The sequence below is a fragment of the Nomascus leucogenys genome, chromosome 2 (genome assembly GCF_006542625.1).
Source record: "Nomascus leucogenys isolate Asia chromosome 2, Asia_NLE_v1, whole genome shotgun sequence".
In the NCBI taxonomy this organism is placed as follows: Eukaryota; Metazoa; Chordata; class Mammalia; order Primates; family Hylobatidae; genus Nomascus; species Nomascus leucogenys.
In genome coordinates this window covers 60,896,535-60,968,623 of record NC_044382.1, presented here as the reverse complement: position 1 = coordinate 60,968,623, position 72,089 = coordinate 60,896,535, and positions in this window count along the sequence as shown.

The following is a 72,089-nucleotide window of genomic DNA, read 5'->3' as shown; positions in this document are numbered from 1 at the left end:
TGACACCTTTTAGCTTTGTGCTTTATCTAAAGTTGCTTAAGATTCTCACATTCCAATTTCTTCATCTATAAAATGAGAATAATGCTGGTCAATGGAATAGAATGATATAATAATGACAAGAAAAACTATAATTTTCTGCCTATTAGTTTTGTTCTATGTGCCAATCACAGTCTTGATATTTTACAATGATTATTATTTATGGAAGGAGAGTAGGGTGTGTAAGTGGTTATTGCTTTTGCAGCTAGGAGCCTGGGATTTGAAACTCACTTCTGTTTTAATTCCATTCTCACTGAAGCATAGAACTTCAGCGTCTATATCAGATGGTGCTTTTCCGGGAGAGAGAAAAGCTATTCTTCCAAGTCTATGTTCTTGGAATCTTGGACAGTTTCATTCTTCCTCTACCCTAAGCAAATCTTTAAACCTATGGGATAATCCTGCATACCAAATTTGCAATCCATAGTTGGATTCTTGATTTCAATGATTAACACTTAAATAATCATCAAAATTTCAAAGACATACATAAAAACCGATACTCAATTTTCCAAACCATAACCAGTCAGCTAATAGAATAAGAAAATAGAAAGTTATGGCTTTGCTTTGGTATTGTGAGACCAAACATACCCAACTCAGGTGCAGATAGAATAGAAACCTTTTATGAACATAGGAAAGGCTTATTATTTATAAACAAAAATAAATACCATTAGTATTTGCATTTCAATATTAATTCTCCTACCAGTGATTTTCAAGTTAATCCCATTGATTTCTAAAATAACTTAGATTTCTTAATATTTTGCAGCACCTCATCACTTTCACATGGTGAGCTAGCTCAGCAGCAATGGGCTCTATGGGCTCACAAATCAGTGCTTCTTAAGCTCTTTATTAGCTTTTTTTTGTTCATTTATTTAATTTTACATTATGTGCCAAATTTAATTACTGACAAAATCTTCCCAGAAAAATTCATGAATGCAACTTCACAAATACTTGTCAAATATCAAATATTACTTGAAGAAATAACAGGCCATCTGAAGCCCATCTATTAACCCCTTAGGAATCTACAGATCCTAGGTCAAAATTCTTTTGTATTAAAAGATCTTGGAGGGTCTAGGAATCCAAGCTTCTCCAAATACAGGAAGCAGCCAAATTCATTAACTACATATCCATTTATATAATTTTATAAAGTCATTTACTCAATTTTTTTTCACAGTATAACTGGTTTCCTCAAGCTTTCTTAAAGTCTAACAGTTATGTAGAAGGGTTTCTGTTTGGAATTAAAAGAATTTTGCTGGCCAGGCACGGTGGTGCACGCCTGTAATCCCAGCACTTTGGGAGGCTGAGGTGAGTGGATCACCTGAGGTCAGGAGTTCGTGACCAGCCTGACTAACATGGTGAAGCCCTGTCTCTAATAAATACAAAAAAATGAGCCGGGCATGGTGGTACATGCCTATAATCTGAGCTACCTGGGAGGCTGAGACAGGAGAATCGCTTGTATCTGGGAGGTGGAGGTTGTAGTGAGCCGAGATCACGCCATTGCACTCCAGCCTGGGCAACAAGAGTGAAACTCCATCTCAAAAAAAAAAAAAAAAATTGCCAGAAGTCAATAAATGAAGCACTTTTTTTTCTATGTCTGTTGGGGGAGATTGTATCTTTATACTTTTCAGAGAAAATCTTTGGACCTGAAGAATTAACATTAACCATTAATAAGCAAAATAGAAAAAGAGACACATATGGTACTGTAATAGTCTATACATTGTAGAAAAGTCAAGAATATTTGTTTTTATTTATTTTATAACATGGTCATTTTCAAAGCATGTTTTTGACTTGTCTAAGTGGATTATATGAAATGTTTTACATTTAGCTTCAAAGTCTTTTGCAGGTGCAGTCACTAAACTATCATTTATGGAGAAACAATTTAAGTTTTCACAAACTGCTATTGGTTGTATAAAACAAATCTTATGAGGTATTTTTCTAAATTTCAAAATGATACATATAATACATATTCTTCTTTAATGAATGTTGTTCTCGTTTTTCTGCCTGGCATTTTCTTTAACAATTTCTAATTTAATGCTTAATGATATTGAGCCAGGATTCAGAGATGCGGAGATTTTTGGGACTTGGTCTCAAAAAGAAGTTTATAAAGTGAAAAGAAGACATCTCAGACACAAGTGGGAAGGGCAGGAAAAATCATAAAGATGTGAAATACCACCACATTTCATAACACATTCCCTTACTCCAAGCACAATCAATTCATTAAAAAAATTTAGGGTTGCAACATTGGTATGTCTTATGTGTCTTTTTGTTTTGGTCATGAATTTATCATATCTAAATGATAAAGAAGTCCAAACATAGCATAAACCATCTTTTCATCTTCATTTTCAATCTATAACCACTAACAAACCCACACTACATTATGTAATGATGCTGCTATCCAACATTTAATAAGTTCTTATTATGTCCACACATGATGTGTGATTTGCATTGTGTCAATAAACTTGCTCAGTGACTCTGTGCAGCTAGTAGATACTACGTTTTATTTAAGAGGGGAAATTAAAGCTCAGAAAGATGATATAAAAAATCCAAGACCAAACATCTAAGGGCAGACTTAGGATTTGAATCCAGACATGGCTTCAGAGCAGATATCCTTATTCACTGTAGCATTGTTTGTGATATAGTGGCAACTTTGAACAGAAAATATAGCAAACCTATAGCATTTTCCCCGTTTGAACTTTAATCATCTTCTTTTTCCTTTATCTTATTATACCTTTATTCTCCTACCCCTCTAGCCTCACCACTCCCCTCCATACAATTAGAGACCCATCTTTTGGGATTAGAGACAGATGTTCCAAATCACAGTGGGATAATTTTTTTTTCTTATGGGATCACTGACCTATATTTTCTTTTGCCATAGGACTCTATTTCTGGAATTCTGATGCTTATAGAAAGGGGGAAATTCTCCCGTTGTGTTTATGAATACTTGCTCCTCTCTTTTTCTCTGTTTAGCTTTTTTCATTGGTCTGATAGAAACCCTCTTCCTCATTGCATTTTGGTACAAAATATTTTAAATAGAAATATAAAATAATAAGCTAGATAGGGGCAAAAATATTTCCATTACTAATACAAGCTGATATTAGAAAATATAGCTAATATTTCTAGGAAGAATATATTTCAAATAGTTAAAAGTTTAAACAAACATTGCTCAGTCCCACATAACACTGGTCTGGGACAAACTGCAACCCCACGAGAGCAGAGTATACTCTATGGCTTCTGCAAGCAACTCGTACCTAGAAGGAAAAGGAAAAAGAGCAAGGGGCTTATACACACATGGTTTATCCTTCCAAACTACCAAATCAAATGTGTCCTCCTTACCCGCAAGAGAGGAACTCATTTGGGGGCAGGAGGAAAGAAGCCAGCAGAGGAGTCCCTGATAAGTGGAACAAAACTTCTGAAGTGGAGAACTGCCTTCCCATTCAACATTCGCATATTGTTAAAATAGTATAAAGATTCAATTGTGAGATGAGCCAAATAAAAGCTGTGGCTATCACCAATAGGAAGACAGTATAAAATTAGAATGAAGGCAAATGCCACCCAAAATGATCTTTTAAAGTGGAAAATGGAGGGCATTTCTTTAATCTAGAGAGATTGTTCCCTTGAGATAGATAAAAGTGGCCAGTAAATTTATTATATTTCTACTATATAATCACAGTTTTTATAAGTGTTTTCTGAAATTGTATAATCTGACCAAAACATCTCAGGTCAGAAAAGTATTGAAAATGATTCTTCGGATGCTTTGGTTTAATGTTTGAAAGATGATAGGATTATGATTTGTCCTAAACTGCTCAACAGAGCACACATTTTAAGAGCAAAGCACATTATAAAAAAAAGTGTCTGTTTCTTTTGTCAATTGCTATGATCCCAAAAAAGAGCTGTTGAAAATTGAAGAATAAGAGAACAGACCTCTTCTTTTGTTGTAGGAGAAAGTTTTAAAAAAAGTTAAGAGGCAAATAATAGCTGAAAGTTGAGATTTGGCAGACAGTATGGTATGATCTGATTTTCAATCAATCCTGAAACTGAGAATTTAAACACCTCTGTCTGATATCAAATAGAAATGACCCATCGGTCATGCGGTCAGTATTTCTGAGCTCAGGATGTCTTGCAATAGAAGATTTTCTGCTTTATTTTATTCTCTCCCCAGCTCTAGCACATTCCCAAACTCCCTTACCTGCTTTTAGTCCAAGCCAATAGCTTGATGAGACAGAGCTGCAGAGTAGAAATAGTGTTAGGATAAAGTAGAATGCTCTTCAATATCAACATGTTTAGTTCTACAGTTAGAACTATCTCTGAGCTTCCAATTAATGTGTAATTGAATGATAATACTATGTTGCTGCTTTGCTATGAAGTGTTTTTAATCTATACTCTGGATAATTCATTAGAGCAGGTGTGTGCTTCTTGTCACCCAATGTGTCTTAGAAAAATAGCACCGTGGCATGGCACATAATAAAATGTCAATTAATTTTTCAGGCTGGGTGCGGTGGCTCACACCTGTAATCCTAGCACTTTGGGAGGTTGAGGCGGGTGGACCACTTGAGGTCAGAAGTTCGAGATCACTGTGGCCAACATGGTTGAAACCTTGTCTCTACCAAAAAGTACAAAAATCAGCCAGGCATGATGGTGTGCACCTGTAGGTGCAGCTACTCGGGAGGCTGAGGCACAAGGATTGCTTGAACCTGGGAAGCAGAGGCTGCAGTCAGCAGAGATTGGGGCATTGCACTCCAGCCTGGATGACAGGGTGAGACTCTGTCTCAAAAAAAAAAAAGGAAAAAAATCAATTAACTTTTTAATTGAATTATATTAAATTGAGCAGTGAGAATGAAATATGAAAATATATGTAGAGCCTGAGTCACACACAATGTAATGCTTGTTTCCCAAGTGTTGAATTCTGTCGTTTTTGTTTCAGTAACCTACATGGAGGACACTTGTGTAGAAAATGGCACGAGATGTTTAAAGGAACAGAGAAGTGTGTCACACTTTTTTTAATTTTTTGCATTCATAAATCTGAGAAGATAGGAAACCAGCAAAATTTATCCTTTTTCTGAGTTTAAGGAATTTGGGGTAGATTCAACACTGCTTTAAAAAAGTGGGAATTTATCTCACTCACCACACACACTTATTTTTTGTTCCAAAATAGGGTGTATGATAATAACTTCTTCCATTTATAAAGATTTTTAAATTAAAAAAAATATATTTGCACAACACCTTGTTGCATAAAGAGCTAATTTAAAAAAATTTAATTAGTAGGCCAAATAAATATATTATGGTGGATAAAAGCTCAGATTTTGGAGTTCTTGCAGCTGAAGTTTAATCACCTGTGGGACCTTGGAAAAATTACTTAAGTTCTCTAAGCCTCATTATCCTCATTTTGTAGATCGGGAATCAAATGGTACCCGCCCCATATTGCTGTTGTGAAGCTAAGACACCACATGTAAAGCACTCTTTGCAGTGGTAAATAGAAAATGTTAGTTAATTTTGGCTTTTGTTTTTATAAGAGAACACCTATTTTTGTCTCAGGCATTATAATAGGCAGATAATATCACTTATAAACATAATTAGAAACTGAAGGTGGGACAAAATGACTTGTTTGAGGTCACAAGACTAGTTAGTGTAAAACAAAGACTAACATCCCAGGTCTTTTGGGCATTAGCACACCTTTCTTTCTCTTTCTTTTTCTTTCTTTCTCTTTCTTTCTTTCTTTCTTTCTTTCTTTCTTTCTTTCTTTTCTTTTCTTTTTCTTTCTTTCTTTCTTTCTTTCAGTTCTGGGATACATGTGCTGAACATTCAGGTTTGTTACATAGTATACTTGTGCCAGGTGATTTGCTGCACTTATCAACCCGTCATCTAGGTTTTAAGCTCCGCATGCATTAGGTATTTGTCCAAATGCTCTCCCTCCCTTCCCCCCCATCTGCCCCTGACAGGCCCTGGTGTGTGATGTTCCCCTCCCTGTGTCCATGTATTCTCATTGTTCAACTCCCACTTATGAACGAGAACATGCCGTGTTTGGTTTTCTGTTCCTGTGTCCAGTTTGCTGAGGATGATGGTGTCCAGCTTTATCCATGTCCCTGCAAAGGACATGAACTCATTCTTTTTTATGGATGCATAGTATTCCATGGTGTATATGTCCACTAGCACACTTTTCAAGATGAAACAAATCCAAGAGGGTATGTTGCTCAATAGTACAGCAGTTTGGTACCACAATTATGGACTATGCTAAAAGTGATAAATGGAAGATAAGACCCTTCCTCCCCACCTGCCCCTACCCCCACACCATACACAAATTTTAACTTTGAAGAGTTTAAAATTGTGTGCCTTGTAGGTGTTAATGATGACACTGGCCACAGGGGGCTGATCAGGTGGGAGAAACTCACAAGGCCTCCCTTCCTTCTAGGGTCCACATAAAGGCATGGAGCCAGAGTCCCAGCTATTATAATGGCAAATCTGATTGTCCAGAGTATAGCTTCACTCATGGCATCAAGTCTGTAAGGTAGAAATTGACATCCCCATTTTATAGATGAGCAAACTAAGGCACAGTATGACTAGACAACTTGCTTAAGACTGCAAAGCTGGCCAGGCGTGGTGGCTCATGCCTGTAATCCTAGCACTTTGGGAGGCCGAGGCGGGTGGATCACCTGAGGTCAGGAGTTCGAGACCAGCCTGACCAACATGGAGAAACCCCGTTTCTACTAAAAATACAAAGTTAGCCGGGCGTGGAGGCGCATGCCTGTAATCCTAGTTACTCGGGAGGCTGAGGCAGGAGAATCGCTTGAACCCAGGAGGCAGAGGTTGCGGTGAGCCGAGATTGTGTCATTGCACTCCAGCCTGGGTGACAAGAGCTAAAACTCCGTCTCAAAAAAAAAAAAAAAAAAAGACTGCAAAGCTGGTAAGTAGTAGAGATGTTATTAATGCCAGGCAAAGTCAATCCAATGTAATTGTCCTCAAGCAGTGTGTATTATATTTCTAAGGTACTTTTGTGCAAATATGCTGCTATATAGATATATTAAATTATAAGATTCATTAATCTGGGATGTGCACATGTCAGAACAATCCTAGCTGGTAAATTTTAAAATTATCCCAAGGCTATAGAAAAAAATCTTCAAACATTTTTGGGTGTTAGGCCTCTCAACTGTGAGGTGGCATAGTAGAATAGAAATTTTAGGACTAGATAAGTTCTGGATGGTATTGAAGTTCAAAGATTTTTTTTATAATCAGTCAAGTATTAGAATGCCTTGACTTGAATGAGTGATTAACTATCAATAAATGGTCAGTCTGTGATTATCTTATACCAGTAGAGACTCTATAGTTTTCAGGTTTTAACCACATTTCTGGTACCTGATAACCATTATACTGCTTCTTTGGAATAGGGTTTTTTTTTTTTTTTTGTACTAATAACCATGGTGTTTTTACTACATTCATTTTAGAATGATATTTTATTTTAATATTTAGGATATGAATTATTTACAAAATCATATGTGTTGTATGGTCTGATCCTGTCTCCAACAACCTCACAATATACTTGAATACTAATAACCAGAAAAAAAGACCCTGCATACCTGTAACTAACTAAAAAGCCTGAGAGTTATCTCACTGGTGGGCAGGCTGGAAACCAAGCTTGATAAAACATTTGTACTTTTATGTACTTTGTTTTCTCAATCACATAAAAGAAGGGAATGTCAGATCTGTGTCATAGCGTGCCCCTCTTAAACACTTTGGAATACCTGTTATAGAGGTTCCTTATGTTTCAGTTCAATCCTTTCTCTAGATCATACAGAAATAAAAATGTAAAGAAGTCAAACACAAAATGAGAATAGTAAATCGACAGGAAAAGTGCTCAGAAACCATGAGGCCAAATCTACCGTAGAAACTCTTTGGTCTTTTAGGCAGGACACAGTTTTGAAGTTCAAGGGCAGAGTCCTTGTGTTAAAAGGTGAATATTTTCAGAGTTAAAAGCGACGATCTTTTATATGTTTTTTTAAATGTCTCTGCAAAGCCCCAAAGACCCAGAAAAGAAATAAAGGGGTGGGTACTTTATTCCCCCCTCATTTCTCGTTTTGTTTTCCTTTGTTAATAAGGACATGGAGCTGCAGTTGAGGTTATGACTGTGACCTCTTTGTAGTGTCCCATTAGAGAATAGGCCCCATTTTCAGGGAGCAGTTGTGCTGGAATAAGAACCAGTGCTCATTCTAAGATGTAGCCTGAACTGGCCAGCTCAGAACTGAGGATATCTGTGTCACATCTTTAGAACAACAAAGGTGGAAATATGGCCAGGGTGAAGGTGGAAGTCACAGAGGAGCAAACGTTTGTCCTCTGATAAATCCTACTGCACTGAAAGTCATCATGAGGTACTTCTGAGTGATGACATTACGATTTCTTACCCCAAGAGTACAATTGAAGCAAAAAACCTAGAAACAGAAGTTGAACTTCAGACACAGTTTTTAAAAAGAAAAATCTAAAGACATAGCAAAGATGACTGTTTGATTATCTCTGTCTGGCAAAATTACCCCTAAGGTAATGATTACTTGATTCTTTGGTCATAGGGGAAATAGAAGGCTAATACAGAGGAAAAACCATTATAGGCAAAAGTGTCAGGCTGATTGGAAGAAAGGTTTGGGGAATGGAGATGAGAAATAAAATCTAGTCCATAATGTTACTGTGCAATTAAATTAAATAAAATATACACTAATACAAAAGGAAATTTGTAACATATTCCTGAGTATAAAAATACATAGATCTATCTTTTTTTTTCACATGTGCATATACATACGTACACATATTTATGGACACATACACATATAAAATTCCTTCAATGATTATAGCTGGGGAATGAGGATAGAAGATGACTCAAGGGGAAAATGTTCCTTTTAAAAAAATAGACACTGTTTTGTGTTTGAATTATTTCAAGGTTTAAATGCCAAATTTTTAATAGAGAAACAATTTAAAAATATTAACGTGGGAAGACACTGGGGTATATTTAAAAATAATAAATTTTGGTCTTTTTAGGTCAACATGAGAAATAATACTTTCATCCTCTTCTCTAGTGTGTGAACTCAAATGGGGCAGGATCTGTCTTTAAAAATTTGGAATTTCTCAGCATTGACCATTTACTCTGGCAAGTATGGAGTCTCAATAAGTTTTTGTTGAATGAATGGCACAGTGAATGGACAAATGAAAGGAGAGAACTGAATAGCTAAATGGTGAAGTGTGGGCTTTCCATCTAGATCCTTAAGTTCATCTGACTTTCAGAGTTATGTTGTATTCTCTGAGGACCCTCCTTGAGCAGGGAGTAAAGACAACGGCTGTTCTGGAGCAGAAGATGCCCTGGAAGAGGAGCAGGGTCATCTTTCTGCCCATTGACAGCCCTTTGGTTGACATGTCCAGCAGCTGAAGATAGAGAGAAAAGCTGTGAAGTTTCTTTCCTTCCTTCCTTCCTTCCTTCCTTCCTTCCTTCCTTCCTTCCTTCCTTCCTTCCTTCCCTCCCTCCCTCCCTCCCTCCCTCCTCTTCTTTCTCTTCTCTTCTCTTCTCTTCTCTTCTCTTCTCTTCTCTTCTCTTCTCTTCTCTTCTCTTCTCTTCTCTTCTCTTCTCTTTCTTTTTAGACAGAGTCTCACTTTGTCACCCAGGCTGGAGTGCAGTGGCGTGATCTCGGCTCACTGCAAGCTCCGCCTCCCGGGTTCAAGTGATTCTCCTGCCTCAGCCTCCCGAGTAGCTGGGACTACAGGCGCCCGCCACCACATCTGGCTAATTTTTTTTTGTATTTTTAGTAGAGACGGGGTTTCACTGTGTTAGCAGATCTCCTGACCTTGTGATCCACCTGCCTTGGCCTCCCAAAGTGCTGGGATTACAGGCGTGTGCCACCACAGCTGGCCGAAGTTTCTGTGATTAGCCAGAATTGGATTCTGGTGAGCAAAACAGATAACATTTGTTTACATTAATCTCATTTATAAATTAGATAAGTCACAGATATTATCAAAGAGGTCTCAATATATAGATCAGAAGGAGAAGGTATAGAATATGATGCCTTTTATACAATGAAAATTATTAACTAATAGGAATATTTCAACATTAGGTGATAAAATGAGAGCAATTCCTCCAGAAAAAAGCAGAGCTAATTTGTAATTAAGTGCATGCTACATGCCAGCTTAGTTTGTGGTACTTTACATGAACTGCACATTAGTGTTTGTTTGTTTGTTTGTCTTCTTTAAATACAGTGAAGAACTGGAATTGGGGGCAGAGTAATTAAAACACATTACAGGACTATAATTCAAAGTTAACTAAATTTTAAAATCTGCATCTTTAGCTGTGATGAGGACAAGCAAAGTAACCTCTTGTATGGAGAGGAGGAGAGCAGAGAACAAAGAATAGAATTTCCACTATTTCTTGGAGGTAGGGTTTTTATAAAGGCAGATACTCTCGCTGCAGCAATCCCACTACTGGGCATCTACCCAGAGGAAAAGAAGTCTTTACACGGAAAAGATACTTGCACATGCATGTTTATAGCAGCACAATTGACAATTGCAAAGATGTGGAACCAGCCCAAATGCCCATCAATCAATGAGTGGATAAAAAAACTGTGGTATATATACTCAGCCATAAAAAGGAATCAATTGCATTCCCAGAAACCTGGATGAGATTGGAGACTATTATTCTAAGTGAAGTAACTCAGGAATGTTAAACCAAACATTGTATGTTCACTCATAAGTGGGAGCTAAACTATGAGGATGCAAAGGCATAAGAATGACACAATGGACTTTGGTGACTCAGGGGGAAAGGGTGGGAAGGTAGTGAGGGATAAAAGACTACAAATTGGGTGCACTGTATACTGCTCGGGTGATGGGTGCACCAAAATCTCACAAATCACCGCTAAAGAACTTACTCGGCCAGGCACGGTGGCTCACGCCTGTAATCCCAGCACTTTGGGAGGCTGAGGTGGGTGAATCACTTGAGGTCAGGAGTTTGAGACTAGCCTGGCCAACATGGTGAAACCCTATCTGTACTAAAAATGAAAAAATTAGCTGGGTGTGGTGGCAGGCGCCCATAATCCCAGCTACTTGGGAGGCTGAGGCAGGAGAATTGCTGGAACCTGGGAGGCAGAGGTTGCAGTGAGCCAAGATCGCACCATCGCACTCCAGCCCTGGCGACAACAGCGAAAATCTGTCTGAAAACAAACAAAAAAAGAGCTTACTCATGTAACCAAACACCACCTCTTCCCCAATAACCTATGGAAATAAAAAAATTTAAAAAAAGACAGATACTCTCAAACTATTCCTCATCTCCTGATAGTATTTGTGATGTGAAAACCTGGGTTTTCATCTTGCCTTTCTTGTCCATTGGGGTGTGTGTGTGTGTGTGTGTGTGTGTAATATCTACAGGTTGGCTTCTCTGGGAAACAAGACAAGACAGAGTAAGGAGTGCAAAAGGTATATTGGGAGTAACACCTGGGGAACTCCAGAACGGATATGAGAACTGGCTAAGCCCAAGGCTATTTACCACTGCCCTGCTCAGGTCTTGGCGAGGGAATGCTTGAGAAGAAAATGGCCTAGGCTGTAAATAAAGCTCACATAATCCCAAAGAAGCTAAGATCTAGAGGACATTAGCCAATCGCACTGCTTGTACCAGACAATGAGTTCTTTCTTGAAGGAAGATTTGTGCAGTGTATCTCCAGCTCATTTCAGTCTAATAGATTTGGACCTCCTGGTAATATTTGTTGATCAAGTTTTGAATATGTATGAAAATATATAAATGTTCTTCTTGTCTTTACACAAGCTTATATGATAAATGGATATGTCCAGATTCTTAAAGTGATTGTAAAATAAATCCAGTATTTCATCTCAAAGAGTGATTTTTATCATTTCACCAATCTTTGGTTATTTCATGGAATTTTACATTTCTGAATTTCAGACGACAACTACTATTTAAAAAATTTATCCTATAAATTTATGGGTACAAGTGTGGTATTGTTACATGCATAGTTTGCATAGTGGTCATTTCAGGGCCTTTAGGGTATCCATCACCCAAGTAACATACATTGTACCTTTTAAGTAATTTCTCATCCATCACCCTCCCACCCCTCACCTTTCAGAATCTCCATTGTCTGTCATTCCATACTCTACATCCACATGTATACATTATTTAGCTCCCACTTATGAGTGAGAACATGTGATATTTGTCTTTCTATGTCTGACCCACTTCACTTAAGATAATGGCCTCCAGTCCTAACTATGTTGCAAAAGAAATACTTTTATCCTTTTTGATGACTAAATATTATTCCATTATGTGTGTCTGTGTGTGTATGTATTCCATTTTTGTATTTGTTTCTATTTAGTGTGTCCACATTTTCTTTATCCAGTCATCCATTGATGAACACTTACGTTGATTCTATGTCTTTGCTATTATGAATAGTGTTGTGATAAACATATGAGTGCAGCTATCTTTTTATATAACAATTTTTTGTTGTTGAGTAGATATCTGGTAGTGTGCCTGCTGGATCAAATGGTTGTTCTACTTTTAGTTCTTTGATAAATCTCCATACTGTTTTCCATAGAAGTTGTACTAATTTGCATTCCTGCCAACAGTGTATAAGGGTTCTATTGTCTCTACATCCTCAGAAACATCTGTTATTTTGCAAATACTAACTCTTAAAACATATTTTTCAGCTGTAAACTCTTTATAACATTTTAATTTAATATGGCCAGAATATCTATTAGTATTTTTATTATGTTAATCAATGTAAAAATTTTGAATCCACCTTATATTTATTCACATATGCTAGACATGATGCCAGCCATGATTTAACTCATGCTTTGGGAAGTGGAGAAGAAAATCATTTGGTTAAGTATTTAATTTAGTTAGCTACTTTTTGTAAAGAATTTCAGATTTCAAGATAAATAATATCTGAACTGAGTGTTTAAGGAGTAGGAGAGGATCACCAAGTGAAGAAGGGGCAAGGGAGCTCCAGAAAGGTAACTTATCACATCAAAGGAGTGAGGAATAGCATGTGACCCCCCCTAAGGACAGGAGTGAAGTTTGCATAAAGAGATGGTGAGAAACTCACTGGATCTAGATGGTGAAGGGTCTGTATGACAAGGCTGTATTAAGAAGCAGTTAAGAGTATGGCTTGTGGTGTTGTAAAGAGCTGGACTCTAATCACTGTTCTGTCATTTTCCAAATAACAATGATGACTTTGTATAGTTCTCTATCTTCAGTTTCCTCATCTGTATAATGGGAATGGTAAAGCCTACTTTAAATATTAAATGATATGAATATAAAGTACTTATTCTGGTGCTTGGCACATAGTCAACATTCAATGATTAGGTAATATTTAAAAATCAGGCTATACATATCATTAATGTTATAATTATTTTATATTTCAGTAACATATTTCATCAATTAATAGTAATCAGTAAACATGTATATCTCCCCTTTATATAAGACCCTCTTCCATATGGCAGGATCCTCATGGCAGCCTGCAATCTGAGCAGTGGGAGGGAGGTTCAGAAATTGCCTTTACTACTGGAAGCAGATTGCATGGTACTAATTAGATATGCAGAGGGGAGCACAGCAAATGTCTCCACAACACTCATTGCTTTAGCTTGCTTTCACAACACCTCCTAGAGGAACAGTCTTCACCTGCCTGTTTATTGTATATCCTTTCCTATAAGTTAGTGAAAAGCCTGTGGCTATAATCTTGAAATAGTTAAAACAAATAAATGACTCAAATAAAGTCCTTAGTTTATGCTTGTTTTCCTCTCTCTCTAATAATTAGGAATAAATCATGCCCTAGATTTATTCTCAAATGGGAAATGTTTGTAAGACTATCAAGACACAAGCAGCTAAACAGTAGGACAGTAGATGGCAAGTTTTTGCCAATCACATGTTACTTTTCTCCCGCCCTCACCTACTACACACCTGCCTTCAAGCTTAACCAGAATATGTGGTTATGTGTTCATTTCATGAGTGTGAGATGACCCAAAACTTCAACATGTTGATGAATAAGGACACATATAGAATAGTGGTGCCTCCTAGTTTGTGGTTCCACTTTTAGTCAACTGACCCCTATACCCATCCTTAATACTACTTCCAGTGTGACTTTAAGAATGCAAATCTGATAATGCAGGCCCCCTGCTTCAAAACCTTAAGGAGTTCACTCTTGCTTTCTAGATGAAGTTCAAATTTCTTAGCTTAGTGCTCAGGCTATTTTGGATTTAGGCTCCAACTACTGTCAATCTCATCTGACATTCTTTCATGTTTCATGGTTCACTGCAGTTGGAGTGAGCTACTAGAGGCAGCACCTTTGCATGACACTGGAGCCCCTCTTTTGTTTCCTCTAATGCTCACTGATATTTCAAAAGTAACTCTAGGGTTGTCACTTTTTCCTAAATGCCTTTCTTGACACCCTACCTGACCTGGCTACATTTGGGTTCTCTTTTCTCTGTTCCCATAGATACCTGAATAAACAGCCTGAAGAGTAATTATAGGGCCGGGCATGGTGGCTCACGCCTGTAATCCCAGCACTTTGGGAGGCCAAGGTGGGGGGATAATGAAGTCAGGAGTTTGAGACCAGCCTGGCCAATATGGTGAAACCCTGTCTCTACTAAAAATACAAACATAAGCAGGGCGAGGTGGCATGCGCCTGTAGTCCCAGCTACTCGGGAGGCTGAGGCAGAAGAATCGCTTGAACCTGGGAGGTGGAGGTTGCAGTGAGCTGAGATCATGCCACTACACTCCAGCCTGGGTGACAAGAGTGAAACTCCATCTCAAAAAAAAAATAGAGTAATTATAACTACCTGTTGAAATACAATGACATTCATAATTTTAGACAAGGAAAGGGAAGGGAAGGTTAAAATAGGATTAATAACAAAAATAGATATATCAGCCCTGATAGAAAAGAAATTAAAGAAAAATTAAAGATAACATCATAATTCTTTATGAATATTTTGCAGATCCAGTGAGAATTACTGTAGGACATTTCTTGAACATACTTGCCCAGACTTGCTTTGTGCAAATATTATTGACAAGGTGAAAAATAAGCAGAAGGTCTAGGCTATGCATGCATATATAACATCATACTAAAATTAATAATTGATTAATTATTAAAATTAATAAATAATTATTAAAATTAATAATTTGCACACAGTGCAAACTGTGTCAGATCTTGAAGTCAATGAGAAGAAGAACTGAGAGTAAAACTCATGTCTACTTGATCCCTAGTGGTTACAGGGATAACATTGAAGATACCTTAGTGAGTCAACAAAGATGAGGTAGGCTGTGATGAAAACCTCCAATATGGTTTGACCAACTTGTATTATTCAGTATAACCAAACCTAAGGAGAGAATAGGCTAACCTGATGTCTCTTTAAATGTCCTGCTTATTATATGATTCCAACAACCACTGAGAGACTGTAATTCACTGGAGGGAGTGGGGAAGGGGTCTTTGTACTAACATAATATGTTTCAGTGATCCTTCAATTTGGGTTTTTCTAGCCAGCTGTGGGGAGAGATCCATTCTCTTTAATTCTTGTATCCCTAAAGTCAAATTTAGTAGGTACCACATGGAAGAAAGTCAATGTTTCTTAAATGGTTTTGAATGAGTGTAGCTTATCACTCTTTTTGATAGAATCCAGTGCTAAATGAAAAGTTTAGAGCTCTCTTGACAGTAGATTTCTAGATTTAAAAGAAATGTAAGAGTTAGATAATTCAATACCTTCATCTTATAGGTGAGGAGACTGAGATTGATGAGGGTAGCTGACAAAACTAAGGTCACACAGTAAATTAGTGACCAATTCACACTTACAAACCATGCTTCCAGCTCAGCCACCATCATACCTTCTTGCTCTTTTGCAGTTTAGTTTCCTCAGAACTGAATAGCTCTTAGACTGATAGCATTGATATTGATGCGGGATCTTGGTGTTCAAATAGCCCACCCTCTCATGCATTAAATAACACCTTTGCATACTTCTCTGCTCATTTTAGGGTCTTGACACCAAGAATTGTAACTGGAGAAGTGTCTTTTTTACTTGTGCCCAGGATGATGGCAGAAAGGCAGTGCATGGAGCCTGTTATTCAGGATTCCCACTGAGAGCCAAAACAATGGGCATTGCCTGAAAAGATTTCCTAAGATTTTTGGCTACAGTGTTTCAAACCAAAATATTGAGATGTGGCATATGGCCAATATTTATAGCCCGCTTAGCCAATGAACCTTTACAGAGCTATTACCAGAAGGATTTTCATGATTAATACTATCACAATACGAAGGAAATTTATTTGAGAAATAAACCCTTGGGCTCAGTAAACAAAAACACAAGCACATCCAGAAGCCTGAGTTACCTTTGCCAAATTCTCTCCCATCATCAGGCAAATGCCCAAAGAAACCCTGACTTCCAGCCAACATGGGTTTCACAGAGAAATATGCAGGCTTCTGTTTTAACTTTCTTCTTCCTTTCATGACTCCTTTTAAGAAATATTTACAGAAAAAGTTTATCGATTTGTATTCCTAAATCTATAGTATTATAGATAGAGTTCTTAGATTTTGGAAGATAGGGACATATGATCAAATTTTTAATGAAATACTCTGATTCAGTCAAGATGCCAATGTCGCTTCACATTGCTGAGACCTGGAGACACTCAGAGACAGAGGGCAATTTTCCTGGGTATAATCATGACTCTTTGAACTGGGGTCAGCTAAAAACACTTCAGTCTATTTAGTTCTCTTCCCCAAACCACTTTTCCTTCATTGCAACCATATGTTCTCCATGTGAGGAGAGCTGAATCTTTTCAATCCATGTACAATATGGAAATTCATAAGAGAGGCTGCCCAAGATAAAGTTTAACAAACAGCGGTGTACTAGAGATGGCTTATGAGAGCTAACTGTTAAGTTTTCAGGAATCTCGAGAGCCAATTGCTAGCCATGGTAGGATTATTGACAACATGGAAAGTGTCAAACACAACAAATCAGGGCTTTTTATTTTGTTGAGTATCCCACTGGAAAGTATTTGTATATTAATTCATTCCTTCAAGGCTGTGTTAAAATGCTACCTCCTTTTTAAAGCTTTCTGTGACCCACCCAGGTAGTCTTAACCTCTCTCCTCTAAACTCCCAATAATACTGTGTTTTGAACTTCGTTTAGGAGATGCATCATTTTCAACCACAAAGCATGGAAGTTCATTCCCATCCACACACTTTATATTCTTTCTGGTATATCAGTTTATTGGGTATTGGATTGCTATATGATTTTTAAAAAACATCCTGTAGTTAGAATGATGCCCAGCAGGTTTGGCAGGCAGAAAATATTTTGCAAATTAAGTCGATAAAACATTAGCACACCAGTGATCCAAGACTTTACTTAGGCTCAATTATACCATTGCTGTCATTAAAATCTCAGTTATCATTCTACCAGTGGAAGCCATGGCAGCATCAGGATGTTGATATGACATGTCATCCAAGAAAGGTGGAAGTAGGTGTGAAGAGGAGGGTCTCAGCCCCTGTACTTTAGCTTCTGCGGAGATAAACTCCTTATCTTTTAAAGGCTGGTCACTTGCTCTAGTTTTTTGTTTGTTTGTTTGTTTTTGTTTGTTTTCTCTTTTGAGACAGAATCTTGCTCTGTCGCACAGGCTGGAGTGCAGTGGCACGATCTTGGCTCACTGCAACCTCTGCCTCCTGGGTTCAAGCGATTCTCCTGTCTCAGCCTCCCAAGTAGCTGGGATTACAGGTGCACGCCACCATGCCTGGTTAATTTTTGTATTTTTGTAGAGAAGGGGTTTCACAATGTTGGCCAGGCTGGCCTAGATCTCCTGCCCTCAAGTAATCCACCCCCCTCGGCCTCCCAAAGTGCTGGGATTACAGGCATGAGCCACCACGCCTGGCCTCTAATTCTTTAGTTATAATATTGCTCTCACTAGGGAAGAGGGCAGAAGAGGATATGACGTCTTGTGCTTTCAAAACATCAATTATTTCAGGAAGTACAGAATATAATGAGGGTAAACATTTTGGCAAGATAGGACAGCTGTCTGCATGTTTAAAGAAAGGAGAAGGATTCAGGGAAGAGTGAATGATTAAAATTTTGGTGAGTCATTCCTTCACTCATTCACTGAACTAACATGTTATTGGGTGGAATAATACATGCTAGACTTTCTTTCAGGGACTGGGGATACAAAGATAAATAAGAAGTTACACATCCCTTTGGAAATCAAAGTCTATTAGAAGAAGTTGAAGTTGGAGGAAGTGTATTTAGGAAGAGATTTCATCAAGATTATGGGAAATTTAAGAATGGCAAATTGTAGGATTTTAATGGTTTTAGGTCTAACATATAAGTCTTTAATCCATCTTGAATTAATTTTTGTATAAGGTGTAAGGAAGGGATCCAGTTTCAGCTTTCTACATATGGCTAGCCAGTTTTCCCAGCACCATTTATTAAATAGGGAATCCTTTCCCCATTTCTTATTTTTGTCAGGTTTGTCAAAGATCAGATAGTTGTAGCTATGCGGCATCATTTCTGAGGGCTCTGTTCTGTTCCATTGATCTATGTCTCTGTTGTGGTACCAGTACCATGCTGTTTTGGTTACTGTAGCCTTGTAGTATAGTTTAAAGTCAGGTAGCGTGATGCCTCCAGCTTTGTTCTTTTGGCTTAGGATTGACTTGGCGATGCGGGCTCTTTTTCGGTTCCATATGAACTTTAAAGTAGTTTTTTCCAATTCTGTGAAGAAAGTCATTGGTAGCTTGATGGGGATGGCATTGAATCTATAAATTACCTTGGGCAGTATGGCCATTTTCACGATATTGATTCTTCCAACCCATGAGCATGGAATGTTCTTCCATTTGTTTGTATCCTCTTTTATTTCATTGAGCAGTGGTTTGTAGTTCTCCTTGAAGAGGTCCTTCACATCCCTTGTAAGTTGGATTCCTAGGTATTTTATTCTCTTTGAAGCAATTGTGAATGGGAGTTCACTCATGATTTGGCTCTCTGTTTGTCTGTTATTGGTGTACAAGAATGCTTGTGATTTTTGTACATTAATTTTGTATCCTGAGACTTCGCTGAAGTTGCTAATCAGCTTAAGGAGATTTTGGGCTGAGACAATGGGGTTTTCTAGATATACAATCATGTCATCTGCAAACAGGGACAATTTGACTTCCTCTTTTCCTAATTGAATACCTTTTATTTCCTTCTCCTGCCTGATTGCTCTGGCCAGAACTTCCAGCACTATGTTGAACAGGAGCGGTGAGAGAGGGCCTAGGCAATACCATTCAGGACATAGGCGTGGGCAAGGACTTCATGTCTAAAACACCAAAAGCAATGGCAACAAAAGCCAAAATCGACAAATGGGATCTCATTAAACTAAAGAGCTTCTGCACAGCAAAAGAAACTATCATCAGAATGAACAGGCAACCTACAGAATGGGAGAAAATTTTTGCAACCTACTCATCTGACAAAGGGCTAATATCCAGAATCTATAATGAACTCAAACAAATTTTCAAGAAAAAAACAAACAACCCCATCAAAAAGTGGGCAGAGGACATGAACAGACACTTCTCAAAAGAAGACATTTATGCAGCCAGAAAACACATGAAGAAATGCTCATCATCACTGGCCATCAGAGAAATGCAAATCAAAACCACAGTGAGATACCATCTCACACCAGTTAGAATGGCCATCATTAAAAAATCAGGAAACAACAGGTGCTGGAGAGGATGTGGAGAAATAGGAACACTTTTACACTGTTGGTGGGATTGTAAACTAGTTCAACCATTGTGGAAGTCAGTGTGGCGATTCCTCAGGGATCTCGAACTAGAAATACCATTTGACCCAGCCATCCCATTACTGGGTATATACCCAAAGGACTATAAATCATGCTGCTATAAAGACACATGCACACGTATGTTTATTGCGGCACTATTCACGATAGCAAAGAGTTGGAACCAACCCAAATGTCCAACAACGATAGACTGGATTAAGAAAATGTGGCACATATACACCATGGAATACTATGCAGCCATAAAAAATGATGAGTTCGTGTCCTTTGTAGGGACATGGATGAAACTGGAAAACATCATTCTCAGTAAACTATCGCAAGGACAAAAAACCAAACACCGCATGTTCTCACTCATAGGTGGGAATTGAACAATGAGAACTCATGGACACAGGAAGGGGAACATCACACTCCGGGGACTGTTGTGGGGTGGGGGGAGGGGGGAGGGACAGCATTAGGAGATACACCTAATGCTAAATGACGAGTTAATGGGTGCAGGAAATCAACATGGCACATGGATACATATGTAACAAACCTGCACATTGTGCACATGTACCCTAAAACCCTAAAGTATAATAAAAAAAAAAAAAAAAAAAAAAGAATGGCAAATTAAAAGACCAAAAGAAAAACAGTTTTAAAGTGAAATGTGTTGTGTCTAATGGAGAAATAGACAAAAATCTTTTTTGTATAATTAGAGTTGAGACAGAGAGAGAGAAGGGGAGAGAGAGAGAGAGAGAGAGAGAGAAAATATGACTGTGGGTTTGAATAAATCCCTTATTCCTCTTGCCCAGATTTAGACTTCCAAAGGTATTAGATGCTATTTATACCCAGTGGAGCCATTAGTGCTGAAGAGCTCAGCTACATGGCTAGTAATTAGGAAGAGGCAATGAGGAAACCTATTTCCCTGAGGTCTTCACCCTACTTCACTCCCACAACTTCAGTCTGCCCAGTTGTGCCGTGGAGACAGCTACAGCAATTCCATTCTGATAGTGGCACAAAATAAATCACTGGAAACCGTTTTGCACTTGCCCAGAGACTTTCAAGAGAGAATCTCAAAGTGGATCTGGGCTGCTGTGTGCCACAAAGAGGACCAACATTTCTCTTTGGCTTTAAAGGATGTCCCATTGTGAGAATGAACTTTGGGTTTTATCTCTCCCTTTGAAATAGAATACATCAAAGTGAGACATCTAAAGGCAAAGACACAATGATCCCCAATCCAAAGCCAAGTTCAAAAACACAGAGATGAGTTGTGTTATTATGAAATTGTATTTGCTGGCTGAGATGGGGGACAAAGAAAGATTAAGTTGCAAACATAAAATAGGTCTTGAAATTCCTATTAGTCTCGGGCCCCAGGGCACAAACTTTTACAGCTAGACAGTTACTTTTTAGAAGTATGGGAGCAATGGCACCAGTGGCGCATGAGGCTTCCCTTTCCTCTCATTCTGAAATGTACAGAATTATTAATGTGAGATTTATTAATGATTGGATGATGGATGAGGAAAATTAGTTTTAGAAAGTTGTTGGCATTCAGAATTGTTTCCTTTAGGAGGCCCAAGTTCATACTATGAGGGGTGCCTCAAGTGTTAGGTTTTATAAGTACAGCAATAACTTTCCGCATACCAACTTCTTAAAGCATGTATCTAAGTAAGGTATACCTACCTAATTGTAACTGTGCTTTAAATCTGACATTTCAGTTAAATTATATATACATCAATCATGTTAAAGGATAAATGCTTTGTAGCCCAGCTGGATTTCAGTACAGAGAAAAGCATTTCAAATTCATTCATTCTTTTTTTCTGCTTGTCATCTATTACCCTGTCTACTTTTTGTTATAGTAATACTAAAACAGTTTTTTTTAATTCATTCTACATTCAACACATATTTACTGAGTATCTACCTTGGGACAGGTAAATTTTTAAAAAAATTTTGTGGGTACATAGTAGGCATATAGATCTATGGGATACATGAGATGTTTTGATACAGGTGTGCCATGTAAAATGAGCGCATCATAGAGAATGGGATACCCACTCCCTCAAGCATTTATCTTTTGAGTTACGAACAATCAAATTACCCTATTTTATTTTACTTTTTAAATTTATTTATTTGAGACAGAGTCTCACTCTGTTGCCCAGGCTGGAGTGCAGTGGCGCAATCTCGGCTCACTGCAAGCTCCGCCTCCCAGGTTCACGCCATTCTCCTGCCTCAGCCTCCGGAGTAGCTGGGACTACAGGCGCCCGCCACCATGCCCGGCTAATTTTTTTGTATTTTTAGTAGAGACGGGGTTTCATTATGTTAGCCAGGATGGTCCCTATCTCCTGACCTCGTGATCCGCCTGCCTCGGCCTCCCAAAGTGCTGGGATTATAGGCTGAGCCACCGCGCCCGGCAACTTACTTCCTTTCTTTTGGGTATATACTCAGCAATGGGATTGCTGGATCATATGGTAGCTCAATTTTTAGTTTTTTGAGGGATCTCCAAACTGGTCTCCATAGTGGTTGTACTAATTTACACCCCCACCAACAATGTACAAGGGTTGTCTTTTCTCCACATTCTTGACAGAATTTGTTATTGTCTGTCTTTTGGATACACTGAATAGTATATTGATCATCATCTGATGATCAATGATGTTGAACACTTTTTCATATGCCTGTTTGCCACTTGTATGTCTTCTTTTGAGAAATGTCTACTCAAATTTGTTGCCCTTTTTTTTTATTGGATTATTACATGTTTTCCCTACAGAGTTGTTTGAGCTCCTTATATATTCTGGTTATTAATCCCTTGTCAGATGGGTGGTTTGCAAACATTTTTTCCCATTCTGTGAGTTGTCTCTTTACTTTGTTTGTTTTATCCCTTGCTGTGCAGAAGCTTTTTAACTTGATGTGATCCCATTTGTCCATTTTTGCTTTGGTTGTCTTGTGGGGTGTTGCTCAGGAAATTTTTGCCCAGAGCAACGCCCTGGAGATTTTCTGCAATATTTTCTTGCAGTAGTTTCATGGTTTGAGGTCATAGAATTAACTTTTTAATCCATTTTGACTTGATATTTGCATATGGTGAGGGCTGGGAGTCTAATTTCACTGTTCTGCATATGAATATCCAGTTTTCCCAGCACCATTTATTGAAGAGACTGTCTTTTTCCCAGTGTATGTTTTTGGCACCTTTGTCAAAAATGCGTTCAGTATAGGTGTGTGGATTTGTTTCTGGGTTTTCTATTCTGTTTTATTGGTCTATGTATCTGTTTTTATGCCAAGACCATGCTATTTTGGTTACTATAGCTCTGTAGTATCATTTGAAGTTAGGTAATGTGATTCCTTCAGCTTTGTTCTTTTTGCTTAGGATAGTTTTGGCTCCTCTGGGTCTTTTGTGATTCTATATAAATTTTGGGATAGTTTTTTTCTATTTCTGTGAAGAACGTCATTGGTATTTTCATAGGGATTGCACTGAATCTGTAGATTGTTTTGGGTAATATGAACATTTTAACAATATTGACTTTCCAATCCATTAACATGGAATATCTTTTAATTTTTTTGGTGTCCTATTTAATTATTTTCATCAATGTTTTATAGTTTTCATTATAGAAACTTCTTTGGTTAAGTTAATTCCTAGATATTTAATTTTATGCATGGTAAATTTTTGATTTCTGCATCTGAAGAAGCACAGGAAACTTTACCCCAAAACATGGCTCCTTTGTATAATAAGATTTTGAATTAAGGCCCTTAGAGATCAAAATATGCTGGAAGAGATTTTTCCTCTGGAGTTACCTTATTGTTTGTACTGGACGCTGGGTAACTATTATGTCACCATCACCCTGGGTAACTGGAGTAACTACTACTGTTTGTACTGGACACTGACTCTCTAGGGCTCATCTTCCTTGTTGGTAATCAAATTCACATCTTGCAGGGTTGTCTTAAAGATTAAAATATGCAAAGTCAATTACTAGGTACCTGACACATAATTATTGAATGCCTACCATAATTATTATTATTACACTGACATAATTACTGAATAAATAACATTTTCATGGAGCTTCTGAAGAGAAACATTGTCTCTTTTTTTTCTAGCTTTCATTTTAGAATCTGGGGGGACATGTACAGGTTTGTTACCTGAGTATATTGTGTGATGCTGAGGTTTGGAATGTGAATGATCCCATCACTCAGGTACTGAGCGTAGCACCCAAAAGTTAATTTTTCAGCTCTTGCCCTCTCCTTTCCTCCCTCCTCTCTTTAGCAGTCCCCAGTTGCTATTGTTACCTTCTTCATGTCCATGAGTACCCAGTGTTTAGCTCCCATTTATAAATGAAAACGTGGTATTTGGTGTTCTGTTCCCGCATTAATTTGCTTAGGACTGTGACCTCCAGTTGGACCCATGTTGCTGCCAAGGACATGATTTTGTTCATTTTTATGGCTGCACAGTATCCCATGATGCATATGTACCACATTTTCTTTATCCAGTCCACCATTGATGGGCACCTAGGTTGACTCCATGTCCTTGCTATTGGGAATAGTGCTGTGATGAACATGTGAGTGCATGTGTCTTCTTGGTAGGACAGTTTGTTTGAGAGACATTGTCTTAAAGGTAAAATTATTGTGTCATATCAGGGAAGTGAAAAAAATCTATATTTTATATCTTCTCTGAGTCTGTACACTCAAGATGTGAGGATCTTCAATTTTGTTCTTACTAATTGCTTTCATTTGAAGCTGCTGGAGAGTTTACAACTCTTTCTCATCTCACATTGAGAGTGAAAAGGCATGCTTTCAGAGATGAATGAAGTCCAAGTAAAGTATGAATGAGAGATGCTAAGGAAGTTCCCTTCTGGCACCATTTCAGAGATCTATAATTTTTGAAACCATGGTGATGCAAGGAACAGCATAGAAAGTCATTTCTTCCCCCTTTGTCCAGTCTAAATGCAAATTTGAACTTTTAAGGCAGTTTGTTTGCATGTTAATGCCTATACTCTGTCACCCTGGAGATTGCTCTAGATTTCCTAAATTAGGTTGGTGGCTGGCTTAAAGAAGAGGTCATTTCATTACATAGGCTCTATTTCAGAAGCACAATACTTGGAAGTGGAAATCCACAGAAGCTTCATTTTATCCCAGGGATGACAGCCTTGCCAGGGCAGGAGAGGAGGGTCAAGGGCCAGCAGCTGGTCAGAAGTAGCCTCCTGCATGTTTCCCTGAAGATGGAAAAATACAATGAACGAAAAAAGGGTAAGAGTACACCGTGGTCTAATTAGCATTTGCTTCTTGTAGCCCTTGAAATGTCAGTCACCAGTTGGTAGCAAAATAAAGATGTAATGTTAGTGATAATGAATTAAATTGTGGCCATTTGCATTGGAATGCCATGATAATGATCTGAAATTACCATTGTATATATTCCCCTTGACAGTTCAAAATTGGACTCCAAGCTAATAGTATTTTGGATGAACTTTAAACCAATGAAAATGCTGTGAGTGTATACACTCTTTTTGGCAAGCCAAGCCATGTGGATTTCAGAAAGTTAATTTACCTCTGCTTTGTTCAAGCTGTTTGGTAATTGATGAACATACCATAAAAGTTTTAATGAATAACCACAGGGACCATTTAACTTATTTACTAGGTAAAAGTGAAATACATTTGATTACCCTCCCTAATCTGGCTTTCCAAATGAAGTTGCCCCAGAATATATACTGTCTTTTTTTTTTGTGTGCAATCTCTGTTGCACAAAACATCGCAGACAAATATTTTCAGAAATTCTGAATGAAGGAATTGCATTTTCTCCCATTAGCTGCAATTTATAGTTCTACTGCAAGCATTAGATATTGCTTAGGGAGAAGTTATGCCTATGTGCATAAGGACTGGAGGCTCTGTTGCAGTGGGGTTATGTAGCAACCCACAGAATCAGCACATATCTTCATAGCATCTGTTGTGTGAATAACTCTCCAGCAACACTCCATTATTGTGAAGCAGTTAAAATAAAAGCCACTTTTTTTTTTCCTTTCTGGCCTTTCGGCATCTAATTACACTATAGCATCCTTTCATAAGTAGAATCTTATTATGAGATAAATGCCCACATGTATCTTAGTTTCCCGTTAAATTGTATTCCTTGGCATGTCTTTGTAGAGTGTTTTTAATAGCTTAGCCTACATGCAAACAAAGAAGGTTGCCTTGCAATTAGTGGCAGAGTCAAAAGACATGCTCAATCCCATTCATGCCACCTCAGCAGGAGCTCTTACAGACAGGGGTGAGATTTCCAGCCTTATCACCTACTAGCTGTGCCTTTGGGGGAACATTAATTCAGCTCCCCATGCCCCAGTTTCCTCATCTGGAATTATGAACTGACATTAAAAGTCTGTTATGAGGTGAAATGACATAATTTACTGTAATAGTCTGTTCTCATGCTGCTCATAAAGACATACCTGAGACTGGGTAATTTATAAAGGACTCACAGTTCCATGTGGCTGGGGAGACCTCATAATCATGGCAGAAGGAAAATGAGGAGAAAAGTCATGTCTTACATGGCGGCAGACAAGAGAGCTTGTGCAGGGAAACTTCCATTTATAAAACCATCAGATATCATGAGACTTATTTACTACCATGAGAACAGCATGGGGGAAATCACCCCCATGATTCAATTATCTCCACCTGGTCCCACCCTTGACGTGGGGATTATTACATGTCAAGTGAGATTTGGGTGGGGACACAGCTAAACCATATCAACTTGTGAAACCTGTGATCAAGCACCCAGAGCAGTGGTTGGTTCTTTTTTTTTTTTTTTTTTTTGAGACGGAGTCTCGCTCTGTCGCCCAGGCTGGACTGCAGTGGTGCAATCTCGGCTCACTGCAAGCTCCACCTCCCGGGTTCACGCCATTCTCCTGCCTCAGCCTCCGGAGTAGCTGGGACTACAGGCGCCCGCCACCACGCCCAGCTCATTTTTTGTATTTTTAGTAGAGACGGGGTTTCACCATGTTAGCCAGGATGGTCTCGATCTCCTGACCTCGTGATCCGCCCGCCTCAGCCTCCCAAAGTGCTGGGATTATAGGCGTGAGCCCCCGTGCCTGGCAGTGGTTGGTTCTTATCTGGAGGGCCTCACTAAACAGATTCTGGATCCCAACCCCAGAGGTTCTGATTAGTAGGTCTGGGGTAGGATTCAAGAATTTGCATTTCTAAAAAGATCTCAGGTGATGCTAGTCCAGGAACTGCACTTTGAGAACTGCTAACTTAGAAAAGATACTTGAGAACGAATAAAATTGAGCTGTGAGTTTTAGAAACTCTAGAAATACATATACACATTGTTGTGTAGTCGGCCAAACAGCAGAAACTAAAGCCAGACTGCCTTGATGTGATCCCAGCTCTGCCATTCATTTTTTATGTGTTCTTGGGTGAGTTTTAAACTCCTTAAACATCTGTTTTCTTATCTATGAAATGGGCATAGTAATAGTGTATTCCAAAGTGCTTAGGCACAAAGAAGGCATCCAGACATTTCCAGCTATCATTATTAGTCTCTACTTCTACCCTATCCTATGCCCTTTCTCCCCCTATCAGATCCTCACTATGGTCCTGGTTTTGAAAACTGTCATGTCACATTAGAGGCATTTCTGTGTTTTGATACATACCTCAAAATGCAGCTTTTCCTGAGAGTGATGAATGGATAGGCATTACATAAATTTACATTAAGAAATAGTTATTCCAAATAACTTAGCCTCATTACATGTGGAAGCAGAAGTCCTGAAGAAATAGGTTTTGAGGATGTAACTGGATGTACCGGGCCAAACAAAGTTATCAATTTATGGTGGTGAAACTGGCTCAATACTCCCATAAACTGTTCTTTTGGATAAACATAGACATTTACCCGTCTTTGTATTTGTTGTATCTGAGTCCCTTCCTCAGGAAAGGACCTTCAGGCCTCTCAAAAGAAGTATCAAAGAACTGTAACTCACCAGACCACTGAAACTCACCAGACCACTGAAACTCACCAGATCACTGAAATTCACCAGACCACTGAAACTTACCAGACCACTAAGACCAGACCACTAAAACTCACCTGATCACCAAAACTCACCAGACCACTAAAACTCACCAGATCACTGAAACTCACCAGATCACTGAAACTCACCAGATTACTGAAACTCACCAGACCACTGAAACTCACCACATCACCAAAACTCACCTGACCACTGAAACTCACCAGACCACTAAAACTCACCAGATCACTGAAACTTACCAGACCACTGAAACTTACCAGACCACTAAAACTCACCAGATCACCAAAACTCACCTGACCACTGAAACTCACCAGACCACTAAAATTCACCAGATCACCAAAACCCACCTGACCACTGAAACTCATCAGACCGCTAAAACTCACCAGACCACTGAAACTCACCAGATCACAGGGGCAGATGCCTCCTTGCTCCTCCCTAGTTCCTGTTTTCTTACAAATCGCTATATAAACTCCTGGTTTTAGTTAATCAGGGAGATGGATTTGAGGCTTAGCTCCCATCTCATCAGCTGTAGCACCCGATTAAAGCCCTCTTCCTTGGCAATAGTCGTTGTCTCAGTCATTGGCTTTCTGTGAGGCAAGCAGCAGGATCTATAGTGGGAATTTAGGTGGTGGGGTGGTCAACATAAATGAGACTGACTCGTGTGTGCAAAGGGGCATCAAAATTCAACTTCTCCACTTTTGTGTCTTGGTCTAACCCTATTCACAAATAAGGATTCTGAAATCAAGATGGATTTGGAATAAGGGTGAGATATAGCTGCTCCCAACCTTTCACATGTAAATAAATTGCAATTATTAAAATAACATATAATTGAGGAAAATAAAGAAAAGATAGAAGAAAACGAAAGCTGTTCTTGTTTTTATCTTCCATGGGAAACCATGTTAGTGGGGCAGAATGCAGTGGCTCACACCTATAATCCCATTACTTTGGGAGGCCAAGGCAGGTAGATCACTAGAGGTCAGGAGTTCAAGACCAGCTTGGCCAACATGGTGAAATGCCAACCCTACTAAAAATACAAAAATTAGCCAGACGTGGTGGTTCATGCCTGTAGTCCCAGCTACTTGGGAGGCTGAGGCAGGAGAATTGCTTGAACCTGGGAGGCAGAGGTTGCAGTGAGCTGTGATCATGTCATTGCACTCCAGCCTGGATGACACAGCGAGACTCTGAAGAAAGAAAGAAAAAGAAAGAAAGGAAGGAAGGAAAGAAAGAGAAAGAAAAGAGGGAGGAAGGGAGGGAGGGAAGGAGGGAGGAAATCGTGTGTTTATATTTCTTGAATTTTTCTAGGAAGACACACATACATAAAAACACATTCATTTATCAGCTAATCAAAATGATAATTTTATCCACTCTGCTTTTAATATGCTTTTTTCCTTATCAATAATATGGACAGCTTTCTATATTAAAAATAACATTATTTTAATGTCTATAAAGAATTCCATTATGTGACTATATCATAATTGACTTACTATATCTATGAACTGCACTGTGATTAATACCTTGGAAATATGTGTCGGTGGCAGTGAATCCCTACAGGTCTGCAGCAATCTCAATTCTTGCTTCCTTAGAAGAAAGAATGAGAGGGAGGGGCATAAGGCAGAGTGAGAAACTGAGGCAAGTTTTAGAGCAGGGTGAAAGTTTATTAAAAAGCTTTAGAGCAGGAATGAAAGGAAGTAAAGTACATTTAGAAGAGTGCCAAGTGGGCAACTTGAGAGATCAAGTGCATGGTTTTGTGTCCGGAATTGGTGGGTTCTTGGTCTTGCTGACTTTGAGAATGAAGCCATGGACCCACGCGGTGAGTGTTACAGTTCTTAAAGATGGTGTGTCCGGAGTTTGTTCCTTCTGATGTTCGGACGTGTCCAGAGTTTATTCCTTCTGGTGGGTTCGTGGTCTCGCTGTCTTCAGGAGTGAAGCTGCAGACCTTTGCAGTGAGTGTTACAGTTCATAACGGCAGTGCGTCCGGAGTTCTTCATTCCTCCCAGTGGGCTCGTGGTCTCGCTGACTTCAGGAGTGAAGCTGCACACCTTTGCGGTGAGTGTTACAGCCCTTAAAGGTGGTGCGTCTAGAGTTCGTTTCTCCCAGTGGGTTCATGGTCTCACTGACTTCAGGAGTGAAGCTGCAAACCTTCCTGGTGAGTGTTACAGTTCATAAAGGCAGCGTGGACCCAAAGGGTGAGCAGCAGCAAGATTTATTGTGAAGAGCGAACGAACAAAAATTCCACAGGATGGAAGGGGACCTGAGTGGGTTGCCACTGCACGTTAGGGTGGCCTGCCTTTATTCCCTTATTTGGACTCATCCACATCCTGCTGATTGGTCCATTTTACAGAGAGCTGGTTGGTCCATTTTACAGAGTGCTGATTGGTCAGTTTTACAGAGTGCTGATTGGCGCATTTGTAAACCTTTAGTTAGACACAGAGTGCTGATTGGTGCATTTACAATCCTTTAGCTAGACAGAAAAGTTCTCCAAGTCCCCACCTGACCCAGAAGCCCAGCCGGCTTAACCTCTCAGTTTGACCCTTGACTTAGGGTTTTATATGTTGGTGTACTTCTGAAGTCTTGCATCCCATCTACCCTGATTCTTCCCTTGGAGTGGGCTGTCTGCATGTGCAGTGGTCTGCCAGCATTTGGGAGGGGCCCCACGCACAGTGTGTTTACTGGAGTTGTATGCATGATCACTTGAGGCATTCTTTGCTTGCCAGTTGAATGTTCCCAGAGGAAGGTCATATACCAGTTAAACTTGGCCATTTTGCCTCTCAATTCCCCTGCTTCAGCCTACTTGCCCAACTCCTGAGATCTTACTGGGAAGCTGCTGATCACCAGTTTCAGGTTTTGTCTATCTACTTGGAGACTGCCTTTCCCTGGCCCTGGCTGCCACTAATTATTATTTTAGGGAAACAGTGTAACAACTGCCTGACCATCACCTGATGGTCACCTGACATTCTTGGTGGGGTGAGGGGAGCCCTCTCCTGCCCTGCTCATGCCTGACCTTCTGTAAAATATATATATCTTTGTAACTTTTTAAAACAATTATGTATGATTACTTATAAAAAATTGAATGACTTATCAAATACGATGCCAATTTTAGGGTTTTTGAGTAGTGAGTTAGTTACATAGAGTAAGAGAAAAACTTATTTTATTGTAATATTTTTGCTAACTACTGGTCTTTCAATCATTTCATATAAATGAATTCCTGAAGTGAATCAGGCCTTTGATTATAGCAATGAACAAGCACAGATTAAGTTTGTTCAATATAGTCCAAAAGTTATACCTGGGGGTACAATGGGCAGGAAAAATACTTTGTTCAGATCTGCTTATGTTATCGTGGCTATGCATTAGACTCACCCAGAAAGCTTTTAAAAAATACAAATGCCAAGCACTCACCAGAGCTCTACTTCAGTTTATGCTGGGTTCTGAGTATCAGGTGTTTTCAAAACTCTTCAGTTGATTCTGGTGAGCAGCCAGGTTTGAGAACTGCTAAGCTAGGAGTCTTCTTTCTCATCTGCTGCTAAGCAGCAGCCATCCTTACCATTTGGAGGATGCAAAATTACTGCTTCCTGCTGGTTTAACAATGATGTAGGATTTTTCTTCTCAGTCACTTCACAAGCCAGGGACCCTCAGCCAGTGACACCCTGCCTGGTCCTCACTCGGCCATGCCGGTGTGCCCTAGCTCACCTGTGTTATAGCTTGTACCCACGTTTGGCAGTTCCAGAGCTCCTGTACTGAGCCTAAGAAAAATGAGGAGATACTGGACATTGAAGGATGAAGAGGGCAGAGAAGAATTTTATTGAGGGATAAAAACAGCTTTCAGTGGAGAGGGAATGGGGGATTGGTGCCCCTACCTGAAGGTAGGAAAGTTCCCCCAGGTGGCTGGGTCGAGGGCCTTTTATGGACTCAGAATGGGGAGTGTGTGTTCATTGGTTTGTGAGTATGCAGAAAAGCGAAGACATCACTCAAAGGTGGGCATGACAGTATAGAAAACTAATTAGTAAAGGGTAGGTATATGTAAAATAGGTCAAGGGTGGGGACCAATCAGAGAAAAGCATTCCAAATAGGAAGACAAGTTCTCAATCTGGTCTGAGGATTTAACTTGTAGCTCGGCTTTCAGGCTCCAAACTGTCTTCAGCTTGGAGGTGCGGGTTTACCAGGGGCCTTCCCCATCTGCCAAGGGATTTGGCTGCCTCCTGTCGCTATCATCAAGACCTTGCGCACAAACTCCCAGTCCAACTAAACTTCAGTCAGGCTTTGTGTCCAATTCTCAACCTACCTGGGGAATATTTTGTAATTCTGAGGCAAGAATGAGTAGCTTTATTTTCATTGTTTTGCAGAGTTAGTGAAGGTTTTTTTGCATTTGAGATGAAACTGAAAACCATCAGTATTTCCTTTCCATCTGAAACTTCCTAAAATCTGAGGCATATGTGAAGGATCTCCAGTCTTTGGCTGTGGTTTAAACACACGCCCACACCCCCACCTCACACCCCTTTGATTTTTATATGGTTGGGTTGTGTCAGTGTATCACTGGGAGACTAAATGTCAAACAATCCTGACAGACTGACAGTCTTGTTTTTACAGTGTGTGGTAAATACTTGCTTTATGCAAATCAAAATATACTTCTAAAATACATTCCATTCATTGGAAGGACATGCAAGACAAAAAAAAATACATTCTAGAAGAGCAAATTGCTTGGATGGAAAAGAGGATTTCTATGAATCTCAATAACAATGAGCCGTGCAAACCTTCCTGTAGCATTCTACAGCCAGCCAGCAGGATCCTATCCATGCCATTTCCTGCAGTGTACTCAGAATCCCTGGTGTGTGGATGAACCTAATGTTCCACATGTGCTACAGAATAATTGAATTTGTTTTCCCTGGATGGAGATGTTAGGCTTTGAAAAATAGTAAAATGTGCTTGTCTTGAGCAGTGTTTGGGAAAAATATGAATTTTCTTGTTACTATTAAGCCTCTCAAGAAGCTTACAGAAATGTTGTGGCTACAGGAATTTTCCTGAGTTTATTCCATTATAAATGCATGTGATATTCAGAAAAATAATCAGCAACAACAATAAAAATTGCACTTTAATGTTGTTGCCCCATCTGAATAAACTTTCCTGCCACTTGTTCATAATATTTATTAAGAAATTGTTTTCTAGTCTCCAAATATAAAAGCATAGTCCCCCCTTATTTATAGGATTGTCAAAGCCAATCTGAATTCAATGCTTTTTATGTGCTAGATGCTGTGCTTGGCACTCTGTGTTGTATCTCATTTAATCTTACATCTGGATGCTACAGTACAATTGTTTGTGAATGGTAGCCAGTTAAGTTCATTGACTCCTAGGTTAGTCTTGTACACTGGGATAGAAGAAAAAGGAGAATATATCCTTAACCTTAGGGTCATATGGTGGAAGAATCTCTGATGGCTTCCAATAACCAAGTTTACTTTATGGAAAAGAGGAATAATTGCTTTTTTCTAAAAGGTGGTACTATTCAGTGACCTGGTGAAAATTCCTAGGCTTCTGCTATTCCATCTCTTTTGGGTATAAATGACTCAAATACCCATGTGTTCATTAATGATAGGTAAGACCTCAGATACTGGGCTTGCATCGCTGGAATGTGTTCAAACCACTATGTACTGCCCACTCAACTGGTAATTCACTCTCAACATCTCTGATTCTCTGGTTCCATATTTGATTATGTATGTTAGATCCAGGGCTTTGTCTATTACAACTTACCTTAGGGCCTTCCTGAGACATGGTCTCTGTGTCCTTTCAACTCAGTGATTTAATATGTATTTGTGTAATACTTGCTACATAGCAGCACCCTGATAAGCCCTGTGGATATGAAAGTGGAAAGCAAACACCTTTGAACACAATGTTTATGTCCCATGGTAATTACCATTCTTGCTGGCCATCCCTATGGGAGATACCAGCCAGATTTACTTCCCTCCAAGGTCCCTGTCCATGAGATTATAAAAATGTGAGGAATTTTTATTTACATATCGCTCTTCTGCCTCAACTAGAAAACATGTATTAAGTGTCTTCTATGTATCAGATGTGGTTTTGGAAACCTTATATTAACTTTTCTCTGATTTAGTTTTACTGCGTATATTGCCTACCAAAGAAAGAAGTAGCAATGTTAACCATCAAGATAATAGGATGATTCATTTACAGCTGCGTGAAAGGAAAAAAAAAAAAATATCAAGACCCCAAACTTACTATGCCAAGGGGAAAAGTCAGGCTCGGGAACTGAGTCATGCAAAACTGTCCCCCATTTTGTTCCTAAATAGATAGTGGCAAAGATGGAAGGCTATATACCTCCCCAGGGGACCTCTGTCACAAATTGCTCACTAGGAAATTCCTTGTGGGCCTGTATATCTTTACCCTAAAACAGTTCTGTTGAATTTTCACCCTGATAATGTAAATTATCTTCACAGGTACAGGACAAAGACAAGCCTAGGAGTCATCCCTCTGCTTACCGAGACAAATACATACTTGACTTCTTCCTCTACTATATATTCATTTTATCTTATGTAAAAATGCAGATTGGGCACCGTGGCTCATGCCTGTAATCCCAGCACTTTGGGAGGCCAAGGCGGGTAGATCACTTGAGGTCAGGAGTTTGAGATCAGCTTGGCCAACATGGTGAAACCCCATCTCTACTAAAAATACAAAATTAGCCAGACATGGTTGTGCGTGCCTGTAATCCCAGCTACTCGGGAGGCTGAGGCAGGAGAATCACTTGAACCTGGGAGGAGGAGGTTGCAGTGAGCCAAGATCTCACCACTGCATTCCAGCCTGGGCAAAAAGAGCGAAACTCTTTCTCAAAAAAAAAAAAAAAAAAAAAAATGCAGATTCACCAGAACTGAGATGCATGCATAACTGATTCTTTATCCATTCTTTACCTCCTATCACATGTAAAGTGTGGATTCAGTGAACACTGATCAAAGCCTCAAAAGAATGCAACTGCTTGCCCCTTCTATCTGCCCTCCTTTTTTTTTTCTTTCCTCTTTTCCCTGTTGCTCACTCTTTCCCCTTTAAATATTGAAGTCCCCAAACCCTCTTTGGAAAAAGCATGGATCACAGGTGTTCCTGTGATTTTGTGTTTTTGTTTTTGTTTTCCCCCCGGGTGCATCCTCAATCTTGGCCAAATAAACTCTAGAATGATTGGCAGTCACCTCAGTCAGTTTCTCTGATTTACAGCTGTAATAGTGAGAACTGGTGGAGGCAGCATTTAGAAAGAGGTTCAAACACAATTCGTCTTTGGATTTTCTTACTCTCCAGTGTGTACCTAGAGCCTCATTATTCCTTGCCACATATTTTTTTCTTAATGTCTTCCTCTCTACCTTACTCTTTCATCCTTCACTCACATTCGGTAAAGCACACTTGTCTTATAATTCAACGCTCCGTGCTTGCTCTGGAAACATTTCTTGCTTCTGGCTGCATACATTTACCTTCTAGATAATGAGTTCTACTTATACTGTTTAGGAAATGTCACCAGAATAAGTAAGCATGATGTACCACATAAAAGTCAATAGGCTGAAATGGGATGACTTATTCTGTCACCGTATCACTTATACAGAGCCTGGAAAAGGATATTCTGGCAGCATCCTACTGCTTCTACAGAGCCTTCAGAATTTTTTCTTGCAAGGCAGTAGAGGGACTAGGTGTGCAGCAGTAGAGCCTAGGATTAATGATTATTGCCTTTGATACAAAGATGTGAGTTATGCGAGTGGTACTTGGGTGATTTCAGAGCTGTGGGTCAGGAGGAATACCAGCAACGCTCTGAACTCTAGAAGAAATGATAGAATGAGAACCAAAGATGGTTGTGTCCTTAAATTTGATACTTTTTTGACTATTGGTTTGAAGGATTTTCCTGGATTTTCCTGATATTAAAAATTTTAGAAAATCCATGTCTCTGTATTTTGCTTTTTAGTAAATATTAGAAACATGAAAAGGGGAAGCAAGTGGCCTGATTTGGATAATCACTTTCTCTGGGAGAGTCTAACTTGTTTCTGCAAATGAAAATTAGCACGTGGCACTTGGTGGATACTTAAAAAAAATTGCACCAGACACAGCAAGGAAAACTTTACTCAAAACTACTGCAATAGAGGTTAGGACTGTATTAGGGGAGAAAGATTAAACTCAACTTCTTCGAAACAAAAGACAGGAGGATTTTTAAGGGCTTTGGGTGAGCTAGTGGAAAAGCCCTGGAGGACCTTGGGGTAAGACTGACCAATGTGATGAGGTCATCTGTGTGTGCTAATTGTTACTTATGGAAGTTAGGCTCCTACCCTCCCATAGAGGCTGGGAGACAGGGATCCTATCTTTCTTGATAATTACATTTCAAAAGGATGGTTCCCAGGTTGTTGAGAAAGACTTTCCTAGGTTGTAAAACTAGCAAGAGGCTGGGAAAAGATTTACATCTCAAAAGGATGGAGAAAGAATGCACAATTACAAGTTTTCTAAAGTAAAAGTTTCTTTAGTAAAAGAAAAAGGAGGTCAGGGGGCTATAGTCAGGAAGAAGTCTATCTAAAGTTAGTCAAGCTGGGGAACATTAGAGACTTCTTGGTCAGTAGTCCAGAAATGCTATTTCTTTTTCTTCCTTTCTTGAGGAGTCTCTTGTGTATGAAAAACAGCCCTAAGGCACCTTGGACCTGCTTCTTAATTCCTGTAGTTCAATTACGAGCAGTATAAATTTCATTTATTATTTGATGTGTCTCAAACTTGATTTCTTTATATGTACTATGGAGATCATACAATAATATCTAACTCATAGGTTTATTATTGAAATACAGAAATGCAAGAGGGAGGAAAAAATGATAACTTAAGAATTTAACATTAGAGAATAAAAGAGAAAAACTGTGCAATATTCATGTAATGGAATAACATAAAACAACTAAAATCAATGTACTAAGTTGTCATGTATCCACAAAATATCCACGGATATTATATTTTATATCCATTTTATATCCATGACTATAAAAGCAAAAATGTTTAATGAAAACTTTAGATCCAAGTAGAAGTCTACAGTATAAAGCTATCAACAGAGAGTACAAATATAATTCACACAGTACTATTTCCTATTGGTTATGGGCACATACATATTAATAAAAGTGTATGCACTTGGGTGGAAAGGATAAACACAAGCTTCTTGATAATGTTGCCTCTGGAAGCAAAGGAGGGAAATGAGCTTGGGTGGGACTAAGAGTTTCCACTCTATCTGTGGCATTTAATTTCTTATGAAAAGGTTGTAATCAAATATGACAAAATGCCAATCTAGCATTTTAGGAGTGGATTCGTAATTTTTCTCATTCTCTTTGAAATTTAAGTACTTTATAATGGAAAAAAAGGAGAGAGAGAAAAAAAGGAAGGCTGGCTTGGTGGCTCACGCCTGTAATCCCAGCATTTTGGGAGGCCGAGGCGGGTGGATCACGAGGTCAGGAGATTGAGACCATCCTGGCCAACACGGTGAAACCCCATCTGCTTGAACCTGGGAGGTGGAGGTTGCAGTGAGCAGACATCGCGTCACTGAACTCCAGCTAGGTGACAGAGTGAGACTCTGTCTCAAAAAAAAAAAAAAAAAAAAAAAAAAAAAAAAAAAAAAAAGAGAAAAAGGAAGAGGGAGTCAGAACCAGAGATTCCTCTCTCTCTCTATCCGTAGGTCTTAGAGAGAAGTGAAGGGGAGAGAAGCTGAAAATAGATTTAACAAACAGTCCCACACTACATTATGCCTGAGGCATCCAGTACACAGAGAGACATTCAAATAGGCTGTTGGAGAGGTGCTGATTGTTTTGGCTGCCTCTGCTCTCATTTGATTGAAGCAGCACAGGTTTTAAGAGCTTCAAACCCCAGCTCTGATCTGAAAATGAAGTTAGGTGTTTGAGAAACAGCTGTTAGAAACAGCTCGGCTCCCTCTGGAGCCTCTAGTGGGCTTCAAAGCAGCTGCTGGAAGGGAGGGAGGCAAGCAAACTATCTTGGGCATATGTGTATGTTAATAAAAACAAAATGTCTCTCCCTACATAAAACATTGCTGCTTTCTTTAGGATGAAGAATTCAATTTTAATCTCACCTTTCTTTCCCTTTCAAGATTTTTAACAAGAATGTAGAGCACTATCTTTCCTTACCCTCAGTGTCTTTGGATTCAAACAGCTCTGGACTTCTACCCCAGCACCAGTTCAGGCACTTCCAATTTATAGGAACTGGGACAAAGTAATTAACCTCTTTGAGCCTCAGTTTTCTCTTTTGTCAATTAGCTTAGACCCTTATTGTGATAATGAATATAAGGAACTTGAAAAATGGTAGAACTCAATATGAGTGAATACTTGCCACTAACATCATTCATGTACACATTCATTTTATTGAAATCTCTTTTGCTTGCTTTTTTCAATAACGGGATGATTGGCTTGTCTTGGTTTGCCTGAGACTTTTCTAGTTTTTTTTTTTTTTTATTATACCTTAGGTTTTAGGGTACATGTGCACAATGTGCAGGTTTGTTACATATGTATCCATGTGCCATGTTGATTTCCTGCACCCATTAACTCGTCATTTAGCATTAGGTATATCTCCTAATGCTGTCCCTCCCCCCTCCCCCCACCCCACAACAGTCCCTGGAATGTGATGTTCCCCTTCCTGTGTCCATGAGTTCTCATTGTTCAATTCCCACCTATGAGTGAGAACATGGGGTGTTTGGTTTTTTGTCCTTGCGATAGTTTACTGAGAATGATGTTTTCCAGTTTCATCCATGTCCCTACAAAGGGCACGAACTCATCATTTTTTATGGCTGCATAGTATTCCATGGTGTATATGTGCCACATTTTCTTAATCCAGTCTATCGTTGTTGGACATTTGGGTTGGTTCCAACTCTTTGCTATTGTGAATAGTGCCGCAATAAACATACGTGTGCATGTGTCTTTATAGCAGCATGATTTATAGTCCTTTGGGTATATACCCAGTAATGGGATGGCTGGGTCAAATGGTATTTCTAGTTTAACTCCGAAAGTCCTGTGTCCTTTTTGGGAAACTTCTCAGTCCTCAGCAAACCAGGATGGTTCGTCATGCCACCTTGTATTCTGCACAGGACAGAGACCTTGCCCTCAGGAAGTTAATAATCTACCTTTAATGCTTAATTCCCTCATCATTTTTGGTGTATAAATTGTTATTACTATTTATTTTAGTATTGTTATTTCTCTATAGCCTCCCACACTAGACTACAAATTCATAGATGGAAGAGAATGCATCAATTTTCTTTTAAAAATACTTATCATCAAGTTATTTATATTTGCTGGGGATTCAATAAACATATACCATACACATTAATACATGAGATCAATGGAGTCCTTTTGTTCCCAGTTTTGATGTTTTTAGTCATATCGCTGAGATATTTTAGTTTTAAAATTTCTATGTGAATTTTACACACACACACACACACACCCCCACAAACATTGAGCTTGACTGTGTCAATCACTGGTGCTTAAACTTTAGTGTGTTCGAGAATTACTTGGTGGTATTGTTAAAATATAAGTTTGCGGATCTCTATTCCTGAGATTCTGATCCGGTAACTCCGGGAGAGGGCTCAGGTATCTGTAAACATCCAAAGTGATTCTCATGCCTCAACAATGTTGGGAAAACACAGGTCTGTTCTTGCCATGATTTAGTTATGGTTTATTCATCCCTGCTAAGTCTCCTGTTGAAATTTGATCCACAATGTTGGAGGTGGAGCCTGGTGGGAGGTGTTGGGGTCATGAGAGCGGATCCCTCATGAATGGCTTGGTGCTGTTCTCATGGGAATGAGGGAGTTCTCATTCTTATTTCATGGGCGAATTGGTTGTTGAAAAGAGCCTGGCACCTCCTCTCTCTCTTGCTTCCTCTCTCACCGTATGATCTGCACACGTCAGCTTCCCTTTGCCTTCCACTGTGAATGGAAGCTCCCTGAGGCCCTTATCAAAAGTAGATGTTGGTGCCATGCTTCTTGTACAGTCTGCAGAACTGCAAGCCAAATAAATCTCTTTTCTTTTTAAATTGCCCAGCCTCAGGTATTCCTTTATAACAACACAAACGACTAAGACAGTCAGACAAACAAAGACTCTTGCCTCATTAATAGGCAACATTTTAGTTTGCTTGGTGCAGTCCTGATTTATACCTGTTGGTTCACCGAAATTATCAGTAGTGCCCTCTTTCACCCTTGAGTGTCCCTGATGGATACCTAAACAGCCATTTCACTTATGAGCCTATGTGGGAATGCTTAATGCACCCTACAGATAGAGCTCTTCTTTTAGCTAACTCTCTGGGAACTTATTTATTTTTTTAAATTTCGCAGTCTCCCTCACTCATCCATCTAGTGAAGTATGCTTTCCTACTTTAAAAATCATGCGTCACCTCAAAACTTATAAGCCCAAGAGCCTGTTTTAACCTATGTTCTATTCTAAGTGGAAGAGGAAAAGCAACTCACTCCCATTTCTTAATACATTGCTTAGATTTTCATAATGGAAATATTCTAGCCTGGAGTTTCAACAGAAATGTGATTGTTACAAAAAAAATCTACTCACCCTTTTAGATGGGAATATCTTTCCTGTACAAACAGCCCCAGGAGGCCAATCCAGAAATCTTGGTGGATAGTTTTATTAGAAGCTTTCATTGGAAATGCCATAACTCAATTGTGTGGTAACAACTTCAACTAAATCCTCTAAATTACTGAAAATACCTGATTCTTAAAGATGAGTTAGGGAAGTGTAGTTAGCCATGGGTTTTATACTTGAAAAAGGTTTCTTTGCATTTCTTAGCAAAGTAAAAATGAGTGTATTAGACAAGAGGTTGTGGAGATTATGTTCCTGGTGGCAGATAATGCAGTGGTTAAGATTTCAGGTTCCATACTGCTTGGATTTGAAGTCCTGCTTCACCATTTACTAACTGGATGAAATATGACATAGGATATTAGTTCTCTAAGCCTTAATATTCTCTTCGGTAAATGGGGATAAGACTGGTATAATAGGATGTTGTGAAAATTAAATAAAATAAGCCATATCACTGATTTTCTAGTTGCCTTTGCAACATCTCCTTGGCAATCTTTAATTCCAATCACAGCTCGGGTGGGCAGCTTAGACTCTCACAGATCACATTCCATTTCAAGTACTGCGTACCTTCCTGTTTTTTGCCCCAAGGCTTTCTGCAAACCTTGAGTCTACTCGGCTCCTGTGCAAGGGCAACTGTGAAGTGCAGAGGAAATAGCCCTTAAGCATTGAAGGTTGGAAACCAATGGACACAGGCTCCAGCCTCATGTTGTTTAGAACAATTCTGGAAGTCATTTTGCATGCTTCTCAGAAGTCTGGGCAAGGTGAAGACCTTGTTGCCAAATTCAGTGATTTAGGTAAGAGATATTTTTCTTTTTTTGGAGACAGAGTCTCACTCTCTCACCCAGGCTTGAGTGTAGTGGCACGATCTCAGCTCACTGGAACCTCCTCCTCCCGAGTTCAAGCAATTCTCGTGTCTCAGCCTCCCAAGTAGCTGGGTCTACAGGCTCCTGCCACCATGCCAGGCTAATTTTTTTGTATTTTTAGTAGAGACGGGATTTCACCATGTTGCCCAGGGTGGTCTCGAACTCCTGAGCTCAGGCAATCTGCCTGCCTCAGCCTCCCAAAGTGCTAGGATTACAGGCGTGAGCCACTGTGCCCGGCCCAGGTAAGAGATATTTTGTTAACGTTTGCTTCTTCGCTATCTCCTTCTCCTCATTCCCTCACTGCTGTTTCTAAGGATCATCTCCCAGAAAAACTCCCTCCCTTCAAACCCTAGTTTCAAGCCCTGTTTAAAGAAAAGCCAAACCAAGCCATATAAAGCACTGAGCACAGATTTTATTATGTAGTAAGCTCCCAATGAAAGTTAGCGACTACTACTAATGGTAATAAAAATGATACTTTTCCTTTGTGCTGCAGGGTGAGCTAGAGATCTGTATAATTTTAAAAGGTAAAGGAACATTTCTAATTCATTTCTGAAATAGACTTGTGATAAGGTCTCTTTTTTTTTGTTCATTCACATCCAAACAGTTCACACACTCTCTACAATGCTTATTTTACCAAGATAGGTATCTATTGTTTTTTACATTCTACCTCACAGAAATGTTCTAAGAATCTTAAGTGAGTGCTTTTACTGGGTTCTTTCATCCTCTAGGCAGAAGAAAGGAAGCCAGGAATATTTAGGGGAGTCGTCTGTATCAAACACCTGTTAATTTTTTTTATATTTTATTGCCTTTTCTGCAGCATGAAAGAGACTGGTTTCATTACAGCTACTGGCAAATATTATTATTATTTGTTGAACATCCATTTGTTCTTGTATTTCAGAGATGTAAGCCACAGTTGGCTTTTTTTGGTCTAAAGGCTATGCAGAAATTCTTGTGGGTATTCTGAAGCCAAAATCATCTTTTTAGATCATCCTAAACATATATATTTCATCCTCAAGGGACAGGAGATTTCAAGAGGAGTTTAGGCATGCTTCTTGATGAGTTCTTTAGTTAAAGTAGATTCTGGAAATTTATGGGGCCGAAAGGGGTACATTATCACTGTGGAAAGGCTATTTCTGACACTCTTTTTCGCTCCAAATGTTCAATTCCTAAACTTTTTCCTCATTGAAGATAACAAGTTTGGATAAGTCCTTGATGGAGTTAAAGATAATCTCAGTTTAGTTTATGAAACCTTTTTTTTAAAGTTTCTTTTCCTCAAAGTAATAAGAAGAATGTGTTTTCTTTGTTGGCTTTTACTCTTAAAGGGTCATTTGTATGAATCCTCATCCATCAAGGACACTGGCAGCTAAGTTAGTGTTTGTCTGGTCTTATAACACCTTGTATTTATCCAATCACAGTCAAGTTAAATTACCATCATTGTCTTTCCTTCTGAACTGCAGGCTCCTTGAAGAAAGATCTTTTCTTAATTATTGGTTTCTAACACATGAAAAAGCTTCATGAATCCCTCATCCCATGTACATATTATATTTACTTCAATTCCACAAATTCCATTATATAGCTTCTCGTTGTGACAAAAGCGCAAGAATTATATAGAAAATCCTGTAATCAGGTCACTTATGTCTATTGTAGAAATCATTTCATTTTGGAAAGACATATCTTCCATGTAGTGTAAATGATGGAAATGCACATTATGAAAAAGAAAATTATCAAAATTATAATGAGCTAGTACAGTAGTCCCTCCTTATCTGCAGTTTCACTTTCCAGTTTTAGTTACCAGTAGTCAACCATGGTCTGAAAATATAAAGATATTTTGAGATAGAAAGGGCGAGAGAGAGATTACATAACCTCTATTATAGTACACTGTTATAATTGTTCTATTTGATTATTAGTTATTGTTGTTAATCTTTTACTATGTCTAATTTATAAATTAAACTTTATGATAAGTGTGTGTAGGAAAATACATCATATATATAGGGCTTAGTACTATCTTTGGTTTTAGGCATCTGCTGGGGTCTTGGAAAGTTTCCCTTACAGATAAAAGGGGACTACTCCAATAGCTAATATTTGTGTAATACTTTAAACGTCACTAATGATTTAAAATATAACAATAAATAACATTTACTAGCAGCTCTATTTCAAGCACTGTGCTAGGCACTGTGTGTACCTTGTTTGTAATTCACAATGATCCTATGAACTATGTGCTATACTGAGATGAAATGTTGACTTGGAGAGCTAACATAGCCTGCAAAAGATGGATCTGGGATTCCAACCAAAGTTTGCCTCATTCTACAATCTATGTATTAAGCATGACATAATCTATCTTGTGTCCTATCCATTATCTCATTTCATTCTTACTACCCACAGGCTATTTATGTTCCAGTTTTAGAGACAGGGAAACTGAGATTCAAGAAGGGTCAGTGCACAGCCTTAACTCTCCATACTGAAAGGGGCAGGATTAGTAGTTGGTTTGTCTTATTTTTCTTCCTTGCCTCATCATTCCTCTACCACCCAATTTATACATTGTTTAAAACCTTGAAGACTCATACCTCACACATCAAGGCTACACATGCTTTTTCTACCTAAATAAAACTCTGCTGGAGAATTTTCTTCAGCCGGGTTCTGTAGAAAGCAGAACCTGGGGCACACACTTTGTACTAACATATTATTGGGGGGAGCAATTCTTAGGGAGGAGAAGTAGAGATGAAGCAGAAATTGAGTGGAAAAGGAAAGAGGGCAAATACAAGCAGACATTTCCTATGTACCTGGCTGGTACCTGTACATGTACTTTGTATAAGTGAGGGTGATTGCTCAGTTTCATCAGATGCCTTCCAAATGTCTGTGTGGACTTTTTTTTTTTAAATTGTGAATCTTGGGAGGGGAATGGAAAAGAATGTTTCCACATATTCTCATCTCCCATGGTCTCAAGTTGTCCCCTTTGCATGCCAACTGCCCCACACTTCTGGGTTATTGCACTCAGCCTTTCTGTATCTGCTATTTTGGAAAGCTAGCAGGAAAAATAATCCCCAAACAATGGAAGTGTCCATATAACAAGTAGAATATATGAGGTAATCCGTGGAAAATCTCCATCTGCCCACCTGCCGCTTAGAGGTCCATGAACCCCAAGGGACCAGCCAGGGCCCCTGCATAGGCACTAAGCCAGTACTCACCAGCAACAGGGAAAGGTGCAGGATGTGTGTTACGATGCACAAGAAATGATGCTGTCATATTATATGCTTGCACGGGGCATCATCATAAATCCAGAAAGCTCTTCAATGTGTGGCTCATTTGAAAGGGGAAAATACTAGCAGATTGAAGAGAATCAGGAATTCTCAAAAGGCTGGGGCCCAGCGCTGTGCCTCATGCGTGTAATCCCAGCGCTTTGGGAGGCCGAGGTGGGTGGCTCACTTGAGCTCAGGAGTTCGAGAGACCAGCCTGGTTAACATGGTGAAACCCTGTCTTTACTAAAAATATGAAATTAGACAGATGTGGTGGCACATGCCTGTAATCCCAGCTACTTGGGAGGCTGAGGCAGGAGAATTGCTTGAACCTGGGAGACGGAGGTTGCAATGAGCTGAGATTGCACCACTGCACTCCAGCCTGGACGACAGAGGGAGACTCCATCTTAAAAAAAAAAAAAAAAGAAAGAGAGAGAGAGAGGCTTGGAATAGCCTTAAGAAAATAATTTCTTTTATCCTCCAAGGAAGAAGTTATCATTTTCCTGACTCAAAGCAGAGGTCAGAGGTTACCCCTACAGCTCTGGTGAGGTTTAATCAAATACCAAGTCCACGTGCATATTGACACATTTTGTCAGGTTGTTTTGAACTTCCATTTAAATAACAGTTTACTTTAGGCAGGTGCTTGGGATTATCATTACCTCTGTGCACCCATATTCTCAGATGTCCAATAGGAGCCAGGCTTCTCCACCCCTAGTGGGCCTTACTACTAATGCATTCCCACGAGCTCATGAAGACACAGCCCCTACCAGAAGGATAGTGGCAGAATTTAACAGCCTTTCCTGTAAAGAAGCTAAAAACCTGTCGCCTACAGCCTATTAGAGTGTAATTGTTTCCAGGCAATCTTCCTAAAGGGTAATCAGAAGCATCAAGCAGAAAACCATGGTTGAGAGAATCCAGGGAGTTGTCTAAAGCACAGGTTTCAACCTTATTATGTCCCCTTGCTAAAATACAGCTAAATCTGGATACGTCTAGAGGGCCTTGAGTCAGGTGTGAGGACCCCCTGGCATTTATTGACATGACTGTCTTGGGTACTTTGGGAGAGACAATTTGTACCAAGGAAGAGAGAATGAAAATAGAAATTTGATCCAATGACAAAGCATGATTCAGAAGGAGGAGAGAGTTGCTCCTCAAATTTGCACTGTCCCCATTCTCCTAGACTCTGTAAGTCCTATATAAGCAGGCTGTTACAAATAAATGCAAACTAAAACAGATGTCCACCTATACTTTCCATAGGGTACTGTCAAAACTCGCACTGGTCATGCGGGCAGGGATGTGGTGCATGTTTCATCCCAATGGCAGTATTCATTGTTTGAAGAGCAAGGATAGCAATTGTGGCAGCAGCAGCAGCAGCAGCAGCAGCAGAAACACTGTCAGTGGTTATCCTCCACGTTCCCCAAATTAGGAATTGGCATCACCAACCCAGACATTTAAGTCCTTGGCCTCCAGCACCAGCAACATTGTCCCACTCATCAGCAGTCTTAGCATCTGGAGCTAGTGAAGCCTCCAGCAGATGTGAATAGCTGGGGTCACACCTTTGTTAAGGGAGATAAGGGTCTCAGAGGCAGACGGTCTTGGTCCAAATACCAATTTCAACTGACCTTGATCTAGTTTTTAACTCTCTAGGCCTCAGTTTTCTTCTAGAAATGGGGATGATAATAAGACCTATCTCCAAGGGTTGTTATGGGAACTAAAAAGAAAATACGTATACAGTTTTATCTAGCCAAATATCTAGAACATAGTGTGTGTCTAATTACTGAGGGTAGAGGTTAAAAAATATTTGTTGAATAAATTAGTATTAACATTTTTATTGCTAATATGCTTCAGGCAAAACTACAGGCCCTGATGATACAATAACAAAATACACAGAGCATAAGGGTACTAGAGGCAGACAGCCTGGTACAGGGTTGTGAGTTTGCTTCTCTGTGTGCTTGAAGGACGGGCGACTAGTTATGGGGAAGGACTGACTGTGCCTACCATGCCCTTTAATGGTGATGGTGCTGAGGCCATCTCAGGATCACCTAGGTGCCTAGAAACACTTGCGCTACACCTTCTAGAAGGGTTTGGGCTAGTTTAGGACTTGCAGACTTTTTCTGTAAAGGGCTGGTTGATAAATATTTTAGGCTTCACGGGCCTTATTGTCTTTGCTCTAGCTACTCACCTCTGCCATTGTTGCATAGAAATAGTCAGAGAAAGTATGTAAAAGGATGAGTGTGGCTGTTTTCTAATAAAACTTTTATTTACAAGAACAGGTCATGGACCAGATTTAGCCCTTGGGCTACCATTTGCCTAACCCTCAGCTAGTTAAAGCAACAGCATGGTTAGACTAAAGTAGAAGCTTCTGTCTTACTCCTAACAGATCAGAAAACAAACTCCTTCTGCTTCTAATATTGTGCCATTTCTTTCTCTGCCATTAACATTTTATTTTGACTTATAACTCTTTAACTGCATGGAACATTTACATAAAACAGTAAAGTATAGTGATGTATTCATTATTTTTTAATACCTAGAGGATGAGTGAAAATGAAATGTACTCACTAGCTGCCATAGTCAACTGATAAAATTATATGTTCTCCATTCATCAATCAGTGTATAAACGATATATGAAATATATATTCTATTATTTTATATGGATAATGTGTGAAACTCATAATTACATATAACACTAAATTCCAACTCATTCTGTGAGAGACATGAAGCCAGGGAATAACTGAAAAATCATGTCCTAGCCATAATATAATCTTCAGGATTATGTTCAATATGTACATTAAGTAAAGTGAAAACAAGCCATAAAATTTAGCATCAAGGGAGTACTTTCATACAAGTCAACTTGAGTATCTAAATATTCCCCCTGTTTATATAATACTTAGAGTATGTATTTGTCTGTAAAGGAATGCGGGATGCTTCAAGTATTACTAAAATAGAGTTTTACAAATATATGGTGCAATGTATGTGTTTATACATATACATGCATATTCATAGACTCTCATATATACTACATCTACTCACATATACGTATATATGTATATATGTATATGTGTGCATATATTGTGCTTGTGTGCACACATACATGCACACATGTATTCATATTTTTGAAGCTCTGTTGACTTAATCTTCTTTTATTTAGGCTTAGGCAGTGTTAAAGACAATAAAAGAAGAGAACTTAGACATCAGCATCCATCTTATTTTTACTGGATTACTTGTTAATGATGATGACCTGCAAGTTAAGTATGGTCTATTCAAGATACTATGATACAGGGTAAGTCAGCATTCTTTTTTTTTTTTTTTTTGAGATGGAGTTTCACTCTTGTTGCTCAGGCTGGAGTGCAATGGCGCAATCTCAGCTCACTGCAACCTCCTCCTCCCGGGTTCAAACAACTTTCCTACCTCAGCCTCCCGAGTAGCTGGGATTACAGGAACCTGCCACCATGCCCAGCTAATTATTATATTTTTAGTAGAGACGGGATTTCACTATGTTGGCTAGGCTGGTTTCGAACTCCTGACCTCAGGTGATTCTCCTGCCTTGGCCTCACAAAGTGCTGGGATTACAGGAATGAGCCACCCCACCCAGCCCAGAATAAGTCAGTATTCTAAACATCCTCTTCTCCACTCCCGCTATCACACCATGCCTAAGCTCTCCTCATCTCTACCTCCAGTCAATAACTCTTCTCCTGGCTGGAAATTTCCTTTTAGTTTACTACTCTTTTCATTATACTGAGACTTTATTATTATTTTTATTTCAAGCTTGTGTGGGCTTCAGACCGCATTTGTTATTAGAAATGCAATAATGCAATCACTTGTAAAAGATTTATGGTTTTCAACAGTGAAGTACATTTTCTTCTATTCTGCTATCATGGCTTTGTAGATATTTGTAAGTATTCTGAGATAGCAAATGAGCTCTTAATAAATATTACCATTTGCAACTACTTATTTAGGTGATTCAAGGTCTGCTGAATGTTATGAAATCAAAATAAATTGTGGAAATAAATTAGCTGAGGCTAACAAAAGACTTGCTCTCATGGTTAATTCTCATTTCAAATGATTTTACTGATTGAAATGATCTTATCATTCTTATGGATTAACGTAATATTTCATCTTTGAACTTACAAGATAAATATGCACTAATAAAATGTAACTCTTATCAATTTTCCAAAGTGCATTTAATATAAAATATCTTATTTTAAAAAGTTTCTTGGTATTAAAAACACAAATTAAAATGAGCAAAACAAAATAAATATAATGCTAAAAGGAGGCTGTTGACAAGTGAATGTGCCATATCCTGAGATATTTAACCAAACTTAATTCAGTAATGACAGCATAATAAATAAATACTTCTAAGACTAGTTTTCTGAAATGGTGGCAGAAAGAGCCCAGATATTCACACAGAAACTCATTTATGGGTCCCCAGTGTAACCGCCCAATGGGTTCACCTTGCCCGCTGCCTAGAGAGAGCCAATTAATCAAGATGAAAATTGCAATGGAGAAAGAGTAATTCACGCAGAACCAGCTTTATTTTTACTCAAATCAGTTTCTCCAAGCATTTGGGGATCAGAGTTTTTAAAGATGATTTGGCGGGTAGGGGCTTGAGAAGTGGGGAGTGCTGATTGGTCAGGTTGAAGATGGAATCATAGGGGGTCGAAGTGAGTTTTTCTTGCTGTCTTCTGTTCCTGGGTGCAATGGCAGAACTGACTGAGCCAGATTACCAGTCTGGGTGGTGTCAGCTGATCCATGGAGTGCAGGGTCTGCAAAATATCTCAAGCACTGGTCTTAGGTTTTACAGTAGTGACGTAATCCCCAATTTGGAGAGGTTCAGACTCTTGGAGGAGAGGCTGCATGACTCCTAAACTGTAATTTCTGATCTTATAGCTAATTTGTTAGTCCTGCAAAGACAGACTGGTCCCCAGGCAAGAAGGGGGTCTTTTCAGGAAAGGGCTGTTATCAGTTTTGTTTCAGAGTCTAACCGTGAACTGAATTCCTTCCCAAAGTTAGTTTGGCCTATGACCAGGAATGAACGAGGACAGCTTAAAGGTTAAAAGCAAGTTCACCAGCATACAAAAAAGTCGGTTCACCAGTATACAAAATAGCAAACACCAGGCATGTTCTGTTAGAACCGGACATAAAGCAGTTGGATGTCTCTAGGCCACTCTGAGTTGTCTCTCTTTTATTTAGTTCAGTCATCCAACATATTTCTAACGTATACCAGACACTTTTCTAGGCACTGGGTTAAATAAAACTGACAACATCCTTCCTCTCCTGCAGTTTACATTCTAGTGAAAGAAAACAGTCAAGAAGTATAATACATATATACATTATTATAATAATGATAATATTAATAACCTAATAATATTGTAAGATAAAAACCATAGAACAGGGTCATCTCTAATGAGTGGTGCTAGGCTGGGAATAAGTGTTTGAAAGGTTATTTTGGGTAAGTTCCTTTGACAAGGTTCATTGTGGACTCGAAGTTGAGGGAATGCACCATGTGGATTTCTGGGAGCAGGGCATTATAGGCAAAAGGAACGGTCAGTTCACAGGTGCTGAGAGAGCAGGGGGTATAGTGAGAAATCCTATGTGCTGTGGTGGAAAAATCAAGGGTGAAAATACTGGTCACAATTACTCACCTCTCGCCACTGCCATAGACCCTGTAATAATTTCCAGATCGTTGGTTTTTAAACCATTGTTATAGTCTTATATACTATTTGACAGATGAAGAAACTGAGCCTTAGAGGTTAAGCTATTGGCTCAAGTTCACAGAAATGTAATTTTCTGGGCATGTTCAGCTTTTATAGCACTGCCCTTCTCTTTGCATCTTAAAATCCTATTTTGTCCAAAAGAAATCTTAAAAGAGTTCTGGTTGAGTAACTCATGATTGCATAACTAATAAATGTTAGAGGTGGGACTAAAATCCAGTTCTCTCTGTTTTTAAGATTGATGTTCCTCTACCTCTCTGGTTTAGGTATTTGTCCCTTCTAAAATGCATGCTAAAATTTAATCCCCAATGTGGCAACATCGCGAGGTGAGGCCTTTTTAAAAACTTTTATTTTAGGTTTAGGCGTACATGTGCAGACTTGTTATATAGGCAAACTCATGTCACAGGGGTTTGTTGTACAGATTATTTCATCAACCAGGTATTAAGCTTAGTACCCAATAGTTATTTTTTTCTGCTTCTCTCCCTCCTTCCACCCTACACCCTCAAGGAGACCAGTGTCTCTTGTTCCCTTCTTTGTGTCCATGTGTTCTCGTCATTTAGCTCTCACTTATAAGTGAGAACATGCGGTATTTGGTTGTGTATTCCTGGATTAGTTTGCTAAGGATAATAGCCTTCAGCTTCATTCATGTTCCCACAAAAAAAAAAATCTCATCTTTTTTATGACTGCATAGTACTCCATGGTGTATATGTACTACAGTTTCTTTATCCAGTCTGTTATTGATAGACATCTAGGTTGATTCCATGTCTTTGTGACTGTGAATAGTGTGGCAATGAACATTAGCATGCATGTGTCTTTATGGTAGAATGATTTATATTCCTCTGGGAGTATATCCAGTAATGGGATTGCTAGGTTAAATGGTAGTTTTGTTTTTAGCTCTTTGAGGAATCTCCATATTGCTTTCCACAATGGTTTAACTTATTTACACTCCCGAGGTGGGAACTTTAAGAGGTGATTGGGTCATGGGGGTTCTGCCCTTAAGAATAGACTAATCCAAAGCCAAGTGCAGTGGCTCATGCCTGTAATCTTAGCACTTTGGGAGGCTGAGGCAGGAAGATCACGTGGAGCCAGGAGTTTGAGACCACCCTGGAAAACATGACAAGACCCCATCTCTACAAATAATTTAAAAAAAAAAATTAGCAGGGTGCAGTGGCTAATGCCTGTAGTCCCAGCTACTCAGGAGGCTGAGGGGGGAGGATTGCTTGTGCCCAGGCTTCCAAGGCTGCAGTGACCTAGAATTGTGCCACTGCATTCCAGTCTGGATAGCAGAGCAAGACCCTGTCTCAAAAAAAAAAAAAAAAGACTATATTCATATATTCATAGATTAATTGATTAATAAATTAATAGATTATGATGAGCGTGGGACTGGTGGCTGTAAAGAAGAGGAGAAAAGACCTGAGCTAACATGCTCAGCTCCTCATCTTGTATAGTCTTGGGACTCTGCAGAGAATCCCCACCAGCAAGAAGGCCCTCACCAGATGTAGCCCCTTGTCCTTGGACTCATCAGCCCTCATAACTCTAAGAAATAAATTCATTTTCTGTATAAATTACCCAGTTCCAGGTAGTCTGTTCTAAGCAACAGAAAATGGACTAATGGTAACAGACATCTGCCATCTACGTCTCGGGGCCTGCACGTGGGGAGAAAAAAATCTTGTGGAATTGACTAATAAATTACACCTAACATGCAACTGCAAATAGGCAATGTGAAGTTTAGTAAATTTCCTAGAAAGAAGAATAGTATTTTGAAGCACACTTTGTCACACTGAAGAATCTGAGTCTTTTAATGACTTACAACGGAGAGAAGAGATCTTTTTAAAATGTGTAAGATGACTTTGCTTAAAGAGAAGAGAATACAAACTCTTTTGAAGTTTTAACTGCTGGTTAGATTCCTTAAGCCAGTGGTTCTCAACTGGAGGCAATTTTGTTTTTCAGGGAACATGGCCAGTATCTAGAGACATTTTCAATTGTCATGATTTGGGGTGGGGGAGTGCAACTGGTATCTTGTAGGTAGAAGCCAGAGATGCTGCTAAACATTCTACAATGCACAGGACAGCCCACCTCCTACCCCTCAAGGGAATTATCTGATCCAAAATACCAGAGTGCCAAGGTTGAAAAACCTTGTTTTAGCAGACAGGGGAGATTAAGATGTAATTTGGGAACTAGTGTGTCTAAATTCAGAAAAGCTGCTACAGTTGGCTACTACTACTTAGTATCCATGGAGGATTGGTTCCAGGACACGACATCCTGCCTTTTCTCCTGCAAATACCAAAATCTCCAGATGCCCAAGTCCCTTAGTTCCTTTGACAAGGTTCATTGTGGACTCGAAGTTGAGGGAATGCACCACGTGGATTTCTGGGAGCAGGGCATTATAGGCAAAAGGAATGGTCAGTTCACAGGTGCTGAGAGAGCAGGGGGTATAGTGAGAAATCCTATGTGCTGTGGTGGAAAAATCAAGGGTGAAAATACTAGGTCACGATTACTCACCTCTCCCCACTGCCATAGACCCTGTAATAATTTCCAGATCGATGGTTTTTAAACCATTGTTATAGTCTTATATACTATTTGACAGATGAAGAAACTGAGCCTTAGAGGTTAAGCTATTGGCTCAAGTTCACAGAAATGTAATTTTCTGGGCATGTTCAGCTTTTATAGCACTGCCCTTCTCTTTGCATCTTAAAATCCTATTTTGTCCAAAAGAAATCTTAAAAGAGTTCTGGTTGAGTAACCCTTAGGGGGCCTTCCAAATAGGCAGATAGGGAGGGCTGACTGTATTAGTATTTTGCTTTTAATCAGGGAGACTGATCTAGTTGATTTGCATAAACAAACAGCACTAGCAACATTTCTCAGCAGGGAGGAGGATGATATAGATGGAGGAAGACTACAAATTTCAAAGCATATAGACATAAAATAAAATTCTGGAGTTGCTCTGTATTTTAGCTGTGTGATTACTTCTAAAATTCTCAATGTCTTCATCTATTAAATGGGAAGTGCCCAAAGATGTACTTTGCATTGTTTTGGGATTAAAAAAATATTTTTCTCCAAAGTTGAGAACCACTAAACAAATGTTAATTATCTTTGCCGAACACCTGTTCAAATTGAGCAAATAATACTATTAAATGATGGGGAATGAGGTACAAATTACAGTCTCCGAGTTTCCATGAGAAACTGTGAGAAATGTCCTGAGTCAGATGCAGGCTTTATCTGGGTGAAACCAGACTCAATTTTGATTGGCAGGTGTCAGCTGTTTGACGTATGTTCTACTGATTTCCTACTCTCCCAAATCTTAGAAGAAAGGAGTATTTCACAGAACGAATGCAGGCAATATTTGAAAGACAAAAATCACTTAAGATATTTTTGAGGGCTGGTAACTAAAAGCTTACCTTGGTTGTTTTTTTTTCTCTTCTAATTATAAAATAATAAATTCTAGAAAGGGAATTGTACATTGTAGGGTATTTGTGAAATATACTACACAAGAAATAAAAATCACTTCTAAGATCAACACGTAGCAAAAAAATCAGTGTTCACGTTTGGGTTTAGAGCTTTGTCTCAGCAGGTGGCTATTTGCTCTCCCTGTTTTAGATATGTTGATTTCTCCCCGTTTTTCATTCCTGAAAGCCAAAGTAACCATCAGGCTCCCTGTCACTTAAAGAGGAGGAGATTTATTGCATTTAACTGAAAGGGCACTGTTGGAACAGGGACAACGTAGTAAGTTAACTGTAATCAGGGAGGTCCAGACCAGCTCTCCTGGCCTCCCAGGTCATTTCTTATCTGTTCCTGTTGCTTGGCCATCAGTAGCTGGGACTCTGTTCACAGAAATGCTGCTGGAGAAAAGGCTCAGCAGAGATCAGCTTTCAGCTGGTTGCGTGTCACAGGCTGGGTGACTACAGATTTTTTATGAGACCTGTTTTATGCTATCAGCTTTACTTTTCCACAGGCAGAGGAAAGCATGTCAAGTAATTACTCCTTCAGTAACTTATAGCAAAGAGGTAAAGTGAAATAAGCTTTTGGTTGGAACTCAAACACAGCCAAGAAGTACTAGAAGACAAAATTCCACTTCAGCCAAGGGTAGGATATTGGGGTCAACATATGTCTTTGTTCCTTATTTTTGGCTATAAGGAAGTATTTAGTTTTCAGCATAGGAAACAGAGTCATGTCCTGGTTTTCAGGGCTCCAATTCCGTGGGCCATGGCCTCTGTGTATACATGAGGGTCACACTGTCTCAAAGGGTCTTTTTTCTAACACTATGATGATTGTGTGTTTTAAGAGGGCTTTTTAGTTTTTTGTTTGCTCATTTTGTTTTCAAGACAGTCTCATGAATACATGTTACATATAAACACATGAATTTTAAACATAATCAGAATATATAATTTGGTGGTAATTATCATTACAGTTTTAGACTGCAACATATTTTATATTAACATAAGAAATCCTCCAATATTTCTTAACCAAGAGCTAACTTCAAATGTAATAATGGGAAACTTTGTATTTAATTAAAATACATACTTTCTGGCTAAAGAATAAAGTTTCTTCTTTTTCTTTTTTGAAAATAGGTTCTATGATAATATAGATATCATGTAATTTCCCCTGAATTCAGTCCATTGTAACTTAACAAAGAGAAACTTTGCCTTTGAATTTGAGGAATGTATTTCCTCCAGAGATAAACTTGTATAATGTTTGCTTAAGAACCCAGGAGTTTAATTTATAATTCCCCATTATATTCGGCAATTGTCAGAGTGGAAGGCAGTAGCAGATTAAACAGTAGGGGGAAGGAGTGTGAAAAACTGATGTTATTGGCATTAAACTTTAAAACTTTCTATAGGTGCATGATTTATATTAGAATGTGGCATTGGTGGCATCTTGGGTTTCCCTGAAAGTGCTACCTTTGGGGCAGTGGGATGTACTTTAGGGGAATTAGTTTACTCTACTTTGTTCAAAATGATCATGAACCCTGCACATTTTATTTGTTAAGACACTGATATAGGAGCAGAGTTTAAAGTAAGAGTTTTTACTTTACTGTTTTTCTATGTGAATTAAGTAATTAAACTTTAATATGAATTAAAAAGTACAAAATTCCCAGTTTTATAGCTTGGAAAAAATTAACTTCACCCATATCAAGAAAGAGAATATTAACAATACTTTGAAATACACTTCATGATTCCTCCCTGTCACTAACCCTTCTTCCCCAATGATAACTTCTGTCCTAATCTCTAAAACCACAGATTAGCTTTGTCTATTTTTGAATTTGATTTGATATGAATAAAATCAAGTGTTATATTCTCCTTTGTGTCTGCTTTTTTTGTCTCATTGTTTTGTTTGTGAGATTCATCCATGTTTCTGTATGTAGCATTAGGTAATTTATTTTAATTGATGTATGGCACATGTAATAAAATGTCATAATTTAGTTATTTGTTCTTTAGTTAATGGATATGTTCGTTACCTGCAAATTTTGCCTATTATGAACTGTTCTGTTTTCTACAAGCACTTTAAAAACACCAGTATTTCTGCAGAAATATAAAGCTATTAGTCTTTTTCTTTATAAAAAAGATTTCAAAGGTTTATTTTTTGTATTGGTCAGTTTTGCTAAGATGTATTAGTTGTGCTTTTCTGTGTATTTATGCTGCTTGGGGTTGATAATGCTTGATATCTATTGCTTAATATCATTCTTAAGTTCTGGAAGATTTTTGGCTATTATTTATTTTAAATTGCATCTTCACATTCTCTTTCTTTCCTTTTTAGGTTTTTCATTACACATATGTTAGTCCTTTTCATGCCCCTTTACTCTATTTTATTTCTATTTCATCCATTTTCCCGTTTGTAGTTTAAGGATGGTTTTACTGACATCTTTTCCAAATCACTAATCTATTCACCAGTGTCTAATCTGCTTTTAAACCCATTTTACTGAGTTCTGAAATTCAATAATTGTTATGTCCACATCTATAATTTCCATTTGATTCTTTTATAGATTCCAGTTCTCTGATGATATTCTTTATCTTGCCATTTATTTTTGAAGATATTAATAAGCTATTTAAGTCTTTGCTTGATAGTCATAATACCTGGATCACCTGTGAGTCTTTTGCTATGGTTAGTATGTTTTCTTTTAGTCCTTTCTCTTGGGATTTCTATTAATATTTCTATTAATATTTCATCAAATGATGGTTATTGGCCACGCGAAATTGAAGAGGCTCTACCTGTTTCTGGGCAGAATTATAATCTCTGTAGAGACTCATCTTTTTATAACTCATCCTTACTTCCAGGGTTTGGTCTTTTAGAGTTTCCCAACTGAAAGCCTGAGGTATTTATAAGTGCCTTTATCCCTTGTTGGGACCCTTCACCAACTTTTAGAGTCTCATCATTATGAAGCTGCTTTGTCAATTCTTCTACCTCTTGGTTTCTCATTTTTGTGAAACTTTTCTTGACCTATGTCCATACAAATTAGTGCAAAACTCAAGGGAGAAAATTGAGTAGAATTTGGGCTTATCTCAGTTTGTCATCTCTCCAGATCTTAGTCTCTCAAGTTTGGCTGCCTTGATAGCTCTCATGACTTCAAGTCAATATTCAGAGAGCTTTATCTGCTACATGCCAGTCCACCATTACTGGAAAGGAAAATTCAAGATTTAAAAAATATATTCGTATTTCATCATCAACTTCTATCTCTAAACAGAATTGAAATTTTACCTTTATTTTTGCGGTGCTTTGAATAATATATATCTCCCCCATTAGACAGTAAATTCCAAGAGGAAAATATCCATGTGTGGTTTTTTGCATAATTGTATCCCAAGTAACTAGTACAGTGCCTGATGCAGAGTGTGGAATCGAATAGTGTATGAATGAAAGAACGATTATGGAGTTTTTGAATGTATGGAGTGGATAGAATGAAACAGTAATTTCAAGTAGCAAGGCAAAAATAAAATCTTCATCCAGAACAAAAGAGCTAAAAAAGTCATCAGGAAACATATTAAGTTGTCTTATGAGATGGAACTTAAAATGATGGCCTCAGACAGTCATGTGAAATGAGAACAATATTTTATTCCAGCCTTTAGGAGAACTTATAGGCAGAGAAGGTGTTATTAAAGGCTCTGATAATTTAAATATCTGGGCTTCAAAATATTTATGAGGACTAAACAAGATATTGCTTTGAAAATTTCCACTGCAGTGCTTAGAGAATATAATAGCTATTCAGCCCCAACCCCTATTATATTCTATTGGTTGGGTTGCCATTGGCCATTTCCAAGTAGTGAAAACTAACTTTTGAAACTCTGTGTGCTTACAATTTTCATACTCCATATTTTTACAGGACAAAGTATTGTTGATTATAGACTCTCTTATAATCTCATGTTTGAAAGGAACTTTGGATACCATCAATATAAGATAAAATACACTGGAGGTATATTGACTCCCAGAGGGTTATAGTTAAAAACAAGTAAGTGGAAGTTCTATTTTTTTTTGAGATGGAGTCTCGCTCTGTTTCCCAGACTGGAGTGCTGTGGCGCAATCTTGGCTCACTGCAACTTCCAACTCCCTGGTTCAAGCTATTCTCCTGCCTCAGCCTCCTGAGTAGCTGGGATTACAGGCACGTGCCACCACGCATGGCTAATTTTTGTATTTTTTTAGTAGAGATGGAGTTTCACTATGTTGGCCAGGATGGCCTCAATCTCCTGACCTTGTGAGCCACCTGCCTTGGCCTCCCAAAGTGCTGGGATTACAGGTGTGAGCCACCGCGCCCGGCCGGAAGTCCCATTTTATAACTTTGGCATTGGGATTTTTTAGAGCCAGAGAAAAATTAAATTTGCTAACTTTGTTTAAATGAATCAGTAGTGAGTAGAATATTTCATACAAGATGGTCCAAGTAAAAATAAAAACCACTATTTTTCAAATTCTAATTATCATTGATCCCTTGCAAGTTAAACCAGAGGTTAAAAAATTATCTTAGAATGTCAAAGAGCACAGCATTTTGCTAGAGCTGGGCGTCAGCACCTTATTTCTTTAATTTTGAAAGGAGAGGATTTATGCATTCATTCAGTGCATTGTGTTGAGTGAACACTAAGTGTCTGGCTCTGTCCTGGGCCTCCAGGATATGGCCATTTTGGTAGAAGACTGTGTTTCACCTGAAGTATTGCCAGGTACTCCGATATGTTGAGTGTATATAGCCGCATGTCAGGAAGTCCCAGAGAACCAGAATGAAAAGCCTGAATTCATTATCTCAATGAAGAGTTCAACAGGACACATTCAATGCCAGGAACTGCAAGTGTGGCATAAACAGGTTTTGGTCCTGGACTGCTGCACGGCTTAAGAATTTCTTTGTTTTACAATAATGCAACTTTTAACGAACATCTCCATAGAACGATACAAGGCTGGATGGCTGGATTTCACAGCAGGGGCTAATGTCACAGGGAGCAAATTCTATAGATGCCTCTTCTATGATAAGGAGTAGACAGACAACCTAATGTTAAATCCTAGTTCTGTAACTTGTTAACTTGATAACCCACTGGCAAGATTCTTAACATCTGCATCTTCCTCTGTAAAATGGTAGTGAAATGGTAGTAAAACTGATGATTGTATATATTTTACAGGGTTGTAGTTAAGGGATGATATGATTTGGCTGTGTCCCCACCCAAATCTCATCTTGAATTATAGCTCCCATAATCCCACATGTCATGGGAGGGACCCAGTGGGAGGTAATTGAATCATGGGGGCAGGTTTTTTTTCATGCTGTTCTCATGATTGTGAATAAGTCTCATGAGATCTGATAAAAAAAAAAAAGGGCAGTTCCGCTGCACATGCTCTCTTGCCTGCCACCATGTAAGACGTGCCTTTGCTCCTTTCTCACCTTCTGCCATGACTGTGAGGCCTCCTCAGCCATGTGGAACTATGAGTTCATTAAACCTCTTTTTCTTTGTAAATTACCCAGTCTCAGGTGTGTCTTTATTAGCAGTGTGAGAACAGACTAATACAAGGATGAATGAAATAATGCATTAATGTTAATCCTTTAAGAAATGGAAGCTGTTGTTTCTTCTTAGATGTGACTTTGGACCTGATTTATTGGGAATGAAAAACGTAAATAAAAGAAGATGTACTGAATGACAACCTTATCCTCCCCAACACTGCAAAAAAAGCACATTGACAAAGCAACACCATTTTCACTTCTTTTTTTTTTTTTTTTTAATTATACTTTAGGTTTTAGGGTACATGTGCACAATGTGCAGGTTTGTTACATATGTATGCATGTGCCATGTTGATTTCCTGCACCCATTAACTCGTCATTTAGCATTAGGTATATCTCCTAATGCTGTCCCTCCCCTCTCCCCCAACCCCACAACAGTCCCCGGAGTGTGATGTTCCCCTTCCTGTGTCCATGAGATCTCATTGTTCAATTCCCACCTATGAGTGAGAACATGCAGTGTTTGGTTTTTTGTCCTTGCGATAGTTTACTGAGAATGATGTTTTCCAGTTCCATCCATGTCCCTACAAAGGACATGAACTCATCAGTTTTTATGGCTGCATAGTATTCCATGCTGTATATGTGCCACTTCTTAAAACTGCCACCTTTTTCGTGCACTTTTATTCAGAAGAGGTGTTATTGTTAGAACGTCCTTGCCAAAATGTTAGTGGTCCTTGACAAGCACCATTAGGGGAAACTCCAGCAAGCACAATGTGCTCAGCAGGGGTCCACAGTAACTCCTCAGCTTGCATTGTTTTTCAACAGATGCCCCAGAGCCAAACAATCTGCAGTAGGTTAGTCCTACCCACACATCATCTACATAAATGACATAAGATATATGCAATAATTACCAGGGGAAAATATGGATATGTAACAGACTACATGAAATTGTTATTTCCAATTATAGGTTCCTTGTAAGATGGTTAGAGCACCTGATAGCAAGTGGATACTAAGAAAATGTAATCAGTTTTTTCCCTTGTGTCTGAAATATTCTCTTTTGCTCACCTACTACCATATCAATTTCTCTGTCACCAAACAGAAGAATATAACCCAATTTCACAAAGACAAAAACAATTAATGGTGAACTTTATTTTTCCCTGAGTATAAACTTTTACACACACACACAAAAATTTAGCTTTGTAAAGGAACTATTATAAGGCATCCCCTTACTTGATCTATATATTCTGTTCATATAATAAGAGAAGATACCAGTTGACTTCATGATGGAGTTCCTACCATGTGCAGGGAAGAGTAATATCAGGTCTGGAATACAGAAACTAATAAGAAAAAGTTTTTTTTCCTCAAAGAGCTAAAAGAGTAGTGTTGGATATATGCACAAATATGTGTGAACAACAATGTGAACAAATATGCACAAATATGTGTGAACAAGGGATGGGGTAGCAAGTCCACGAAGAGGAGAGGAATGAGAGGTCATTTACTATTACGACCAGATTTGGAATATCTCATATTCACAGATATTAAAATCTACCGGGAGTATAATAAGAAGTAGTTTGTGTAGGGGTTGATTGGGATCCTGCTTACATGGCCTTAAGCAAGTTTCAGAGACTGAGGGGACAGTTGCCACTAGAGAGTAGGATGAGCTTTAATCAGAGAGAAGAAATATGATGGTCCAGTAGTTGGAACACAAATGTGGATTCCCTCATCACAACTAATAGGCTGTGGGAAAATGATTGGTCTACATTGGAGAGGAGTTGAGTAAGAACCTCATTTCGGTTAAAATAGAAGACAGAGAAAGCCATTTGTGAAATTTAGAGGTTGAGGAGGATTTAGAATATAAGACTTAGAGTTACAGAAAAAAGAGAAATTAGAGAAGAAAAGCAGAGTTATAGAAGAAAATAATTTACTGGGAAGGTTACCCTGTTTGAGGACTAAGAATTACTGTGATGAAAGGGATCACAGGAAATGATTAACTTTTAACGTCTTATTTTGCTGTCAAACTGACTTAGGCTCAGGTTGAAGGTCTTAGGTAGTAATTTTGGTTTGGTCTCAGAGAACTCTATAACAAAGTTTATAGCAGGCTGATGGGTTTCCTGTCCTTGATGATAGTTATCTTTCAGCATAAAGAGCAACATCAGTGGCCCTGGTTAGGAAATTTTGTAGAGTGACTGATTCTGAACAAGTCTTATGCTGTTTGGAGCAGCTCCATGAAAACTTCTCAGAGATATTTGAAACAATGCAGTGGCTTTTTCACAAAGGACAGCATACACATGGAAGAAAAAAAGAATTCAGCGAGACTCACCAACGTTTTCTGACTCTTGTAATATATAAACACATCTTTGTGAATGGAGAAATAGTGAATTGACATCATTAAGATATTATCAAGTAGATTCGCCAGTATTTTGTCATAAAGTGAAGATACATAGGAAAACACTATATGAAGGGTTGCAGGTCGGCTGTTTCTTTGCTCTCAGATTCATTGCCTTCCTTTCTCTTGCTTTATTTTTTTGCCACAGGTTAGTGCATTTACTTTGCTTCCTGGCCTCCAATTGGGTTTGGGCTGTGGGAGGCACTGGCAGAATACTGCAGAGCAGGAGAAGGGGACAACTGGGATGTCTTTCCTTCCTTTCTGTTTCTGATGTCATCTGCATGAGGGATTGGGTCTCCTCTTTGGTTCTGATATAGGAGTTAAGAAGAATTTACTTAGGCAGATAAGGCACGGGAGTCCTCAGTAAGGTTTTCCTTTTAATAGGAAGCAGCCCCCAAATAATTTTCTTTTCTAACAAAGAGCAGCTTGTTAAATTGAGCTGCAGACATAGACAAGCAAGCTGGAAATTTGCACAGGCAAATGCCAGCAGTTGTGCCAATAGGAAAAGCCTAACTGCGAACAGGCATGTTAAAAATGATGGCTCCGGCTGGGCACAGTGGCTCACGCTTGTAGTCCCAGCACTTTGGGAGGCTGAAGCGGGTGGATCACTAGGTCAGGAGTTCGAGACCAGCCTGGCCAACATGGTGAAACCTCGTCTTTACTAAAAACACAAAGATTAGCCGGATGTGGTGGTGCATGCCTGTAGTCCCAGCTACTCAGGAGGCTGAAGCAGGAGAATGGCTTGAACCTGGGAGGTGGAGCCAAGATGGCACCACTGCACTCCAGCCTGAGTGACAGAGCGAGACTACATCTCAAAAAAAAAAAAAAAGGCAGCTCCATCTTCTCTTTGCCAGCCACATTTACAATAAGGAGCAGATAAGATGGTGCTGGCCAAGTAGAAAGCCTATTTGCATAATAATAAGATCAGGGTAGGCGCACCATGTAAACTCACAACTGATTGAACCAATCTGTGGGCCCTATGTAAATCAGACACCACCTCCTCAAGCCTGCCTATAAATCTACTGAGATCCCTTGCAGGTGGGATTTTTCCTTTTGGATGCCTCTGTCTTGCAAGAGAGAGAGAACGGCTCTCCTTTTTCCTTTCTTCTGCCTGTTAAGCTTCTGCTCCTTAACCCATCCACATGTGTCGGCGTCGTCATCTTCTTGGTCCAAGATGACAAACCCCAGGTATTTACCCCAGACAATGATGCTGCTTCAGTTCAGTCTCCTACTGGAAAAACCTTCCTTCTATGGTAGCATAGTTTCCCCTTATCCATGGCGAATACGTTCCGACACCCTCAGTGGCTATGTGAAACTATGAGTAGTACTGAACCCAATTGCTGTCAATCGAATATATTTCTTCCACTCACACATTTAATGTCTTTTCTATCTTACCTAAGCACTTATCACACACTGTGGCTATAAGTTTTGCATTTTGAGGTGCAACAGCAAAACTAACACAAATTTCTCTTTTCTTCTTCACAATTTTATGGCTAGAAGTTTCATTCTTAGTGTGGACATTGGAAACCTCAGCACAGATTTTTTTTTTCCTTTTCTTAAGAACTTTCACCTTTTCACTTAAAGGAAGCACTTTACAGCTTCTCTTCCGCATATCCAAATTATCAGCATCGCTACTCTTGCGGTTTGGGCCCGTTATTATGTAAAACAAAGGTTAATTGAACAAGAGCACTGCTATACCAACAGGCTATCTAATAACCGGAGGGCTTCCTAAGTGACTAACAGGGAGGTAGCACAGACCGTGTGAATAAACGGGCAAACAAAAGGAAGATTCATGAGCTGGGTGGGATGGTAATGAACACCCTGAGATTTCATCAATCTGCTCAAAATGGTGCGCAATTCAAAATTATTAAATGTTTATTCTGGAATTTTTAATTTAATATTTTCAGACTGCAGTTGACCTTGGGTAACTGAAACCACAGAAAGGAAAACCATGAATAAGAGGGGACTACTATACTGATACCTTTGCTATAGTTTTCACTCCCGGGATGTGCTTGGCTTCCAGGCTCTAAATCACCAATTCCTCTTGTCATTGTACAACCCTGGTGTGACCGCACCTTCCTGCTCTTGCTAATCTCTGGGTCACCTTGCCATTTTCTTCGGCTCTTTATTTTTTCTAACACCTAAATAACCAATTTCCTTGAATGCAGTTCCTCCGTTTGAAAGACCTAGAAAGATTTGTTATTTATTTATTTTTTTCCTGACATAGCCTCACTGTTCCAGAGGGCAAAGATTCCATTAAAAAAAGATTAAACAAAGATAAAGAATAACAGGAGAAGCAAATTTGAAGTAAAAAACAAAAATAACAAAACAAGATTATTGGAACAAAATGCCTTGATTGCAATTTTCCATGGTGAGGTATGGGAGCAGGTGAGTGGTGGATGTAGGTTAAAGCCCTTTCCTGAAATGGCTGTGGTGACTTGTGTATTTCCATATGCATAAGCCTCTTACAGTCGCCTCCCTTTCTTTAATTAAAAAGAAATTAGACCTTTAAAGCCTCGTATAATTAAAGTTAGTTTAGTTCAAGTGCACACAAGTTTTTACCTTGCGTTTACTAATTTGTTTAGGCCATATATATATAATAGTCCCTGCCATATATTTTTGGCAGGGACTATAGGCTATTTGGAAACTGGAGGCAACCCTGGTTTTTGAGGCAACCTTCTCTGTATCTGGAAGTCTTTCTTTATTTGAGATTTTTAAATCTCAGCATCTGCTCATAACCTTCAGAAGTGAGCCTTTTTTGATGAGTGCTCTAGGAAAATAAAGACAATTCACAATGCAGTTGAAAATAATGACTTGATGTCAAAGAATACAGAGACAATGACAATTGCCTTGGACACTCAGAACAGCTTTTTACTGCTCCCTAATACCGTCCGGAGTTTCCTTGGTGATTGTCTTCCATTCTGTGCCATTAGCCTTCTGCTTTAAGTAGTGGCAGTGGGTATTTTACAGGAAGAGAGACTCCCTGATGGGAACAAGCAAACACTAGATTTTCATACAGGGACAGAATACTGATGCTGTGATACTTTATAAAACCATTAAGCATCATCCCTGGCTGCTACGACTCAGACTGAATCAGCAGTCCCTGCATCTAACACCAGAAGGTGACAGAAACACCACGGAACGTGTAGATTCTGAACGCAGGCAGTGAAGGTTATTCAACAAGCAAAGTTTAGTTAGTACCTTGGATTCTATAGTCACATGTTTGGAAGTCAAAATTGCTGACTCTCTATTAGCCTCTGAAGATCTAATGACTACATATTTTCCCCCCACAATTAATACTTCAGATTAAAAAAATCAGAAAGGTGGCTAACACGTCTAATTCCTTTTTAGTCCGAATTAATAAGCTTTTACTGTATTAGGAACTTAAGATACAGAAGTCATTTTGTAAGCTACTAAATTCTAATCTGCTTGAAAGTAGAATCTCTTCCTATCCTTACTCTAGCCTCTTTCTTCTTCTTATGCTCTGCCTCTAACAAATCTCCAGCTGGCAACCTCCTCCTGTTTCAGCTTAGCTGGCCCCCTCCTGACACAGGCATTTTAATTTCCGTCCAATAGTTTCCTAAATTTCTTCTCATGCCTCAGCTACATTCTCTACTAGTGCTTTGGCTGGTTATATTTTCATACAAATTAATACTGTGAGTCTCAATTTTTTTTTTTTTTTTTTTTGAGACGGAGTCTCTGTTGCCCAGGCTGGAGTGCAGTGGCGCGATCTCGGCTCACTACAAGCTCCACCTCCTGGGTTCACGCCATTCTCCTGCCTCAGCCTCCCAAGTAGCTGGGGCTACAGGCGCCCGCCACCATGCTGGGCTAATTTTTTTTTTCATTTTTAGTAGAGACGGGGTTTCACTGTGTTAGCCAAGATGGTCTCGATCTCCTGACTTCGTGATCCGCCCGCCTCGGCGAGTCTCTATTTTTTAAAACAAAGCTCAAATGACTCATTAGCAGGTCATTTGTATATACCTCACAGATTATCTATTTGGGGGTATTTTAAGTGTGTGTTTGCCTAACTGGCCCCCGTGCAGTCTCCCCATAAGTCTTTGGATTAAATGAAAATTCATTTTCATTTCTGTATTTCCAGTGCCCTATACAATGTCTGACAGGTAGTAAAGGTTCAATCACAATTTTGTTTTGTTTTAAACAAATATTTGTTGAGTAAATAGATGATGGATGGGCAGAGGAAAGACTTGGCTTTTAACAAAAGAGGATTGTTGGGAAATTTAATGATACAGGAAAGGACCGTCTATCTTTGACAATGCCACCAGTGATTTTTCTAAGGCAGTTTCACAGTCCTTTATCCAAACTTCTTTGGAGTAGTTGTAATTTAGGCTTCAGAACTTAGAAGATGGGGGCAGTTTTAGAAAGGTAATATGAAACATATATGTGTTATATAGTATGGATCAGCAAGAGTGGGATAATGTCCCATGATCAAATAAATTAACATTTCTGTATTAAAAGAGATAAACAATAACAATAAATAAAAATTTAAAATAGGCTTATATCAATTCAAGTGCGGCTTTGTAGCCAAACGAGTTTACTGTGAATTTATGGAAAAACAAACCAACAAACAAAAACCATCTGTTTTGAGAGCCTCTTGAATTTTGGAATTGTGGGTAAGAAAGCACCTGAGAGCACACTTGATCATATAAGAAATTTTCCATTGCTTATTGCAGAAGTTGCAAACTGTCGGCCTGGATCTGAAATCGTGTGCACAGACATGGTTTTCTTTGCCCTGTATAAAGAGAGAGTCTTGTGTTTAAATAAATAAGTAAATAAATAGCAGGTAAATTTGAAAAATTAGAAAACTTAATGTTAAAAAATTATACTTTGAAAGTTTCAAGTGTTTGTTAACATTAGATCTTAATCCAATTCCTGAGCAATTTAATTAACTTTGTTAGTATTAGTTTCCTCATCAAAATCATAAGAATGGTAATAGCTTTCATGTAGGTTCTTTTTGAAGATTAATTGAGAAAAGCACACTGAAATTTTAGTGGAGTCTAATTATTCAACAATGGCTACTGCTGTTTCATTATTGTTGTTTAGGTCAAGTCTTTAGTCAGTTTCCCATCTTGTTTTATGTCACAGACTTTACATAAGTTATAATTTTTGTATGACTCTTGGCATAAACTGTAGGTGTGTTGGAGCATGTGAGAAAAATGCATTTTCTTAAAATGAGGTAATTATGATGATGAAATAGAACAAAAATTAGTAAAGTTTTATAGTACTGAACATAAAGATTAAATGAGAAGTTGGACTTTTGTGAATGAAACTATTTATTTATTTGTAATACTTTTTGTTTGGAGATAACTATAGATTCACATGCAATGTAAAAAATAATACAGAGAGATCGTGAGTACCCTTTTACCCAGTTTTCTCCAATAGTCACTTCTTGCAAAACTATAAGACTGTATCTCAACCTGGATACTAATTTGATGCAGTCAGGATGCAGAACAATTTATCATTTTGAGCTTTCACGTAGCCAAGCCCACTTCTCTACCATCTAACCTCCTCTTGAGTCACTGGCAACCACTACACTGTCTTCGTTTCTATAATTTTGTGATTTCAAAAATGTTATATAAATGGAATCATACAGTATGCAACCTTTTGGGAATGGCTTTTTTTCGCTGAGCATAATTCTCTGGAGAGTCACCCAGTTTGTTGCACATATCAGTAGTTTGTTCCCACTTACTGTTCAGTAATGTTCCTTGGTCTTGGGCATACTACAGTTTGTTTAACCTCTCACCCATTGAAGGACATAATGTTGTTTCCAGAGCTTGGCCATTAAAAATAAAGTTCCGATGAACATCTGTCAACAGGTTTTTGTGGAACCTGTCTTAATTTCTCTGGGATAAATGTCCAGGATTGCAAATGCTGGATTGTATTGTAGTTGTGTGGTTACATGTTAAGAAACCACCAAAGTGTTTCCAGGGTGGCCGTACCATTTTACATTCCCACCAGCAATGAATGATGATCCAGGTTCTTCACATCCTTGCCAGTATTTGGCATTGTCACTATGTTTTGCTTTGGCCATTCTGATAGTTGTGTAGTGATACTGAACTGTTGCTTTAGTTTGCAAGTTCCCTGATGGCTTATGGTGTTGAACATCTTCGCCTGTGTATATTTGCCATCACTTTATTATTTAATCACCACCACCACCAAAACCACCATTTCCATTAGTTCATCATTTCATTAGTGAAATGTCTCTTCAAGAGTTTTATCCATTTTCTTATTGGACTGTGTTGTTTTGCCTATTGCATTTTGGGAACTCTTTATATACTCTAGATACCAGACCTTTGATGGATTGTGTGGTTTGTGAATATTTCTCCCACTCTCCAACTTGTCTATTCATCTTCTTAACAGGGTCGTCTGTGGAGGAAAAGTTTTAAATTTTGATGAAGCTCAATTTATTGATTTTTTGAAATAGATTGTGCTTTGGGTGTCAAGTCTATAAACTATTTGCCTATCCCTAGACGTTAAAGACTTTTCTCCTAGCTTTTTTCTTTTTTCAAAAAGTTGTATAGGTTTACATTTAAGTCCATGACTCATTTTTATTTAATTTTGTATGAAATGTGAGACTTAGGTCAAGATTGATACACTTATTCCTTCCTTCCATCGATCCTCCCTCCCTCCCTCCCTTCCTTCTTCCCTTCCTCCCTTCTTTCCTTTTTTTTTTTTTGCCCGTTGATGTCCAGTTTTTCTGGCACTCATTTGTTGAAAAAAAATCTTTCCTCTATTACATTACTTTTGTACTTTCATAGAAATATCACTTGATCATATTTGTGTGGGTCAATTCTGGGGCTGTCTGTTCTGTTCTATTGACCTGTGGCTCTGTCTCTTGCCTTGTATCACATAGTCTTGAATACTGTAGCTAAATATTGTCTTAAAGTTGTAGAATGATCTTTCCAAATACACTTTCTTTTTAATAATTATTTAAGCTATTCCAATTCATTTGTCTTTCCATATACATTTTAGAATAGTATTTTCTATATCTACAAAATATTTGCTGATATTTTTAATGGGAATTGCATTAAACCTGTATATACATTTGGGGAGAAATAGTACCTTTACAATGTTGAGTCATCCTTTCTTCTTTTATTTAGATCTTCTTCGATTTCTTTCATCAGTCTTATATAGTTTTTAGCATACAAGTCCTGTACTTATTTTGTTTGACTTACACCTAAGTATTTTATATTTTGAGTGATATAAGTGGTATTGTATTTTTAATTCTGGATATCAAAATGTTCATTGCTAGTTTGTAAAAATACATTTTTGACATTTACATTATTCATATGACCTTGCTGATCTTACTTATTAGTTCTAGGAGTTTTTGTAGGTTTCTCATGTTTTCTACATAGGCTATGATGTCATCTGAAAATAGAGGCAGTTTTATTTCTTCCTTTTGAATTTATATGTATTTTCTTTTCTTTTCTTGTTATACTGATTAGAATTTCTAGACTCTGTTGAAAATGAGTAGTGAGAGTGTCCATCTCACATTGTTCCTACACGTAGAGGGAAGCACTCAGGTTTTCACTGATAAAAATAATAATAAGTATTTTTTTTGATAGGTGCTCTTAATGAGTTGAAGTTTTCTTCATATATTTTAGAGCTTTTATAAATACATGTTTAATTTTGTCCAGTTCTTTTTCTTTATTAAGTGATGTGATCATATGGTGGATTACATTGATAGATTTTAAACCAGCCCTGCATCCCTGGAATTAACCCCGTTCGATCACGATGTACACTTTAAAAAAAGTATATATTGCCAAATTCTATTTTGTTAAGGATTTTTGACTTTATATTCATCAAGAATAGGGATCTGTGGTTTTTTGTTTTGTTTGGTACAGCCTTATACAACATTTACAACAAAAATTTGGGCAGTGTTTCCCCCTTTTCTACTGTCTGGATAAGATGGTGTAGAAATGTTAGTTTTTCTTTAAATGTTTGGTAGAATCCTCCAGTGAACCCATCTAGATCTGGAAATTTCTATTTGGAGAGTTTTAACATTACAAATTTGAGGAAGTAGTCAATTTTATCTAAGTTGTCAAATTCGTGTGTCGAGTTGTTTGTAGTATTTCATTATTATCTTTTTGATATGTGCAGGACTTATAGTTATATTCTTGTTTCATTCCTGACACTGGCAATTTATGTCGTCTCTTCTTTTTTCTCTGCTAATCTTGCTAGAGTTTTGTGGATATTATTGATATTTTCAAAGAGCCAACTCTTTGTTTCATTGATTATGTCTATTGTTTTTCTTTTGTTAATTTAATTGATTTGTGCCCTTGTCTTTATTGTTTATTTCCTTCTTCTTGCTTTGGGGTTATTTTGCTTTTAAGGTTCTTGATGTGGGAGCTTGGATTATTGATTTAAGACTTTTCCTGCATCTTTTGACATTTATGGATTTCTAGCTTCTTTAGCTCCAAACCAAGAAGTGCCTTGTTACTGCTGGATGGAGATAAAAGTCCTGGTTCCTTACCTGGCCTCCTTTGATACCCCTGGATGGAGTTGTTGGGGCACCTTTATACCGTCTTGCAAGGGTGGAAGTCTTGGCTTCCCTGTTGAAGTTGGAGGACCAGTCCAAACTGAGCCTACTCTGTTGATAACAAAACATCGAGTTACCTTATAGGTATAACAGAGCCCAAAACTGCGAGTCATGCAGCCCAGGCATGAACAATGAAAAACAAACAAACAACAACAACAAAAAAAACACCTTTGACCTCAAACAACACCCAGAACCAACAGTTCCCCCCTCAGAACCAAGAAGATTAGGATATGACCAGAAGTTCAATGCTGGAACTCCTTCAGAAGCAAGTGTTCCATTGGCCCGGAAGATTCAGAGCTAAAATCTGCCTCAACAAATCTTACTGTAAATGGTCAAATTTAAAGGACTTCAATCAGATTCAGCCAAGCCATCATCCTTAAATCCTTTTCTCTATGATCCTTTGAAACTTGCCCCAGACAGCAAGTTGAGGAGACAGATTTGAGTCTGACCCCTATTTCCTTGTGGGTTGGTTTTGCAATTAAACCTTTCTTTTCTCAAAAGCTAGTACCACAGTTATTGGCTTATGTGTGCACTGGGAAATGAGACCATTTGCTTGATAACAACATTTGCTTGCATGAGTGGGAGTATGTGGCCAGGCCACACTTTCATCAGTGGTGTGACCAAGACAACTTAGTGTTTCCCTCTCCTTGACCAAATTTTAGACAGGCTTTTTTCCTGCCTTTATGCTACTGGCCTCCCTCTCCTTAGAGCATTTACTTTAAAAAACTTGTAATACTTTTCTCTGCCTCTTTGAGATGTACATTTTTTTAAAAGCCTTTTGCCAGTTTTACAACCCAGAAATCTTTCTTCAGGACCTGGGGACCATCTCTTTGAAAGGTAAACTTGGAGGGAGATTTTACATGGATCTCCCAATCTCTGGTGGAGGAGTGGGAGCAGGAGAACTTCCATAGGCACCAATTAGCAAACACAGATGGCCTAATTCCAGAGAAGAACATTTGCAAATTCAGGAATAATTCAATGTGCACTGCAGGTTCTGTTGATCAACCTCTTCTCAACATACTGCATTATGTTTTTACTTTCTCACCCCAGTGCTTAAAAACCAGCATGCTTTTTGTTTAAATGGAGGTGAGTTTAGTTCTTCTCCCTGTATTAGTCTGTTTTGCATGGCTCTGAAGGAATACCTGAGACTGGATAATTTATAAAGAAAAGAGGTTGTTTTGACTTACTGTTCTGCAGATTGCACAAGAAGCCTGATACCGGCATCTGCTTCTCATGAGGCCTCAGGAGGCTTTTACTCATGGCAGAAGGTGAAGTGGGAATAGGCATGTCACAAGGTGAGAAAGGGAGCAAGAGAGAAAGGGGCAAGGAAGAGAGGAGGAGGTGCCATGCTCCTTTAAACACCAGCTTTTGTGTGAACTAACTGAATGAGAATTCACCCATTACTATGAAGAGGATGCCAAGCCATTCAGGAAGGATCTGTCCCACCCTTCCCATGACCCAAACACCAGGCCCCACCTCCAACACTGGGGATCACATTTCAACATGAGATTTGGAGGGGACACACATCCAAACAATATCAGTCCCCTATTGGAATAGTCATGAGTAACTGTTTGTTTAGCAGAATGTTTACTTTTTACAAGTGTGTGATTGGAGTGGTGTGATTACTATCTAATGGTTTTTGTCTTGCTCAGATGCCCCTTTCCTGGTCTGCTGGCTGGAGAGAGTGGGAACTTTTTCAAGCTTTTTTGTTTGCACCTTTTGGCGTCTCTGGATTTCTGGTTTCTTCAGCCCCAAACCTGGCATATATGAGCCAAAAAGAAAAGTCACAGAACTCACTACTGTGTTGTTCCTCAAGTCTCATGATCTTTAGTCAGTCTGCCTCCTTCTCTCCACTATTCAGAGTCTTCTGTTTGTTTTAAACATATTGTCCAGGGTCAGTCCAGGCTGCTATAACAGAATATCATGGACTGAGTGGCTTAAACACAGAAATTTATTTTTCACAGTTCTGAAGGCTGGGGAATCTGAGATCAAGGTGTTGGCTGATCAGGTGTTAGGCGAGGGTCTGCTTTTTTATTTGCAGATGGCTGTCTTCTTGTATCCTCACATGGCAGGGAGCAGAGAAAGAACCAAGTTTTCTCATGTATCCTCTTATAAGGGCACTAATCCCATCAT